This window comes from Coptis chinensis, unplaced genomic scaffold (genome assembly GCF_015680905.1).
Source record: "Coptis chinensis isolate HL-2020 unplaced genomic scaffold, ASM1568090v1 utg4735_pilon_pilon, whole genome shotgun sequence".
Classification (NCBI taxonomy): Eukaryota; Viridiplantae; Streptophyta; class Magnoliopsida; order Ranunculales; family Ranunculaceae; genus Coptis; species Coptis chinensis.
This window is the reverse complement of record NW_028238158.1, coordinates 1-71,314: the sequence shown is the minus strand read 5'-3', so window position 1 is coordinate 71,314 and position 71,314 is coordinate 1. Positions and strand designations below refer to the sequence as shown.

The following is a 71,314-nucleotide window of genomic DNA, read 5'->3' as shown; positions in this document are numbered from 1 at the left end:
TTGGTCTCCTTCTTTCTCTTTGGCTTCCTTTAATTGTTATAGTCTCATTTCCTCTTTGTGTTTGGCTGTTCATCTTCATTTCCCTTTTTGCCTTGTTGTGTGTGTGTCTTCCGTCCATCCGTCCTCGATGTACGTCTCTAGATCCGCCTCCTCCTCCTCCTCCTACACCGCAGCCCCGACCGGACCGAGGGCCCCTCTACCTCCGGGCAAGCCTTTTGCCCTTCCATTCCCACCACCACCGTAGTCGTAGACCTAATCTTGAGGCTGTTAAAAGCGGCCTCACGGGATACCGGCGGCGTCATCTTAGAGCGCGTGCGATTTAACTTATTACCCACATTTGGTCCCCAGCGCCGGCGGGGTGTCTCGTTATTGCGGTAGGGACCAGATTGTCGCCGGCCTTCGATTGCCTCTCACCCGTCTTGATGTCGAGGTGTGCAATCATTTTAACATCCCCCCATGCCAAGGTATTGGCAACTTCTGGAGGGTCATGTATGCCGCGAACCACTACAACCGCTCGGAAGTACCTCGGATAACGGTTAGCGACATGGCGCCCACTTCTACCTCAAAAGAGTACCAAAAAGTCGATTAATGGGCTATCACTCATTTTTGCCTCCATACTAAAAAAAGCCACTTTATCATCCGCATCACTTCCTCCGACAAATTGTGGCACCATTACCCTCTCTATATATCCGGAAAATTCCTCTCCGCGGACCTTCCACCTGAGTTGAACCTCCGTCATCTGGCTTTCCTCCCCAGTGGTGAGTCCCGCTCTTTATCTATCCCCATTGAAATATGTCTTTTGGTTTAATAATCCAACTTGTTGTTTTGTCTTTTCGGGTTGGCGGCCCGACTTCGATATCGCGACCTACGACAACATCTTTTCCTCGACATTCCGGAAGATCCGTGATTTGGGTGGCGGCTCGATCCGTGATACTTGGGATTGACCCGACCTTCTACTCCTACTATCGATCGAGTTGGCAACCATCGGAAAATATAAGCCCCATTTTTTCGTCCCCCTCCCCAAAGAAAGAAAGCCCGTGTCACTTCTCCCCCCAAAAAACGCCCGCCGCCGCTCTTCACACCCCGCCCCCACCTTTCGCCATACCACTCATCGCTCCAGGCCCCACTCCGTATCGTTCCTCGAAGACTTGGGAAGACCAATACTCCCGTCTCATTCCTCTTCTACCTCTTCTCCCCGCTTCCGGCATGAAAACAAAAACGCAAACTCTTTTGATAGCGACTTCGGATGAGGGCGTTATCGCCCGCTGCCCCCAATCCACCATTGTTCCTCCATCTCCTCCCCGGCCTCAAAATTCGCGGCCCTCCGACCACGGAGAAGGCCCCCCATCTAAGGCATCGCCCACCTACCAGCGCCTTCTCCGAAATTGGAACATCGTCCGGGGAAGGAGGTGGCATCCCGCTGCCCGACAAAGGAGGCCGGCGAGCCCATTCCTCCATTTTGCCCTTCCTTCAAGCTCAGGAACCGCGCCTTGGCGGTCAAGGATTCTGCTTTGAAGAACCCGCGCGTGGCTTCTTCCCACCGTTCTATGGGTCTCTCACCTCCCCAGATATGGCATATGCGAAGGTGGTTCCTTTGAGTCCCACGGACTTCCTTCTACGGTTGGGAGAAGGTACTACTTTCTTTTGCATTTGATCTCTTTCTTCTCTCTTTTAGTGTTCTTCGACTTTTGTTCCCTTCTTCCGGATGAGTTTGGATATATCCTTCATGATCCGCGGCTTTGTTTGGTGCCGGTGGATCGATCGATGAACTTAAGGAGGTGGCCGACCTAGCAAGAAGAACTTCGGCGCGGACTGGACAAGCTCGGGCCCAAGGCGAGCTTTCGGACCGCAGCCGCCTTCGCCGCCCACTTGCGTACATGAGCGCGGCCGCCCTCCAGTAGCGAGTCCCTTCAAAGAAAGCACGCCTGCTGCTGGGACTCCCTTTCTCGAAGCACCAAGAAGCTTTGGCGGCACTCCATCGCGCGACATGAGGCCGACATGGACGAGCTCGGGATATCTACCGGCCCCAAGCCGAGAAGAGGGTGGCCAAGAAGGTCGGGGAGGAGATTGACCGTCTCACCAAATAAGGCCGCCTTCTTCCCGAAGCTCCCACCATGCTCCATTATCGAGAGGTCGTTGTGCCAGTAGCGGACTCTACTTTGGAAGGACGCTTGCCGAAGCGGGTAGCCGAGGCTATAGACATGGCAGCGGATCTAATCATAGAAGAAGCCGCCCGATTCGGTGATTCCGAAAGAAATCTTGTGCCTTGAATATAGCTTTGTTTGTGCCCGGCTGGCGTCTTTTGATGCTATGTGTTGTCATACTCTTTCCGCTACTTTTTCTTGTATTTTCCTCCCACCGGTTAGGGATGCACATATTATGTTTTGCTCCTTTTCATCTAATTGTTTTACGCTCCTTGCATTTTTTGCTCTTTGTGTGTGTATTTGTCCTAGTAAAAACTGGCCTCCGTTAAAGCGCATCCCTCCCGTCGGTTGGGGATGTTTGACTTACTTGCTTACGTCGATTGGAGCTCAGCTGCTCTCTCCACCTCCGGCGGGCACTCGCCCGCACATCGCGGAAGCCTCTTTGCTTCGCTGCCCAAATCTTCCGGGGATCGCGGTGACTCCGTCTCACCGCCGCCCACGAGAGACTTTACCTTAGGGTGGCAACTCCTTTTGCCCCTCCAGGTTTGGACCTCTCGTCGCCCAGGCTCATCCCCCCTTCCCTTCACTCGAGGGGTAATGAAAACTCAAACTCAAACAATAATAGTTCCACCTCAAAAAGTGCTTTCGGTTTTATATATGTACAAATAGCTCATGCGGTTTTCGGTCTCTCTCATTACATTTACTCATGAAAGATTTTCAACAACCTTACATTCCACGGCTTATCCACCGCTGTTCCCTCAAAGTTTGTAACACAGTAGGTGCGGTTCCCCTATCCGACCACCCGCGTAAGGCCCTCCCATGCCGGGCCCAACTTCCCTCAGCTAGCTTTTTGGTCTTTGGGTCACTCTCCAAAGCACCTTGTCTCCCACCGCGAATCTCCTCACTCTCGACTTTTTACCGTCTTGCCTCTGCGGGCGGGTGATATTCCTCAATCGGATCGCCCATTTGTGTCTCTCCTTTCCTCCCGCTAGGTTCATGTCTCTAGCGAAATGCCCCATTTTTATCTTATCTTCCACACCCCCGATCCTAGTGGTCGCCGCCACCATCTCGGTTGGTATCCGCGGCCTCTACTCCATATGCCAATCGAAAGGGGTCTCATCGGTGGATGTTAGCGGGGTTGTCCGATAGGCCCAAAGTACTTCGACTTAGTTAAATTCGGCCCGGGTTCCTTTCTTGCCCTCCAGAATTTCCTCTTGAGATTGTTGAGTATGGTTTTGTTAGAGGACTCCACTGCCCATTTCCCCGGGGTTTATATGGGGCTGAGAATCCCTGTTTGATGTGATACATTTGCGGAAAACCCTAACCTTTGAACCGGTGAACCGGGTTCCATTATCCGCGATTATCACATAGAGGCAACCCGAAAACGGCAAATGATGTTTTCCCACAAGAATTTGATCACATGCACCTCCTTCACTGGCTGCGGTATTTGTGGCTTCAATCCACTTTGTAAAATAATCGGTCGCGACCAATAAGAACCTCCTCTTGCCCGGGCCATGGCCATGGGCGGGGTCCCACTATATCGAGGGCCCACATCGCGAATGGCCATGGGCTGAACACAATTGTCGCGGCCCGGCTCTGGCTGGGGCCCATATCAACCGAGAAAATCTCGACACTTCTCACATTTTTTTGAGAATTCCACGGCGTCTCTCTTCATCATGTGAGGCCGAAAACCTGCGTCGAATGCGGTTATCTTGTCGTTCCGTCCGCCCGAGTGGCTCCCGCGATCCCCTTCATGTAGCTTAACTCGGCACCACCTCGAGGCGATCCGGTCCCCAAACATTTCAACAAAGGTCCCTTGAAATTCCTCGATATAACTCTCCCCCTTTAATGTGTATCTCCGAAGCCGCGTTCCAACCTTCGTCTCTCCACAGGATCAACATTCTCCCTCCTCCTAAAAAACGCTTGATGGGCAACATCCCCTTTCGTAAACTTTCGCGGTGTTCATTACTCCTCCACTGGTTCCTCCTCGCGGCTCGGTCTGTCGGTCTTCTCACCTCTATAGTCCTTTCTTCCGATCGGCATGGCTGCGGCCACATATGCCGGGGCATCGGTGTGGCCAGTTCTCCCGCGGTTCAAATGTACAAACCCGGATGCCGAAACTTCGGCGCCCGACCGGTAGGACCTCCAAGTATCTCGCCATCCTGGGACACCGTGCCGCGAATCCACCATTCGCCTGACACACCACCAAATTGGAATCGGAGTACACAGTGAGTTCCTTCACCCCCAAGTCCTCTGCCATTCCCATGCCCGCGATTACCGCCTCATATTCTGCCTCGTTATTGGATGCCGGAATCTCATCGTCAGCTCTAGCCTGTTATTGTCTGGTGTAACCAATACTACTCCTATTCCACTGCCTGCATCTGTGGCTGACCCGTCGGCAAACACTCTCCAACCGTTACCCTCGTCCCATGGGTCCGCTATCCGGTTCCTTTTCTCCCTCATTTTCCAACACCATCTCCTCCCCAGTAGGGTCCTCTGCGGGGAACTCCGCAAGAACTTCGGCGGGGCGAAGGCTTTCTCCATGGGTCCTCACTTGATCTTTGGATCTCATATGCACTTTCGGCATCACGGCCCGTTTCAACATTCTCCCCGATTTCTCGCCCGTCGAGCCTGCTTAAGGGGCAAGTTAAGTGACCACGATCACCGAGTGTGCTTCCAGTAGGGCTTTAGTTTCGGGGCCGAAAATACCAAAGGCGAGGCGTTTTCTCCACGCGACTATACGGGTTTCGCATCAACATCGTCTTTTGCTCGAAAGTATACCGGTCTTTCTATCTTATCCACTACTCGAACAAGGGACCGGTGATTGCGTGTCTGTGACCCGAGATCTGATACAATTTCTCTCCCTCTTCCGGTCGCGACAACAATGGGATCTCCCCCAAATACCTTTTGAGCCCCTGGAATGCCTGCTCACACTCTGCTGTCCATGAGAAATCTGCGGAGTTCCTCAACAGTCGGTACAGCGGCCTGCATTTGTCTGACGACTTCGATATGAATCTATTGAGAGCTGCGACTCTTCCAGCCAACCCGGCCGCACCTCGCTTTCTTTCTGCTGCGGGGGGGCATCTCTACCAAGGACCTAATCTGCTCTGGGTTCGCCTCTATCCCTCGCCGCGTCACAATGTACCCTAGAAACTTCCCTGTGGTCACTCCAAATGTACACTTCTCGGGGTTGAGCTTCAAATTGTGGGTCCGCAATATTCGGAACGTCTCCTCCAACCCCTCCGAATGTTCCTCCTCTGTCATGCTCTTTTCCACCATATCATCGATGTATACCTCCAATGCCTTTCTGCGAATTTTGCCCTCGAACATCTTCTCCGCCGGAATCTTAAAGGTGGCCCTGCATTTTCAACCCAAACGGCATTCCCGTGTAGCGATGGGTGCCTCCTTCCACTCTGAAGGAGGTCTTCTCTGGTCCGGACCATACATCGCCACCTGGTTTGTACCCCATCGATCGTCCATAAATGAGAACATCATTGAACCCGCCCGTCTGTCTACCAAATTTCGTCAACTTCGCGGCATCGGATAAAAATTCCTTTGGGCACTCCAAATTCACATCTGTGAAGTCAACACACATCCCGACCTTGCCATTCTTCTTTGGGACCCAGTTACTATGTTGGACAACCAAACAGTGAATTGCCGCGTCCTTTATAATACCCGCATTCTTCAATCGACAACTTCTTTTTTTCCTTCCGGCGTATTTGGGGTCTCACACCCTTCATCTTCGTCTCACTTTTTTTTTTCCTCCCTCATGTGCAGGCGATGACAAGCGAATTCTGGATCTAAACCAGTGATATCCTCTATCCCCCACGCAAAGACGTCTTTGTTTCTCACCAAACATTGTATCAGTTTCTCCCTCCATTCCTCTTCTAAACTCGACCCTATCGGCGTGAACTTCTCTTCCTCCCCACCGCCCCATGTTTACCGTCTCTATCTCATCAAAGTTTTGGAGGCACCGCGGCTTGCTCCGCCTCTTCCCCACGACCCCCTACACCGATTGCTCTATTCCTCCTCTTCCCCGGAGCAGCGGTTCATCCTCAAACATTGCGGGACATCCTTTTGATTGTATTCTGGTGACTATTTTTGGATGCCACCTGATCTCCGCGGACCTCATAGGTGCCGGTTGGGGTGGAATCGAATAACTTGATAGTATGCGTCGTGACGGCGCAGCAAATTCATCTCATGTATCCATCTCCTTCCCGGGGATTGCGTTATCTTGGGAGCTGGAATCGACCACCATAAACCTTGAGAACAACGTCAATCGGCCTTGATTCTGGCAGCAAGAGCTCCCCCATAGGTTCGATGGCGCTCCCATTGAATCCGTTACAAACTTGTCAGCGGAGGTCTCGGTTGCCGGTTGATTCTCATCTCCTCTAAGCCCCCCGAACAGCAAATCCACGGCTACCGCCGCGATCTACCGAACCCTTTTGACCACATAATTACCCATCGCTATCTTGAAATAACCAACGCATCCTCATCGCGGTGTGTCCACGGCTTCTTCAGGTCTGCGCGGAGAATATAATTGTCTCTTCCATTGTCTCCTCTCAGTATCTCTGTCCCTCGGTGTGACTCATTGACCTGCTTGGATACTTCGGGTCCTTCGACCTTGTCTCGGGGGGGCATTATGGCTCGGTCTTTCCCGCTGAAAATAACATTTATAGTTCCCATTATCCGCCCGGCCGCTGCACCCTGCTCCCTATTTTGAGGTTCACCCACAAATTCCCTCAGCATCCCTTTCTCCACCAATCTCTGGACTAACCATTTTAAGGCATAACAGTCGTTGGTCTCGTGATTGTGCACCTGGTGATAGTCGCAGTATGGCTTGTTAGGCATTTCAGCCGGAATGGTTCATGACCCTTCATATCCTTGCACATTTTTATCAGCGGCAATATCTCACTCAACGGTCTCACCGGTACGGTTCGGTCTCCAATTCGCGGTATGGCTTCCTCTCTCTCTGTTCTCTTGAACTACTTCCTCCCTCTTTCGGCCTCGGCGATTGTCCATGTATCTCTCTTTGCCCCGGTCTTTTCCCCGGTCTTCTGCGGCGCTCCCCTCTTTCTCCAACAATTGATCTTGTCTTGCCTCCCTTCTTCCGATTCATACGCATGGTATCTTCGTACCTGATGTATTTTTCTACCCTTCGGGTACAATTCATGCAAAGATCGCAATCTCGTTCTTAGCCCGCAGATTGATGGACCCGGCTGTTTGTTCGGGTCGCATTTTTCAATGCTATTACGCCGCGTTCTCGTCCGGTTTTTTCCACCTTCAAGGTCTCGGCCTTGAAGGCGAATAAATACTCTCGACGACTCGAGGTGGATCTTTGTCTAACATTGAATAGGGCGATGTCTACCACCCTCCTCTTTCCGATGTATAAAATGGTCCACAAATGCTTTTTCTAGCTCTTTGGAAATTCGTTATGCTCTTTGAGGGTAATCGATAGTACCGATCGGAGGCCCCACCCCTTAAAATTGCGGGAACATCATGCACCGCACCATCGTACCTCATACCTCTTGCCAGAGGCATCTATCTGTCTGAAGTGATGGATGTGATCTGCCGGGTCCCGCGGCCGTCATACCTCCGAACCTCGGCTGGTTGAAGCGTTTTGGTACCTCGGACGTCCATATCAGGCGTCCGCCAGGGTTCGCGATTCAACCCCGCCACCACTGGCATCTTTGGGCCCTTGTCTGCGTTGAAGATTAAGCCTCTCTCATTTGTTAATCATTTGTTGGACTGCTCCCATTGTTAATCCGGTCACCGGATTGTCCACTTGAGTCGGTCCTTGCTCCTCACCCTCCGCCTTTTCTCCCTCCCGCTTCCTCTTCACCCCTCCGGATTCTTCCTCCCTTCTCTCTTTTTCTCTCCTCAGCTCCTCATTTTCCTCTCTCAGCCTCCCAATTTCTTCTCTCATCAGCCGTGCTTCCTCCTCGCTCTTCCCTCCTCCCTCCTCTCCTTCTTCCACCGCCTCCCGGCGTTTTGCTCCGCCTCTCTCTTCTTCGGGGGGCCCACCCACCGCTTCTTTGGTGCCATTTCTATCTTGTCGTCCCCACAGACGGCGCCAAATGTTACAACACAAAATAGTGAGGGCAAACCCTTTCTTTAGACTACCCTTTACAAACTGCTATCCTCCTTCTTCCTTTCAAGACCTCTCTCTCCTTTTCACTCTTGGCCGCCTCCTCTTTTTTCTTTTTCCTCCCCTCTTTTTCTTCTCTTCTCTCCTCTTTTATATCCACTCTCCTTTCATCTCAACCCTCCACCTGTCTCCTATCTCGCGGTCCCTCCCTCCATGTGTTTCTTTCCGTAATCCACAATTTCAAGGTTTGCCATCCCAATCAGTGCGGTGCGGCCTGAGTTATGTTAAGTCCGGCCCAAATCCCAATGCTATTTCCAGACGGTATCATGCCACTACAGGGGTTCCAAAGTCACACCTAAAAATTTACCAACAACAGTGAAAAAAAATCAAGAAATTAAAGCATATGCTCACTGATTTAAAACCTCAACATGTTTGACAATTTTTAACTTTGACAAATGATGATTGCAAAAACTAGACATTTCTAGACCGTTAAATATTTTTTCAAAATTGGACAACAAATTTTATCTAAGTTAGAGGACATCTCTAAAAAAAATCTCTATTTTTTTTTCCATTTTTTTTTTTATTATACATGTAAAATTTTTTTTATTTTTTTTTTTTTTGAACATGTAAAAGTTATATGATTTTAACATTGAAAGATAATCCTTTGTGAACAACTTAACCAAATATATACGACAAAGTACTTAAATAAAACTTACAGTAAAACTTATTTCCAAACTTCCGATTCAACGGGAATCGAAGGAAAGTCGTCTTCTTTTCTTCATTCTCAGTTTAACTCAGTACTACAAAACCAACTACATCGGATGTCCATTCCTCATGCACCACAGACTGCAATATCCTCATTCAAACATTTCCATCTTCCTTCTCAAGATCACAACAAAGCTATACATGTGGCACTTTTGAGAGAATTCATTCCCTTGAGTTATAGTTACTTCAAGAATCTTTTTGTTTTCTTCAGTGGTGGTGTTATAAAAAAAGCTGAGGGTACAACAACTTCAGAGCTGCTATCATTGCCGTCTTGATTAATTATGACACTTCAAGAAGTAAGGTGATCTGAGAGAGGTTAGGTAATGATAATGGCAATTAGAAGCAACACGAGACCCATTGCAAAGTTTAGCTTGATGTCTAATCTCAAGGATCCTGCCTAGGACTAAGACCATCCTGCGGCATTTGCAACGTAACATGATAAAGTTATGCGCAACTTAAATAAAACTTTTTCATAAAATAAATATTGAGTACAAATGTTCCGATCCAACGTCTAGAAATGCTTCATTTAAAAAAATGTTATGACTATGTAAATGAATCATCTATCTAGGAAAGAATAGACTGACAAAGCGGTGACCTATTACAGAAACAAGGAACTGAGTAATACCCATAAATGTTTTCTTGTAAATAATTGGCAATTTGCAACACCTCACAAACATTTTAATGTAAATATTTTTCTTTATTCCAATACAATTTCATGATCAATCATCCCCATATAGAAAAGGATTGAAATTGTACATGTATTCTAACCATAATCTTCAGGTATTCAAATGAAAAATTTTATAAAACTTTCAAGAGGGGTTCCAAAGTCGCACCTAAAAATTTACCAATACTAGTGAAAAAAAATCCAGATGGTAAAATATTTTCATAAAACAAATGACCGAAGTTAGATGATACATGGGATAGCCACCCAAAATATTACAAAGATTGTTAAAGGAGTTCCTCAACAGTGCCAAGGTGGATAAAAATACACCCCCTCTGAACTACAAGAAAGAAATGCTACACCCGGAAGAGTCTATCTACTTGCAGTAAGGGCATCCCAATTAAACATGAAGTCGCCGAACGTAAAGTTCTTTTGTCCTTGTGGATCCCATCCAAAACCATAGAATCCCTTTGATAGGTTGGACAACCTTTCCAATGCATATATGTTACCATCTCTTAAAATCAAATTGTTCCTTGCATTCCATACGCCCCTAAGTTTTATTGGTTCTGACATCATCCCCTATTAACCACCCACTGCACTCGGGTATGGGGTGTTATATGAAAAAGCACTGGACTTGACTTTAATTTGAACTCTTTACTTGTTGATGTGGGACTATTGAATTTCGGTCCAACATACCAATAATCTCCACTTTGAACAGTAATCCAAGCAGGATTTTGTCCTAGGTTCAATTCATCGCCACTTTGCACGATCTTATGTCTTTTTCGCCTTGGGAGGATCCAAGGGGTTTGTAGCCTACCCGAACTTTCAACAAAAAAAATGACTAGTATTAAGGCCCTGTTTGGCAACATGAATTGCCCGACCTGTAGAAGGAATAAGACCTTGTAAACCAGGTCTTAGTGTTTGGTCCCGTCCATTTTATGAATTGGGGCCACAACTAATGAGTAGGGTATAAACCAGGTAGATTGTGAAACCAAAAAAAACGTGTATAGTGGATCTTTGGGTTTAGGTGAGATAACGTAATACACAAGAGAAATACAGGAGAGAGAAAATATCATTTTATTATTCATTCAAGTTATACACTCAAAAAATTGAGATTTCTTCTTCACCCACTCATTTTCTTCTCTCACAAATTTCTCCTTCACCTTTCCAAATTAAAATTATAGATTATAAATAGGAGGAGCAAGCAACAAAAAAAACATAAATGGTTTATGGTTTCTTCTTCTTCACCACCTCCATTCCAATCGACCGACCATCACTTTGATTCTTCAATGAAATTATGTTGAATTGAAGTTTGGGTTTTCTTTTTGAAGTTATTGATACGGGTTTTCTTTGGTCGATTTGTGTTTTTTTTTTTTTTTTTTTGAATTTTTATTCCATTTGGGGAGTTGAAAAAAATATAATGAAAAACAGCACGAGACAATCTCTCTAAAGAAAAAGGGACCAAACAGTTTCTAGAGTAACTACTTTTTGAGTATCCATCACTTGTTTTCCATACCCTAAACATGGTCGAGTACTACCGAATTTCACATGGCCAAACAGAGCCTAATAGTGTACAATTTACCCTAAATAATTAGTAGTGAAGAATAATAGCAGCAACCCACCTAGCGTGAGGATCCTAGATCCGCCCCTGTTTGTCGTGGTCATCTCGTGGTACATCATACTCAAGGAACCGCACGACCAAACCATTTGAGTACGAGTGGAGAGTTTCTTGTAAACACATGAGATTTCATTTTTTTAGTTAGATCCTTATAAAGTTATAAGTGCATCTGTCAGAGAGCCTAGCGCTTTTGGCTACTTTTTATTGACCCCAATTATGTTCAATGGTTTTTCTCTGCAGTCCTAATTCATTCCACTTCATTGCAACATGTACGGTTCCCCTCCTCGGTTAAATTATTCTTTCAAATTAAACTGTAGAAGGCACTTGTCGCTACACCATTTTAAATAGACCCAACCGCTTTTGTTTATGAAAACTTGTTTTTACTCCTTGGTCCACCTATCGTAGCAGCACCATGTCTCTAGCCCGAAAGCTCATATGGCCCAAAGGCCTATCACATATTTACAAATGAAAGAAATCCCAACTAATACTTTGTGGGATTTGAACTTGCAACATGAAAAGGGGGTATTATTATCTCTCTAATATATCTTCTCTCTTCTCTCTCCTTATTTCTTTAAATATTTAACATAATTAATTGTTGTGTTTGACATCTCTTTAGTATTTCAAGAATGAGTTGGTTGGATGTGATTATGAGAATTTTATATTTTTTGTTGCATTTCTAACTATTTAGAAATTTTTGGTATGATTATAATATTATATATTTTTGAAAGGGCCAGATATATGCATATATGAGTAATCCGATTAATCACCGATTAACTGTATATCGCTCCTTGACCGCTTAGCCCTGAAAACTGATTTTGACTGTTTAGGTTTGTGCATTGAAATAAGCGTAAGTTTGTAAAATTTAGATGAGAAATGTGTTAGGTTTGTGGAACCGTCGAGCTTTGCTCCAGTGTCCGATGCCGCGGTCTCGATTTTTCAGCTTGGAGAAGGGGGCGCAACCTGCGCTCTGGTTGGCTTTGGAGAAGGCGCACCCTGCGATCAACTTACTAGAAGTCAGCAAAAAAGGAGGCGCACCCTGTGCTCGACCATGCCTTGGTCAAGGCGCACCCCGCGCTCATGCTCTCCGGAATTTCGCCAACTTTATGAAATTTCGACCCAAAGCCCATTTTCTCACCATTTTCTATGTGTACCTATATAAAGGAAATAAATTAGGGTTTTGAGACAACTTTGACAAATTCATTTCTTGGGTATTGTGGGAGCTCTATTGAGCTAGGGTTTGAGTGAGGCCTCTTGTTCTTGATTCTTACTACCTCTTGTAAACTCTCTAATCTTTACTATAAAGGAAACCAGGCTCTTATGTGGACGTAGGTAACATTTACCGAACCACCTAAATCTTTGTGTCTCTTTGCATTATTTACTTCCTTATTTATTGTTTGCTTGTTATGGGTGATGATAAATTAGTGGTTTTGCTTTGTTGAGTTTGTTGTGATAACTACCAAAGTCTTGGGTGGGTGATTTCCTTGGTGTGATCTCCAAGTTGAAATCATTTGGATTTGAAAGTAGCTAAATTGAGGTGTGACTTTCTAGTGAAATCTCCCAACAAATGATATCAGAGCCACGGTTTGAATCATTGGAACAAAGTGTGTGAGGAAAGACTCCACCTTTAGTAGAGAGGCTAAGTGTTTGTAGAAATTCCTCTGAGAAGTTCTCCACCGTTGTTTTGGTTTAGTGGAAGTTATGACAACCGACAAAGGAAGCTACAAAATAGAGAAGTTTGATGGTACAAACTTCAGCTATTGGAGGATGCAAATTGAGAACATACTCTATCAAAAGGATTTGTATGAACCTTTAATGGGGGAGAAGCCAACGAGTTACGAGCAAAGTGAATGAGATTTTCTAGATAGAAAAGCATTGGCGACAATCCGATTGAGTCTCTCAAAGTCGGTGGCCTTCAATATTAAAAATGAGAAGACGGCGGCGTCTCTCATGAAGGCACTCACGTGCATGTATGAGCAACCTTCGGCCACGAACAAGGTCTATTTGATTACCAAGCTCTTCTCCATGAGAATGTCGGAGAATGATTCCTTCAAGGACCACTTAAATGAATTCAATCAAACGAAAGACCAATTGGAGTCGGTTGATATTACATTTAGTGATGAAGTGAGAGCATTGGCGTTAATAGGACAAATGCCTCCAAGTTAGAAGGCTACAGTTGCGGCTATTAGTGGCTCGGCAGGAATGAATAAGTTGAAATTCGACGATATTGTTAGTATGATACTAGCGGGGGAAATTCGAAGGAGTTCGGATGGGGCCTCGACATCGGGTTCGGCTTTAAGTACCGAGAGTGAAGGGATGCATGTGCACAAGGGTCGTGGTAGACCGAGAAATAGAAGGGGGAGAATGAACTCTCATGCCCCTAGCGATGAGCCTAAAGATGATAGTATCATTATATGTTACAATTGTGGTTTGCCTCTAGCCACTATAGTAACCAATACCAAGCACTAAGGAATCAAGAAGCTAATGTAGTTGAAGTGGAAGATGATATTTTGATATGTTCGATGGAGAACAACCAGGAGTCTTGGGTTTTAGATTCCGGTGCATCATTCTATGTGACCTCAAGTTTAGAGTGTTTTGAGAACTACACCAAAGGTGACCTTGGAAAGGTCTTTCTTGGTGAGGACCAATCTTGTGCCATTGTTGGCAAAGGTAATGTCTGTGTCAAGTTGAAAGATAGGACATGGCTATTGAGGGATGTTCGACACGTTCCGGATTTGAGGAAGAATTTGATTTCGGTGGGTCAATTAGCTAGTGAAGGATTTGTTACAATCTTCACAAAGGATACTTGGAAAGTCTCTAAGGGTTCTCTAATAGTCGTTAAAGGCGACAAGGATGGTACTCTCTACATGACCGCACACGGGTATGGGTCGAATGCCGTGGCAAATGGCAAAGAGGATCCGAATGTTTGGCACCGCAGACTTGGTCACATGAGTGAGAAAGGAATGCAAGTCCTTCACTCCACTGGTAAACTCCCGTTAGAGTCGACGGACTTTGACTTCTGCGAGAATTGCATGTTTGAAAAGCAGAGAAGGGTGAGTTTTCAGGAGATGGGTCGAACTCTGAAAGCTAGGAAGCTTGAGTTGATTCATACAGATGTCTGAGGGCCAGCTAATGTCTCTTCACTTGGCGGAAAGTTATATTGTATGACTTTCATTGATGACCATACTAGGAAGGTATGGATCTATTTCTTGATACACAAGTCCGAGGTATTGGAAGTGTTCAAGACATGGAAGACCATGGTTGAGAATGAGACATACTTCAAGGTGAAGAAGCTGAGATCCGATAATAGTGGAGAGTATGTTGATTCAGGTTTTGAGAAGTATTGTGCTAACAATGGCATCAAGATGGAAAAGACTTTGCGAGGGACACTTCAGGAGAATGGGGTCGCAAAGCGGATGATTAGAACTGCGTACACTAGCAGGCTTGCCTAAGCAATTTTGGCCAGAGAGTGTTAGCACATGCGGCTTACGATCAACCCGACCGTCACCCCCTACCTTTGGATTTTAGGATTCCAGAGGAAGTGTGGAGCGGGAAGGATGTGAACCTTTCCCATTTTAGAGTGTTTGGGTGTGAGTCCTATGTGCACACTAGTGACCAAGCTAGGAGTAAGCTTGATGTCAAGTGTACCTTCATTGGATATGGCGATGGTGATCTTGGTTATCATTTTTGGGATGACCAAAACTGGAAAATTATTCGAAGCAGAGATGCCTTGTTCAGTGAGACGGTTTTGTACAAGGACAGAAAAGAAGCATTGCCCGTGGAGCCGGTTACAAATAGTGGCACTGAGTATGTTGAGTTGGAAGGCTATGATGTGAGTCGTGGTGTTGTGGAAGTTCCACAGTCAGATGATAATAGTAGTGACTTGGGTGAAGAGACTACGCCACCAAGTCCATCTCTACCTCGTGCACTAAGGAGGTTATCCAGGCAAACTGTACCGAGCATGAAGTATCCTCCATCCACCTATTTATTTACTAATGATGGTTAACCTCATTGCTATGATGCGACATTGGAGGTTGGTGATGCTAGCGAGTGGGAGCTTGTTATGCATGATGAGACGAAGTCCCTCGTCTTTAGTGTCACTTAGGAGTTGGCCAAAGTACCCAAGGAGATGACTCTACAGTGCAAATGGGTGTATCAAGTCAAGAAGGAACATGATGGTTCCAAGAGATATATGGCAATGATATTCTCCCCAAATACTTTTCAGTCAGTGTTTAGTATTGTTGAACAAGAATATTGCAGTTTGTGGTGTGTTAGGAATGGACATCCGAAGTAATTTATTTTGTGGTACTGAGTTAAACGGAGATCGAAGAAGAAATCACAACTTTCATTTGATTCCCGTTGAATTGGAAATTTGGAAACAAATTTTACTGTAAGTTTTATTTAAATACTTTGTCTTTTTTATTTGGCTAAGTTGTTCAAATAGGACTATCTTTTAATGTAGAAATCATATTTCTTTTTTATGTTCTGGAGAAAAAAAAACATTTTCATTTATTCGAAAAGAATATACTACAAAAAAAAAACGAAGTTCCATGAACTTGCTCAGCTTTCAGAGTATACCATTCGAAGCAACCTTTCATAAGGATCCGCGTTTGATAGAGGCAGATGAATGGCTTGGATCGTTTTGATGCCACATGTAACTATAACTTAATGGAATTCTCTTAAAGGTGCCACCTGTATAGCTTTGTTGTGATTTTGAGAAGGCGGATGGAATTGTTTGAACGAGAATATTGCAGTCTATGGTGTGTGAGGAATGGACATCCGAAGTAATTGATTTTGTAGTACTGAGTTAAACGGAGATCGAAGAAAAAATCACAACTTTCATTCGATTCCCGCTGAATTGGAAGTTTGGAAACAAGTTTTACTGTAAGTTTTATTTAAATACTTTGTCTTCTTTATTTGGCTAAGTTGTTCACATAGGATTATCCTCCAATGTAGAAATCATATTTCTTTTAAAGGTTCTGGAAAAAAAAACAACAACATTTTCTATTATTCGAAGAGAATATACTACAAAATAAAAACAAACAAAAAAAATCGAAGTTCCATTAACTCGTTCAGCTTTCATAGTATACCATTCGGAGCAACCTTTCATAAGGATCCACGTTTGGTAGAGGCAGATGAATGGCTTGGATTGCTTTGATGCCACATGTAACTATAACTCAAGGGAATTCTCTCGAAGGTATCACATGTATAGCTTTGTTGTGATTTTGAGAAGGTAGATGGCAATGTTTGAACGAGGATATTGCAGTCTGTGGTGTATGAGGAATGGACATCCAAAGTAATTGAATTTTTAGTATTGAGTTAAATGGAGATCGAAGAAAAGATGGTGACTTTCCTTCGATTCCCGTTGAATTGGAAGTTTGGATACAAGTTTTACTGTAAGGTTTATTTAAGTACTTTGTCTTCTTTATTTTTCTATGTTGTTCACATTGGATTATCTTTTAATGTAGAAATCATATTTCTTTTGGATGTTCTGGAAGAAAAAAAAAATCTTTTATTCAAGATTAGGACGACTAGTAATCACCGGAGTTACAAGCGCAGATTTTATCAAATCAATAACTTTCTTATCTCTAATGTCCCTAATTAACGCATTAATCACCATCCCCACATTCATCCCATCCAATATAGTACACAAATCTCTTTTCACATACCACAAATAACCTGCAAAGTTTCTTCGATCTAATAACCCTCGACACATTATGTGCATTCCTCCCAGGCCTAAACGCATAAGACTTCTGCGAAAACCGTGCCTCATAAATCAGCTCCAACATCATCAACAAAACTTCCTGAACAACCCTATCTTGAAACGCTGCAGGCTTAGTAGTCATCAAAATAGTTCTAATTTTCCTTTTTGACAACCCTTGAAGATCCGTTTTATCCTTAGGCAACCTAACAAAAAAATCCAACCTAGAACCCCACTTAAACCTATTATCCAAAACCGCATTCCTAAGCGCCAACAAATCTTCCAACGTAAATTTCTGTATTGCACTTTTCGGCATAAATGTACCAATCTCATCAGCACTAACTTTCTGATAAGCTAATACCCACAATTCAAAATGACGTAAATAGTCAATTAAATTACTTACAGTCTTATCAGGTTCATGAAAATTCTCAATCCACATTGTTGAACATATCACTACACCGTCTTCTCTCATTAAGGTGGATACATCATCTGGATCAGTAACAACTCTCCTTTGCAGTGCTATATTCGACATACATCGAAATAAAGACACCCTATTTTTGTTAAAAACTGGTTTAGTGAAATGGGTATTTGTTAAATTAATCAAAAGTTTAGTATAACTAAAGATTGTGAGGCGTCGATGCATTGAGTTATTGATTTTTTTAAATCATGTTAAGATATATGATTCAAAGAGTATTCAGGTGTACTCAAGTGTTGGGTATTATGTTACTCAATTACAGAGAGAGAGAGAGAGAGAGAGGACACCAAAGAACCCAAGAACGTTCGCTCCGTCACTTCATTATTTAGGCAGAGTGTAGTGTTTTGCGAGCACGAAGGTTGTATATATACACCTCCACTAGTATTTTATAACCCCTCTTACACACTAATAGTTTCCACACCTAAAATGGTATCCAATGCAATAAAGCAGGGCTTAATTTAATGAGATTCGGTAGTTGATAAGCACCCAAAAGTGTAGTATAGTTTAAGCCTCTTAATACTATTACATTTAGGTCAATTATGTTTATAATAAATAAGAGTTAGTATTGTTTACGTGTTTTTTTTATATTTCAGGTCTTGAAATTGCTTATGCACTTAAAGATGTCATTTTGCATGGAAAATGAGTCAAGATGATTGTCGAGGAAGTTCTACGTTTTAAACCCAAGAATCATGAAGAAAAACTTTTTTCAAGCCCAATCAAAGTCAATTCGGATAGAAAAAGAACATAAAAATCAATAGAACTTCAAATAGGCAAATCTTTGGACTCGGGACTCAGAATTGGGCCTACTTTATGTCAAAACGACCGTCTCGGAATAAGTTTTCCAATGGACCCAGCCTTGCCCTAATCAGAGTTCTAAAAGTGGACGAAAATAGTACTAAAGTAATTTCTAACAGTTGTGGCCTCTTTAAACTTAACCTAATGGACTTTGGGCTCACATTAGAGGCCCAAAGTCCTCTTTTTTGGCCCATGCACGAAAAAATTTAACCCTAACCCTCTCCTATATAAATAGGGTTAAGGCTAAACTTAATACTCCTCTTCCAGCACCCTTTTCTTTAGTGTAGAGTAGTTTAGTTAAGTAATTAGGGTTTATTCTTATAGCCTTCACCTCCATTAAACCTCCATTAATAAAACCTAGTTTTATTCAATTTATTGTTTCAATGTCTTTTATTTACTGTTTTGATATTGTTCATCCAATGAAACCAGGCTAAACCTCCATTAGAGGAGGTTTATGAAGCCACGTGAGGATGATTAGCTATTAGTATTATTGTTTTGCATCAAGAACGTAAAGTTCTTTGTTATGAGTGATAAGCACCCAAAATTGTATTATAAAACCCTGTAGAGACATAACATTTCGGTTAATTATGTACTTAATAATCATGAAATAATCGAATTTTTTTTGTTTTTGCAGATTTGCGCAACCAACATAAAAATGAAGGTAAAGCTAGTATTTAAACACGGAATAGTGTGTTTACATAAAGCTTCCGAGTTAGCTTATGCAAAACTCAACAAAACCTACCTAATGCCCACGAACTCCAACAGGATGAGTCCAAGTCAGAAAGGGATTACGTGCACAGAAGAATCAGACTTCTGAAGCTCATATCTTTTAAACCGGGACTCAAATTTCAGCGAATGAGCTGCTCAGACGATCAGTGCAACAAACTCTACACAAAGGCTGGAAGTTGTAAAAATGCCAAAAGACTGGCCCGCCACTGTACACAGCATGCGGACCCACTCTACAGGCCCACAAGATTGGATGAGTCATCAAGCAAGTCAAGACAAAATATGCAAATTATTGGCACAAAATGTGGAGTCTTCAAGAGAGGTCGTCCTAACGAATTTGAGAGAATATCGAGCATGTCAGTCACATCAGCTCTTGTGTTTGTCGTAGCACCAAACACACACCTCCATACCAGTATTTTAAGACCTATATTAATGTTATTAATGGGACCCTGGCATGGAGGAAAATGTGTTTAGGATTGCAACACCTATTGAAGATCTTGATGCAAGATGCAATGCTGTAATATTGGCCCAAGTGCCAATTTAACAGGGAATGCACTGAAGACGTTCCCATACGTTTTTATTGAAGTTTTCTTATTACTTGGCTTGAATCCAGACGAGATGAAGGTTAGATCTAACCTTGACTAGTTAATTAAGGGCAATGGGCAACAGTCCTTTTAAGGATATAAAAACAAAAATACGGTTTGTACATACAAAAATTCAATGCTTGCCTCCTCTTTGTACAAATTTATGTTAAGACAACCATTCACGTCTAAGTTTTTTTGCTTTAGAGGACTAGAGACTAGAGATAAACAGAGGGTCTTGGATCTATATAACCACTGCATTTTCTATTATTTAAATCATAACAATGTATGTTTGAACTAAGATGTTAACATTTATGATTTATATAATTGTGGTCAACAACATGCATTAGTATCTCAAGAAATTATATTAACAAGTAATGCTAGAATACCTAACAATTCATTCAACATCAACTCACTGGTCAAGAAAGAAACAGAAAAAAGAAGCAAGGGCTTACTTGTATTGGGCTAGCGGCCATTAAATCACCAGCAACTCCACCCCCAATAACGCGGCCGTCAGGACCAGTTAATCACACATTTTCTCTCTCTCTATTTCTATTTTGTGCAACAAGAATAGGGTTTCTCTTTCTCAAAACTCAAATCTATTCAAATTTTGAGTTAAGCGGGTATAAACTTTGGGTTCAGTTAAATTTTTTAATTTAACTTTGGGTTCACTCAAATCTTGGGCTAGTTCCCCCTTCTTTGATATCTAGCGGGATGAGTTCAACTTTGGGTTTTTAAAATCCCTCTTTCAAATTTTTAAATTTTTAAACTTTGGGTTCAGTCAAATCTCAGGGAGGGATAAGTTAAATTTTTAGCAAATAATAGAGCGGGAACTAGCCTGAGAGAGCTCAATTTTTTTCATACACACTGTGCCCGAAATTTCAAATTCCAACCCATTCGACGGTTTCATAAAATCTCAGTAATCCGACCCTCATTATCTCGTGCTTGTTATAGGAGAATTGTTTTTCAAGTGTCCATCCATAATTCCATTATGGCTTCGGTTATCTAGCATGCATGTAACTTAGATGTTCATCACGTTTTCATTACCATTAAACATTATATATGCAAATAAGAACCCGTAAATGAATATGGTATTATTTTTATTGCCTAGCATGTTTTAAATGAGATCACTAGCTCTTTGATGTTGGCGGGGTTCAATCCCCATCGCTCTAGTTGGTATCATCACCCAAATATTTTACCAACTTTACTAGTTGCCACCTGCGAGTATGTTATGATTGCATTGTTTCGATATGTAACCGCTCATTTTGGAATTCATAAGAATAAAAATAACTTTGGGTGGAATATGTGTTTGTGATCACCTTCTGCACACATCTAATTGTCTTCTTTTAACAAAATTTCTAAATAGATAATAACATTCTCAAATCGCAGTAACTAACAAACTCACTAATCGTTTATAAGTAGGAGACCCGACCCATAACTGTGTTTGTTTGGCTCAGAAACTAATTTTTTTCGCAGGAATACACAGAGCGCGCCACACGCCCTTCTTAGCCAAATTCGCTCTAAAGTGCCTAGACATCGCCCGAGGCAAGAGCGCACCCCGCGCCCTTGTTAGGCAAATTCCAAGCGCGTCCCACGACCTTGTCTGCATAAGCCCAATTTCGCAGGTTAGTTCAAACTTTCATTTTTTTAAGTTATTCAGTGTTGTTATCTACTTGAATACACTAAAATCGCGTATACAAGACGCTATTCACACGCGTAGCAAGGAGACATTCAGGTACTCCTTCTTCCACTCCTCACCTCTCCTGTTAGAGGATTTATTCTAGCATATCAGAGTTGTTTTGAGTGTTGTCGCGTTTTCTTTAACATTGGACTTAGCCTTGCATGAGATTAAGGTCAGGTAAGAGAAAAATGACTAACGTCATCTATCGTGAACGTCAATGCACACACCTATCTAGAATTCCACACACTACACCTGCAACAATGGTTGAAGAAAGAGAGACTCCTCTCTCTGACTTTTACAAAGCCCTCAATGATAGCCCTAAGTCTTGCATCGTTCTTACAGACCCAGTGGGGGATTTTCGAATCCCCCAAATATATTTAATTTGTTACCGGTTTTTCATGGGTTAGACCATGAGAAACCTTATCAGCATATGAATAGGATTGAACAAGTTCTTACCACATTCCATCATCCTACGGTAGGCGCGGAACAAATTAAACTGAAGGTGTTTCCTTTCACTCTAGCTGATAAGGCGGCGTCTTGGTTAACTGCCCAAGCGCCTAATTCTATGGACTCATGGGCCAAACTTGTTCAATTGTTTATAGAACACTTTTACCCACCATTGAAGACAGATGAAATGCTTTCCAAGATTCATTTCTTCCGCCAGAATCCTCATGAATTCTTTTCAGAGGCCTGGAATCGTTTCACTGATCTTCTTATAGAGTGTCAACACCATAACCTTGCGAAAGACATGTTAGTTCTTGCCCTTTTCAAGGGGCTTTTACACCATCACAAAAAGGTCCTTGATATAATGAATGGGGGTATTTTCCTCAGTAAAGGAGCCTTATAGGCTTTTAGAATATCAAACAAAGCGTAATAATAACTGGGGGGTAGTGACGATATCCCCTGCTCCGCTAGTTCTTCTTCAACAGTTAAAGCTACCAGTATGTTTGAGGTTAATTCTGATCCTGAACTTAAAACTCTAATTGAATCCCTCACTAAAAGGTATAAGCTATTTCTGTTCAACAAAAGCTTACCCATGTCATGAATCTGAGCCGAAATATATGAAAGAGTATAGTAAGGCGGTGGATAGAATTTGGAGAGGGAGGTTGGGTGATATGGAGAAAGGGGAGAAAGTAAGTTTGGTTTTGAGTTAGTCTAAAGACTTGACGAATGTGCTAGAGGTGGCGGTGCGGAATGTTAGTGTTTGTGAGTATTTTTCTAAGAAAGATACATGAAATGATGCTCTCAAATTGGTTCGAGTGTTTATGGAAGAAGTAACAAAAGAAATGGGCCCTTCTTTCTTAGAATTGCTCGGTGAAACAATGTTATTTAGATGATATACTAGAAGTCCCTTGGTTAACTTTGTTTTGCGAATTACTCGCATTCAACCATGGAAAAGTGTCACATATATTTACAATTGCAGTTTATGTCAATTTCCATTGTTATGATTGATGAAAAGTGAACTGGCAAATATGAAGAATATAGCATGTTTTAGTTTACAATTACTGCTTGATACACATGTAAGCTTTCTTTTAGTTTGATTGTAACTTCTTATCTCTATTCCTATTTCCCTTTTTTAATTTCTTTATTCACTGTGCTTCTTGGATGTAGTGGGAGGATGATACAATCCATTCCTCTTCTCAAGGATCTCCAAATCGTCCACACTTACCCAGCCCAAAAAGGAGGCTCGTGACTCATTTAAAAAGGAAACCGAATAGGATTTTGACTGGAAGGAGAAAACCTAAGAAGTGGAGTTCATTTGAAGAGCAAGCTTTAATCGATGCCGTCAAAAAGTGAGCGATTTTGAAGTGCTTGTTCCTAAAAAATTTCCTCTAAATTTCAAAGCTTTTTGTTACGATTGGATGTGAATAAATGGTTTGATCTGTTTTTTCCTATTGCGATGGTGAAGGTATGGGAGAGGGAACTGGTCGACGATCTTAGACAACAACTCCGAAATATTTGAAGAGAGAACTGCGGTAATTCTTGTATTGGATGTCCGTCTAGAAAAAAAATCCTATGGACTCACACCCTTAAAAATAATAATTAAGTATATATTTACAGGGTGATTTGAAGGACAAGTGGCGAAATATGACAAAATAGTTGTTTTTTAACAATAAATGGGCGATTTGCTGCTTATGGATCCTAGAGGTATGACCGTATGAGAAATGTTTGTTTACCCAGTGTTTATTATCTTTGCATCCCCGTGTTCCTCTTTATAAACAAGTCAATTTTGAGAAAGATATAATCATATCACCAATGGAATAATGGAGCGCATTGCTATCTCTTTGTAGGGAATACCATGCTCTCGGTGTTGACCGGTATAGTTGCTATTATTTGTTGTATGCAGATAAAAGAAAACAATAGAAGACAAGGACAGAATAACAATTTTAACCAAAGCTTAGGTCGTCCCCTTAAGGAAAGATTTAAGCCCGCTTCCAATGGTGCGAGAAAGGCAATATGTCTTCCTCCACCTATTCAATGGTTAACAATAGCCTAACTTTGCACTAGAACAGACTACCCTCTAGAACAGCAATATAACTCTCTCTGACGGCTGACAGGAAGAAGAGAAGAGAAGAAGAATAAAGCAATTAATGGTTTCTGTTTCTCTGATTCATTTGGGTTGGGATGAAGGGATGTGTATCCACGATTTATGGTTTTCTCTTGGATTGGATTCGCTGGTGTATAGAGGCAGCAGCAGCACGACTTCTGTCTCTCTCTGTATAGAGATAGCAGCAGCAGCACGACTTGTGTCTCTCTCTACACTCGAGTTCTATCCTATCTCTCTCTGCCTCTGTATTGTAATCTAATGTCGCCCTCTATGAACACAGCAGTGTTTATATAGAGGATCATTCGGTTACCAGATGGGATGTGAGAAGGACACCTCTCATAGTCGGTTTCAGCCGAAACTTGTTAGGCAATTGGTAATCCACTACCCACTAGTCAGCAAGCCCAAGCCCAAGCCCAAGCCCAAGCTCGACGCGGCTCGGTGCGGGGCGGGCGGGCGGGCGTGTGTGGCTTTGGGTGAGTCCTCCCTCCTAACACAAAAGCCTTTGTACCCTAAGGGCACGCCCTTATGCTAGAGGATCACCTCATATACCTCACTTGCTAGTGGTGGTTCACCAATGTGGGACTAAACAACACACAAGTGTTTTGAAATACACTTGGAGATTCCAACATTATTTTCATGCAGCTTAAGAATAGGCAGATTTTCTATCTTATGTTGGGATGTTTGGAATGGTTGGAGAGGGTGAATATGATTTGTATCCTATGGTGGTTTCCAAGGAACATTTGTTTTCTTAAATCAACACTAACTTAGAAGTTGAAAAGTTCTCTAGATAAAATGTTTTGCATGTTGCCTTTGTCCTTGCCAGTTGCCACCATTATTGAAGTTAGAGATCAATGTCCAAGGCTTGCTTAATTGTAAACAGATATATGTCTATTTGCAGTTGAATGGCAAATTGGGAAGTCATTGATTGCAGGGGTGGGATATAATTATCACCATCTTTCTCTTTGAGAGGATAATATTCATGCGCATACGCAAGTGCTGATTTGCGAAAATGATTGCAAAACTGGGCCTCCAGGGAACTGCATTTCTTTTTTCCCTTTGTTGTGAAGAAGCAAGGAAAGAAAAGTTCTACCCTATGATTGACCATGTAGTGGTTCCATTTCCTCGTGGATATTATTATGCTTTTGTGAGAGAAAAAAAATGTCTGCATTGGCAATTGGCCGATTGCCAGTTACAGTTCAGCTTGTGTAACCTACTTAAACCAGAAGCAAGATTTGAAGCATAAATTATTTTAGTTTGAAAAACTATTTACGTCAAAGTGCGAAATAAAACTATTTCTATTGCTCGGAATAAACCACCCACTGGTATAATTGAAACAAGGGTTCTGTTCTTTTCTATCTAAAAAGATGTATTTGAACATCTAGATTGAGACATTATTGAATACTTTCTGTGGTTATGGATGACCCCATTACCATTGCTTCTCCTCCGCTTGCCTAGCACAAGCATCTGCACCAAAAATTGTCTCCTTCCATGTGTAAAACAACTAGTAATTCTTTATAAAACGTGTGGATGTAGTTAGACTATCTTGGAAAACTGGATGCTGAGAATTGGTGAGATGATTCCCATATTGTAACAACAGAAATTTTCAAAAATGTCCCAATATTTGGCTCCTGTTCGAATTCCAATCAAGGTAATATGTATCCCACGTTCCCCATATATTGGAACATATCAACTAAAAAATGCCGCGAACAAATTTGATATATAAAAAATTGTGATAAATAGCAAATGTGTCGGTATTTATTTATAATTACGAGATATAAAGAAACCCATCTTGTAGTCGTAATTATAAAAATAAATTACTCCACGAACCAGTTGAGAAAATATATAAATTAATTCAAAGACAGGAAACAGGGCGGGAGGATCTGTCTTCAATCTCTAATCGAACTTTTATCTTTAGAGGTAATCTACTTTCTTATTTTATTGTTTATTACTTCTACGTGTTTTTCACAAAGCATAGAAAAAATAAAACCTAACTACCCCTAACATTTTTCAAAACCCTAGAACAGCAATTCAATCAAATTTCAAGTACCATGTTTTCAATTATGTGTTAGTTACCCATTTTGATTGATTCCAAGACATGGGTATTGCTCAATTTGAGTTTTCAGTTTTTATTTCTACTTGTTTTTAGACTTTTGCAGTCAGAACTTAATGGAAGATGATATGATAGATAAGAGATGGGTTCTTGAATTCCTTCTTCGACAACCAATTGAAGACAATGTAATAAACCTTCTTTTACCTGCACTTGCCCCTACGATTAACGACCACCGTATGATGAAAACTTTTCTATTGAGAAGGATACGTTCGGAGCTAGAAAAAGGTTTTGTTTCGGAGAAGATACTTGAGACACTTGAATTGATTGAAGAGTTGGATTATAGAGAGGGTGTTGGAATATTGGATTCTATGAAGGAGGCGTATTGTGCAGTTGCGGTGGAATGCGTGGTGATGTTCTTGAGAGAGGAGCCGAAAAATATGAAAGAGTATCGTAAGGCGGTGGATAGAATTTGGAGAGGGAGGTTGGGTGATATGGAGAAAGGGGAGAAAGTTAGTTTGGTTTCAAGTTGGTCTAAAGACTTGACGAATGTGCTAGAGGTGGCGGTGCAGAATGTTAGTGTTTGTGAGTATTTTTCTAAGAAAGATACACGAAATGATGCTCTCAAATTGGTTCGAGTGTTTATGGAAGAAGTAACAAAAGAAATGGGCCCTTCTTTCTTGGAATTGCTTGGTGAAACAATGTGCGAGGAGGGTACAGATGTTCCCGTGTTAACTAATACTTCGACAGTTAATCAAGTTTGTGGGGGGGAAGAGTGCTCTTTTCTTGGACATGGTGACAATTTGGGTGAAATTAATGGTGATGCCTCAGAAAATGACTTTAGAAAAATGGATGTGGATTCTTTTGTTGATAACCCTTGTGTAACAACTATGACTTACAATCCATTTCAAACATCTGTATGTCCGAAAGTGAATGAGAAAGGTAAAGGCATACCTCAAAAATCGGCTTCAAATACAGTGCATGAAAAGGTTGTTGAGTTACATTTTCCAGATGATACTCTAATATTTGATCAAGTAGGAGGGAGACAAGAATCTTCTGTTGATGCATTGGGTGAAAATTTAGACGAACATCATGGAATCTTTTCAGGAAATGAAATTAGCCGAATGGAGGTGGATTCTGTTGAGGGAGCTCCTCATATAACAACTAAGAAATACACTCTTGTCCTAACACCTGAGTCCAGGAAAATACAGGAAGCTCTTAACTCTAGTGTTTTAGACTTGCATGATATGGTGAATGACCCACTTCCAGATGCTTTATTCACGGCTGCAACTGTATCAGCTGATTTGGCAAAAGAAAAGGCGACTAGTGTTCATGCAGCAGAACACCGTAATGAGGTAGACATGGATAGATGTGCTCAACCTGTTGACAAGGAGTGTGAAGCTGTTCATGTTTCACGAGCTAGCTTGATGGAGAGGAATGGGACTGCTCGTACTTATGAGGTAGCTATTATTATTGTTATCTAGTGTCATTTTGGTGTCTTTGGGTACTTATAATTAATTTCAGTAATATGCCTCGAACGTTAATTCTTGTCTCATAAATTTTTGGATATCATTGGTAATTATATTGTTTTATTAGGTAACAGTGGATCCAATTTTCATGTATATATATATATATATTTGTGGGGAACGTAGTTTGCTTATTAACGGATGTAAAATATGCTAAGCTTCTGCTGAAGATTCAAGGATTTTTTTTTTTTTTTTTTTTTTTTTTTGAATTCATTTAGGTCGATTCCATAGGCTGATAGGCTTGTGGGTATTAAGTAGATAAGTGGCTTGATGTATAATTGGGATCACATAGAGATGCAAAAGGAACAGTCCTGTTAACAGTATATGTGTAAATACAGGAGTGGTTAATATTTGAGTTTTTGGCTGGAGTCTGAGGTATTTGGTTGATTCCATAGTATGGTTCTCTCAGTGACCATTATTAAAATTTTAACCAATTGGATTAAGAAGAGAATATGGCTACACTGAAAAAGGGGGCCTTTGATATGTTCTTGGAGGAGTTAAATGAACTTTTATGCATATCAAAATTGCTATGTTACATGGACACACCATATTTCAAAAATAATCCGTGTCAGATACATATCCATGTGTCTGTGTCGGACATGCACGAACACATATTGTATGTTATATACCTCAATTTTTGATATTTCGCCGTATCAGATACTGACACACGTATACGTGTCAATGTAACTTAGCAAAATTGAGTTGCCTTTTCATTTACTTTGTTTTGTTTAATTACTGTTATTACTTTTTTTTTTTTTTTTTTTTAATTATTGTTCTTGCTCTGGTGATATATTAGATTTTGAGCCTTTTGTGCATGGGTACTTTTTGGTAGGGTATTGTCAATGTTATTTAGATGATGTACTAGAAGCCCCTTGGTTAACTTTGTTTTGCGAATTACTCGCATTCAACCATGGAAAAGTGTCACATATATTTAAAGCTGCAGTTTATGTCAATTTCCATTGTTATGATTGATGAAAAGTGAACTGGCAAATATGAAGAATATAGCATGTTTTAGTTTACAATTACTGCTTGATACACATGTAAGCTTTCTTTTAGTTTGATTGTAACTTCTTATCTCTATTCCTACTTCCTTTTTTACTTTATTCATTGTGCTTCTTGGATGCAGTGGGAGGATGATACAATCCATTCCTCTTCTCAAGGATCTCCCAATCGTCCACACTTACCCAGCCCAAGGAGGAGGCTCGTGACTCCTTTAAAAAGGAAACCGAATAGGATTTTGACTGGAAGGAGAAAACCTAAGAAGTGGAGTTCATTTGAAGAACAAGCTTTAATCGATGCTGTCAAAGAGTGAGCGATTTTGAAGTGCTTGTTCTTGAAATTTTTCCTCTCTAAATTTCAAAACTTTTTGTTACGATTGGATGTGAATAAATGGTTTGATCTGTTTTTTCCTTTTGCGATGGTGAAGGTATGGGAGAGGGAACTGGTCGGCGATCTTAGACAACGACCACGAAATATTTGAAGAGAGAACTGCGGTAATTCTTGTATTGGATGTTCGTCTAGAAATTTTTTCCTGTGGACTCGCACCCTTAAAAATAATAATTAAGTATATTTTTACAGGGTGATTTGAAGGACAAGTGGCGAAATATGACAAAATAAGTTTTACAGGGTCATCAATCTGCCCCTGTTTGGCCTGCTGCTGCCAATAAGTTTAATGGCTTGGAAACTGACAGATTTGGTTTTTTCGAAGAGGTGGATGAAGAGTTTGAGGAGGAAATGCTTCCTCCGCATGAGATTGTTGCCAGGTCGCAGTGTACTACATTTTCGGTGTTTGAAGGACTGGGGAGGACACTCAAAGGGAGGGATTTACGACGCGTCAGGAACGCTGTTTGGCAGAAAACAGTTTTTCTGGACTGAAACTTATAAACTCTTTTTATTTCTTGTTACTACTCATAAGTTTTTTCCTTATTTTTGTTTATCTATTTTCTGTAGACTTTGTTCAATAATAAAGTAATTTATATCGTGGTGTATAACTTGAACTCAACTTGTATTCATTACTCTGCAAAATTGATACAAGCTGAAAGAATCCACCCTTTCTATGTTTCTGTATGCTCCATTTGTCCCCATTTTGTGATAAAATAATAGACGCTTTAGCATCCATTCTTTGAGAGATCAACTGAGAGAGAACAATTGGGTTTGGAGATGGCATTTCAACTTATATTAAGACATTTTATTACCTCCTTTGGCAGGGTTTAGAAGTATACTAGTGTAGAGTATTTTGTTGCCACCGCCACTTGCCCAACGGTCTTGGAAGTCTGAGTGAACCGCATGGAAATGGTTAAGCTATTTGGTTTATTTAATGCCCATATCTGGCATTTAGGATAGCTCGTGATTCATGATTTGTTTAGTTTCTTTTTTCTTCTTCTTTTGGTCCAACTTTTATAATTTCTCGAGTGCTTATTGGTTGTAATGTACCTATTGCCCCTATTGGATGGAGGGTGGGGTCATAATGAGCAGAAGCAGAACTGGACTGGATGTTAGCTCATGACCCTCATGTTACAGATCCTATATTAGAGAATCATAAGCCGCCTTCAGCATGCTATGGTTCTAGGAAATTTAAGACCTATGGGGTAAAGCAACTAGATGACTAGATCAGTCCATAACTTTTGTCAGTGTGTTGGGTAAAGATTGGAGAATGCTTCTTGCGTATTCTAAAAGGTATTTTCTCAACAAATAAACTGAAAATGAGCAGGTGTAAAAGTATATGAGTGGAAAGTTGAAATAAGGTGGTTTTAAAGGAGGATCGTTTAAGAAAACAAATTTTCAAAGTTATTAGAAATAATAAAGATAGTTACCATTCTCTGCACCATAGGAATACTGGATTTTTTTTAAAATTTGATCCACTAATTACTTTGATGTGAAAAATGCAAGCAGGCTGAAAAAATAAGCAGCGGCAAGGACTGGTCTTAATGGATCATTTTGTCAGGTAATGAGCTTTCCTTCGATTCTTCAGTGGCCATATCCAAAGCAGTTACAACTAGGTGCTAGGTGCCAACATAGGCGCCTTTTTAGGCTGCGAGTTTGTGACTGAATAATCATTCTCTTCTTCATATAAGTTTTTTTTCGCTTTGAAAGTTAGTTCAATCAATATTAACGAATTGATATAGTTATGTAGCTGCACTAGGTGTTGAATTTGAAATTTTATTTATTCATACCATATGCCGTACTGATATTGTTTTGCTTTCTCTGTTTCATTTTTTTCTTTTCTTTTCTTTTCTTTTCTTACATAGTGTTGCCGTTGAAGTTGACACTCACCTTTAGCTACACTAATTTTGACATGCTTAGTTGCTTACCTGTACAGGTTTTGCTCAATCCACTTAATTAGCACTTTTATGGACTAAGAAAGCCATTAAATAAACAAGAAAAAAGAAGAAGATCATTTGTAGAAGTTGGACTTTACTACTTATGTTCCTCTGAATAGTGAATTTGGCACTACATCTGCAACTTTCTAATGATAGAAGATATAATTGCTTAAGAACTAAATCCATGTATTTAGAATCCCCTTAACATTAAATCAGACCCTCCCTTGAATCGCCTTCTTTGGCTTTGTACGTAAATGACAATAAAATGCATGTCGTTGGCTATACCTAAGATTAACTAATGGAATTGAGTGATGAACAAGTTTGAATGAGGTCTATCGCCATTGGTCTGATGAAGGAATTACTTATGAAGGAGAAAGGTGTTCATCTTGCATTATAGGATTTCGTATAATTACATTGTATTATAGCTTTTAGTCTTCATGAACTACAAAAATTTTGTCGTATTTCTTATATATGCAATTCTTTTAGGTATATTTTGCACTTCCTTCCTAATGGAAGTTTTACTGTGTCCGCTCTTTTTTTTTACTTGGGCATAATATCAGCATAGATGCATCTCTCATGACAACAATTAGTTCGCGGATGAGTTTGGATATTGAAGCCCAATCTATAACTACAACTCAGTTAAAGGAGATGAAATGAAAATGCATCAAAGGTATTACTTTTTCCATGTCCTAGCTATTCCAGTACAATGTAAGCAGTCATTCAATAAACATTATAGATCTTTGTTAAGCAATGTTTCATTCTATGTTTTCTATTTGAGTAGGCAAGGAAGCCATACACAATATCTAAACAGCAAGAAAGATGGACAGAGGAAGAGCATAAGAAGTTTCTCGAAGCTCTGAAACTGTATGGTCGAGCTTGGCATCGAATAGAAGGTAGCATTTGATATGAGTTGATAATCTCTGGAAGCTTTGTTCCGCATCCATACCATCTCTCTAAATTGTTTTTCTTGACTTTGCAAAGCACGTGGGTACCAAAACTGCCGTTCAGACGAAGTCATGCTCAAAATATTTTCTCTAAGGTTTATTGCCCTTCTTACAGTACATGTTTCTACCATAGATATTTTAAGTAAGTTGATGTTCATGACCCAAAGGTGTATGAACATTTTATATATAGGCATATATTTATGGGTGGTATATAGGAGTTCTCATTGCTCAGTTTGATGTTATTGATCCAGGTGGTCAGAGAATATGACGTCACACAATGTGAACAATATCCATCTATTTCAGGTTAGCCGTCTAAGGTAAGATGTTTAAGATCAACGATCTTTATGCATTAATCCCCTGCCTACTTTGGTTTACATAGGATTTGTGAGAATACATCATAATGGGTTCGATTTCAAAAAGAGCATCTTTGGGTTCCAGTATCAGAAAAGGAAAACATATATGTGGGGAGATTATATAGAAGAACTTCCATCTACTAAAATACAGTATGACTCAAATATAGTAATAATAACATTAACTGCAAAAGTGCAAAATAATAAGTAGCAATGAATACCAATTGAAGTCAAGTTCTTAATATTTACAGGTGCGTGCAACTCCTGGTCACACACTAGGTTGTGTCACTTATGTTACAGGAGATGGGCCTGACCAACCTCAACCGAGGATGGCATTTACTGGTGATGCCTTACTCATTCGTGGATGTGGTAGAACAGATTTTCATGTGCTCTTTCTACGAATTCATAAAATATGTTAGTGTTATAAAGCAACAAGAGAAATCTTTATGCGAAACCAAAAAATGTTAAAATTATATTATGTATCTATATTCTTCTAGGCGATTTGCCATGCCAGCTACTATCAGTGCACTTTTCTGCTACTCGGCTGCTAAGTGCCAACTGACTGAGCCAATGATCTTGATGTGTTGTCCGTCGAGGCAGACATTATTTCATCATGAAATGGGCCCATGCTTATCTTGCTTACCTGGGCAGTTATGCTTCCTGGAATATTGGTGGTAAACTGGTTGCTGCTATGTGATAAGTATTTCGGTTGTTCACCCATGAGTGAACTTTGGAGTGGCGCTTCGAAAGGGAGTAGTAAAAGGCCCAAGACTCAATTTGGAGGCCCGTTGCCAATACTAGTCCAAATCTATCAACCTCGAAAATCTCGTAAAGTCGTAATCGTAGAATATCATATTTGGACGATCTTTTAACGGGTGGGGGTAAGGTGGCCCAAAACATTACTTGGTTGGTTTCTGTCTGTCCTCATCTTCTCCTATTTATCCCTCTCAATCTCAATCTCTCCCTCTTCTTCTCCCCTCTCCACTCCTCCCTCTCCCTCTCCGCTCACGCCCCACTAGTATATAGAATATATCATATTTGGAGCGATTTTGTAATACGGTAATCTAATCATCAAAAACAACGTTATTATTGGCCTTATCTCTATACTATATGATAGCCGCCGGGTTTTGAGGAACCCACTCTCTCCTATCTAGTAGGCAAATTGAAATCTCTCTATTTACTCAATTTATAAACACTTCCTTCACAAAAATTAGAACTCTCCTTTATTAATAATTTAGAAGAACCCCCATTATGTAACTTAAATTATATAATTATTCTCCATTTTCTTCCTCAGTTTAGAACAAGCCCTTTTTTATTAATAATTTAGAAAAAAAAAACTCCCTAATATCCCTAATGTCACTTTAATATCACTTAAATAATATAATTATATAAGACGTGCCTCCCCTATATAATTACAATTAGAACCATACTAATTATCGATCTCTAATGACGGTTTCAAGACTTTGAGGAAAAAATAAAAAACCTCGCGTACCACGGTTTGCATACTTGTTATATGAAAGTGGCAATCCTCGTATCCTATCGCTATCGTATCCTATGGCCATCAGCTACACAGTCACGCACACGTACGGAAAAACCAATAAAACCAGCTAACTCCGAAACAAAAGTGACGAAATCACCGACAACAATAAACGGAACAACCGAAGCTCAAATAACAACTATTATCACATACCACTCCTTAAATTACATTTGTTTCTATGCAAATGATTCGTTTCTCTCTCTTAACCGCTTGCAATGCCAATCTTTTTTCTTCTTCTTTAAAAAAACTATCAAATTCAAGACCAAGTCTTAAAACACAAATGGGTGATTACACTACTGTTTCTGTACCATCTTCAAAGCTTTTGTTTCGTCAGTTGTTTGAGAAGGAGTCTTCTACTAATACTTATCTTCTCGCTGATGTTACTCACCCTCAAAAACCAGCTTTGGTAAGCTTTGATGCATTAATGTGATATGGGAATGTTGTTTCTTTGTTATGTATCATAAACTAGTAAAATAATTGATATTCAATGATGATTTTAATGAGGTGGGGCAATTCTGATACATTGGATTATGTATTATGTATAGAAGTTGTTAAGTGACAAAGTTTGGATATAGTGATAATTTGATGAGTTTCTTTTATTAGAATGTTGATAATTAGTTAACTACTTAATTAGCCTAAGCACTCAAGGCGCCTTAAAGTTTTGGATAATATGATAATTTGATGAATGGACGATTCAGGTAATTTGGATCATTTCGAGGAAAGAAATTATTTTAAGTACTATGTTAGATGGGCACTCAAGGCGCCAATTTTAGTGAAAGCCATTTCCACGGCGGCAGTTGGGAAGCCTAGTGCTTCACCTCGCCCTGACAACATAGTTGTGCGCAAACTCTTTCCACAATTTGTGCCCATGGTTTTTTCTTGCTTTTGTTATATTTTTCGTAAGCTTTGAGTTTACTTATTACACCGTTGAGTAATTATTACTTGCACCTGTTTTGCCTTAAATGGTTTGTTGCTATGTGTCCTTCAAAATGATTTTATAATCTTGTTTTATAGTTTTCTTCAAGGATCAAAATATCGAATTCGGTGAATATATCGGTGTACCCAAAAACCGATATATATCAGATATATCGGAAATATCGGATATATTCAGTTTTTTTGTGACCAGTCAAAATTTTGTTTTGTATGTCAATATATCGGAAATATCGACAATATATCGATCAAAGTCAACAATATCGGTCAAAGTCAACAATTTATATCGTATATATCGGTCGATATATATCGTTATATCGGAAATTCTTATATATATCGGGGAAAAAAAGATTTAATATTCGGTGGATATATATCAGATATGTCGATGTTGGTATACCAAAAAAACGATATATATATATCGGTGATATTTTGTTCCTTGGTTTTCTCCACATATCGCTGCAACAAGTTTTGTTTGGGACTTTAATTTGAACCCTTTGCGATGAGTTTCATAGGAAATTTTGTTGATTTGCATTTTCTAGAATTGAGCATTAGTTTTCTTCATTGATCAACTTATTTGGGGAACATACTAACGGAAATTTCTGTAGTTGGTTGACCCGGTTGACAAGACAGCAGACAGAGACATCTCCATCATAAAAGAATTAGGATTGACGCTTATTTACGCTATAAACACTCACGTCCATGCTGATCATGTCACTGGAACTGGTGTTATAAAGGTTTCTAGCTTCCTCTGCTTCCCTTTTTTTTATACTCTTCTTGTATTGGATGATGTTGTATATCTTGTTTAAGGTTTTCTTAATATAATAAGTCTTTTTTGTTATCGAATGTTTTAACACTTCAACGATGGCACATTCTGGGTACATGTTATGACCTATTTTTTCTCCACTGGTTGTGACTTGTTCCTGCAGAACAAGGTTCCAGGAGTTAAATCTATTATTTCAAAAGCCAGCAATTCAAAAGCTGATCTTTTCGTTGAACATGGTGATAAAATACATTTCGGCAATCTGTTCCTTGAGGTAAGGGTATCATTTCCCGTATGGTTTGGTTTTCTATGTGTATCATAATATGATCTTGAAGATTTGAGAAATTAAATGGCGAAAATCGGCTTCCAGGTCCTATTGTGGAAGCATTTATGTTAAACATGTATTTTTCACTGATGTTCTGTCTATTGATGGCTTAACATCATGAGGAAGACAAAGAGTCGCATCATTATTGTCCTTTATGCTAATTAGTGGGTTCATAATTGTCATATCTTTTGTCAAAGACTACATACATATGTTTTCTTTCGTCCTTCATCCACACTATTTTTGAACTCTTAATGGTTTCTACTTCCACAATATGCTCCTCAAATGCCACTTCTTCTAATACTAGAACTCCAAAATATATGAATGACGAATTGTTCCCGACCTTCTCTTGCATATGCTTAACAGTTGCGTATTCTACACTTTCATTCCAGTTGTTGCATATGAGTATAAAACACGAGTTATGACATAGTTTACGTAATGGCGAAGTTTTAGAAAATGTCGTGTCAGTTTTAGGGTTCTTAGGAATAAACATAAATAAATAGTTAATGTCGTTACTAAATTTACTGTCTGGATAGAGAAAAATGAGAAGATAATTGTTCTCTAATTCTATGTGTTCTTTTATTTGAACTGTAGATATTATTCTTAGGAATAAACATATAGGGGGAAGAGGCAGAACTCATCACTATCATCCAGGAAGTATCACATTTTATCTTTTCATGCAATGCAAGACCGTACACTCCGTTAGTACATAATACACTTTGAAGACTGCATCTGAGCCATTGCACCTCTAAGAGTGGTCTTTTTTGTCGGGATCCTTTGCACATTTTAAAGTTTAGCAGTGATTGGTCTAATTGTATGCGTTCATAGGTCAACGGGTTTCCTGCGCACTAAATACTTGTGAAGAATTATGCATAGAGTCGTGTGATGTGACTCTTTAGAGTTTAGTCAGCTAGACTAGTATTAACAGGCCGGGGACACCTCAAATAGGTTAATGTTCATAGGCCTCCATACTGTTGAGAAAGAAGACCTTATGCTATCTATCTCTTCTTATCATTATGAAATAGCGCTAGCCACCGTAATGATTATACTATCAGTGTAATAATAACATTAACTGCAAAAGTGCAAAATAATAAGTAGCAATGAATACCAACTGAAGTCAAGTTCTTAATATTTACAGGTGCGTGCAACTCCTGGTCACACACTAGGTTGTGTCACTTATGTTACAGGAGATGGGCCTGACCAACCTCAACCGAGGATGGCATTTACTGGTGATGCCTTACTCATTCGTGGATGTGGTAGAACAGATTTTCAGGTGCTTTTTCTGCGAATTCAGAAAATATGTTAGTGTTATAAAAGCAACAAGAGAAATCTTTCTGCGAAACCAAAAAATGTTAAAATTATATTATGTATCTATATTCTTCTAGGCGATTTGCCATGCCAGCTACTATCAATGCACTTTTCTGCCTAAATCTACTAGATAGAAGCCGTTTCTGTCTCTACTACTACTCTCAGGCGGAAACAGGATATTAGTATTTGTTGTTTATGTAATGGAGAGAATAGGTGCATCTGAACCTAATAACGATGGTTCATGGAATTGATAAATTTGTGCTCTCTTTTCAGGGTATTTACTAGGGGAGGGGAACTTTAAGAAAAATACTTTGAGAACAAAAACATACAAATAGGAGACTTGAATAATCCTTTGATACTTATAGCCCAAGTATTTTGATGGTCTACTGAAGTTTTATGTAATGTCATTATTCTGGTTGGATATGAGAGCTTAGCTTTTTGCAAACTGAAAACTAAGCTGACACCGTCTCTCAATTGTATACACAGGGAGGAAGTTCACTTCAGCTTTATAATTCAGTGCATTCACAGGTAAGGACATGAAATGTGAGAGTAGAATTGTAATTTGTATTGGATTAAGGAAACTCGGATCTCATGTCGGATATATGGAATTGTGATCACAGATATCCTTTTTATTGTCTTATTTTGCTTATGTTGTCAGATATTCACACTGCCCAAGGACACATTTGTCTATCCTGCTCATGACTACAAAGGATTCACTGTAAGAAAATTGCTTACCTATTATGTCTATGTTGCTGTATAATACCCACCGCTTCTGATACCAGACCTTTCTTGAATTTCAGGTTAGCACCGTAGGAGAGGAGATGCTCTTTAATCCTCGTCTAACAAAGGATGAGGTACCCTCTGGCCTTAAAAAGTCTCCCTTCTTGTTAAACAGCTCACCTAATGAGGGAACATAGCAACATCAATTTTAAAAATCTTACTTATCAAAATTAACTAAATAAATTAAAAGCTCCCTATATATATATATATATTTCAGCTGCACGGTCAGGATGTTTTTGTCCAAACATGTTTTATTTGTTAGATTCATGTCATCTGCTTCAAGCAAGGACTCACTGTAACGGTTTGCTGTTAATGGGATGTCCTCTAGCTGCCTAGATGTCGATGGACATGGAATAAGTATATTCTGAGGTGCTTAAATAACAAAGTTTAGTATTTCTTTTTGAGCCTCAAAACCTTTTCAAAATACATAATAGAACTTGTGAAGATTTATTTATTTTGTAAGAAGTCATTTCTCCACAACTGACATGGTGCTTGTTTCTTCTATAAATTTTTGGCAGGATACATTCAAGAGCATCATGGAAAGTAAGTGTAGTAGCATTTGAACTCGATTAGGCATATTTGAAACTTCACCTTGAAAACTTGGAATTGTGATTATGCTCTATACAACTACTGATGATTTTGAAACTTTTTTTCTTAACAGATTTAAATCTACCATACCCGAAGATGATAGATGTCGCAGTCCCAGCAAATATGGTTTGTGGTTTGCAAGATGTAACTAAAAAATCTTGTGAACCTCTGGCAACCTAGGTGTACACAATAAGTATAACAAAGCAAGGTTTTCTTCTGAAAGTGGTGAATAAATAACCTGTTGAAAATGTATTCTGTGTGGTGTACATGTAGCTATATCCCATCATACTTGCCTTTTTTTCTTTTTCTTTTTCTTTTTCTTGTTGTAAGCTCAGAAGACGCTGTTAGTTTGGTAACATAGGGTTTCCTGAGGCCTCCAGAAGATTTTATAATTGGGCAGGAATTTTTTCTCTTTCATAGCATGTTATAATATTTTTTTAGCATTGCTCTGAGAATTATGCTCTTTATCAGTTTGATTTTTACACATTTTAGAAACTATGAATTGAGTGCTCATATACTATGTGTCGTCGGTGCACTGTGTCCATATCATCATTCCTGTTTCAATTGCAGCAATAGGTAAAATCCATTCAAGAGACGGTGTTGTTTTAAAAAAATCATTCTTGTCTCTTGAATGGATTTTAATATTTTAAAATTTTGTCATTCTCATCCTCATCTTCATCATTCTCATTGTTGTTGTTGTTGTTGTCGTCGTCTGTCTATATTCATATAATGATAGTGAGAGGTCCCTCAATAGCGTTATACACGAGGATCACAGTGGGCAACTTTTTTAAGTGATTGCTTCTTAAAGTTCCTCTTATCTTATGTTAATTATCAGTTTATAGGTTAGGCAAGTAAAGAATACAAGTACGATGGATCGTTTCAGTTGACTCTGTGATTTGAATTAGTATTTCCTTCTGTCTATTATACGGACCGACACTTTTATTTCTGCGAAAGTAGTTATACAACAGCTTCCTACCTCTAGAAATTTCATATAAGGACTTAAATTTGGATCAACGTTAGTAACAGAATGATGAAAAGAGTAGAGAGCTCCAGGTGCTTATAAAAAATAAAATCTTATATCTTCTCAACAGTCAACAACTTCAGAATTAGAGGGACATCCGTGTATTGGCAATGGAATAGTAAACAATAACCTGTTGATTGCATTTCTCATGGTAAACCCCAAAGAAGTGTAATTGTAAGTCTTTCTTCTTTCTCTCACTCTCTCCCTCCTTGGCCCTGACAGTAAGTTCTGTATCTAGATTGGCACCTTTTGGATTGGTAGAATAATAATTAACTTGTTTTACTTTCCCCCATGCGCCCTGGTTAAGGATTGGAAAAAAGGTTTCTTAGGTAGGAAAGTATTGAACATGAGGTTGTTCTCGAATGATAAGACTGGCAAAGCATGGGATCAAAATGTAAGTCTCTCTGTGTGTATTAATTTTATTTATTTGTAATCATTGAATAGGTAGAAACTCAATGCACCCACCCATTGGTTGTATGTTGCAATGAGTTCTTAGTTTCTTATTCACTTTGCAGGTTATGCAGAGAGATTATGGAGTTTTATTGGGTAATTCAATTGATTAGTGCACCTTTTTTTCGAGAGTACAAAAAATTTAATAAATAAATGAATTGAATAATGATACTAATAATGGACTAATGGTAATGTGGTGTTTGTTTCTCCAGTGAGTCAGTTCACATTGTTGGAGTTCTGAAGGGTAATAAGCCAGATTTTCATGTTGCTATGCCGCCTCAGAAAGCAAAGCCTTTCTATGAGTCATTAGTTGAAAAGTTCCGCCAATCCTATAATCCAGATTCGATAAAAGGTACGATCAATCAGTAATGTCTTTCATGCATTCTGTTCTTCATGTTTGTTTCCATACGTCTTTCACTTCTCTGTAGTTTTTGAAACTTTCACTGTTTATCTTTCTACTGAGTTAGTCCGAGTAAAAAATAAAATGTTAGTCTGAGTAGAGCCATAGAAGGTGGGTTCATTTCTAGAATCAAGATACTTGACCTGAATATGTATTGTTTGATATCTTGGGTTGGTGGAAAGCTAATGTCTCCAAGTATCCCATACTTTCTCTCGTGGCTCGTGATTTGATGGCCATTCCAGTGACTTCCGTTGCGTCGGAGTCGGCTTTTAGCACAGGAGGCCGTATAATTGACCCATTTCGTAGCTCTTTGCGACCTAACACAGTTGAAGCCCTCATTTGCACTCAAAATTGGTTGCGGACTGTGAAAATAAATAGTTTTTTGCACTCCTAACTATTAGTTATACGACTGTTTTATTCTTATTTCGATCGTCTCTGTAGAACTGTTCGAAGCGGTGATTTCGTCAGAGAGTAGGTCTGATTGAGGGTTTGAGTTGTCTCTTTTGACTTTTGGTAAATAAAACTCTCTGAAGTTTTTTATAACTTGTTTGCATTTGTGTATAATTGGAATTTGCTTTGGTCACTGATTATGGTTATTTAATTGTTTGAAAGTGATTATTAGGTGTAGAACTAAGGATGCAGCAGATTTTGGATCACCTTTGAAGCTTGTTGCTAACTTACTGGTGCAAAAATGCAAAGATTTCCCAATATGGCAGTTTTTGGAGTCATTGTTGGGATGGTTGCTGATTTACTACAGTGAATATGTGAAGATATAACAGTTTGACAGTTTTTGGGACCATGATTGGGGGATCATATGTAATAGTTTAGACTTTTTTGCATGTTTTTTTTGGCTCATCTACTACTTTTGGGTGACTGGGGGATCATATGTAATAGTTTAATTAGACTTCTTTTGTATGTTTCTTTGACTCTGCTGCATGTTGCCTTGTATAGCACTATGCTCTTATAAGTGGACATGTTATTGCAATGCTTGAGGATTGTACAATTAGGTCGTGTGATTTCGACACAGAGCAGACTTGTGTATTGCATTCACCTGAAAAGAGGATGGAACATATTTCTTCTTATACGGAAGTTCATCTTGCTTTGACACCTTTACAACTTCTTTTGTTTTTTGGTTTTCATAGAAGAATGAGTGTGACAGGTTCGTTATTGTGATTGGGAGTATATTCATTAAGGGTAATAGCTGTTTCTGATTTTTTTTAAATCCCATGTCCTAAAACATATTTGTGACTAGTTCGCTTTCTTCCTTTCACCCATTTACTCTTCATCTACAAGTCAAACAACAGCAGGAAGTTGTTTGGTGGGGTGTTATCATTTTGGAGCTTGTGATCCTACAAACTGTATTTTGCATATTGTCATTCACTTTTCTGTTAAATTGAAGATAAACATTTTCGCCCCTATATTAGTTTCAGTATGGATTCTATTGAACTGGTTTACTTGCTCATCCACAGCCCGCAGGTGACCCAATCATGCAATCCAATTTGGGGTTTCACACTTTTCTTTTAAGAAAGGTCCTATTTGTTTTCCAAGTTGGTTACTGCTTTATTTTTTACTGTGATTTTGCAGAAGGTGTCTCAATTAATGAACCGTTCAACGCGTCTAAATTAAGCTTTTTCGGTTGAGGAATGTCCCTATGATTCGGCCTTTGCTGCCCGCTCCAGGTCCATGGCCTATTTTGAACTTGAGATAATTCTCCCTGTGCCTCAAGAGTGGGAAAACAGATAGATGTTCCGTGTGTTGGCTTGGTAGTAAGGTGGCTTTCTTCGATGTTGTACTTTGTGTTTGAAGGTTGTAAATAACTTTCATGCTTCTTGCTAGTCATGTATATTTGTGTTTGTACTAGAATTTAAATCGTGTCTATATATATTTGTTGAACCGCTAGTCTGCTACATACCAAGCTTTGAAGGAGTCCGTATTATTGTTGAACAGCAAAATGGTCCTCATCTCTCTCTCTTGTTCAGAGTCAAAAGATGGAATGCGTAGTTGATTTCATCAGTATATATGGACATAATCACTATGAAAAAAGAAAAAACTGAAGTTCATCACGTTGAGATATAACAGGCTAGAATTTTCAGAACTGCTTGAATTTTGTGAGCATGGTACTGGACTGATGGTGCTCAACTCATCCTCAACAAAAGCAAGCCACTTCTGAACTTGTTCTCAGGCCTATAGAACAAGTTTAGAATGTTTACATCACAAGTCTATAAATATATGGGCTTGGTTAGTTAACCAAATATTGGGCTTGGTTAGTAAGTAATTGAGGTTAAATAATGTTGTAATTTGTTTTCCATTTAGTTAGCTATCATTTAAGTAGTGATTCATGTGCTTTGGGGTCACTGTTGCACTTTCATTTAGCCGAGACGAAACACCAGCCCCTTGATTTGGTAAGGTCCCATTGCATTTAACGCGGGATGAATAAATTATTTCTTGTCTCAGTGTAGGAAAGTTACATGCCCATGGAAAGTTTTACTGCACTTGAAAGACAAGTTGAATTTATAGATGATTAAGTATTTGTGCGCATGGGAAGCAAACTAAACACAGGAAATATAAGACGAGCAGCTGGATAATTTTCATGATAGAATTGGATTTCAAACACAGCCTACTTTGATTAACTCCGTAGTGTATGACAAATCTTGGTGATTACTATAATCTCATCTACCGATGCTGGAAATGTTGGTCATTTCTTACTCAATATTCTTTTTTTCCCACTACTATCGTAACGGCACAATTTAGAAGGACTATTTATTCTTCTTTTTTCCTGTGGTAGGAAGCATTCATAATGCAAACCCAAGTTTTGATGGCTAACCGCACTATTGCTGCTTTGGCGTCTAGACTCTAGAATATTTCAAATTTATATCGCAGAACTATTCATTTGATAGTGTCCTGTATGACTCATCAATCATCATGCCATGCAGACAACACACTTTCTTTCCCAGAACCACTTTTACGTTATCACGCAGATGGCTTTACTGTACTATGTATAGACGTATAGTAATATCATTTTTAGCAATTGTCTTTGATCTTCCTTACTGTTTTTTGAAGGCTTGAAGTTGCTTTGTTTCCAGCTATACTACTCACACGCACAAACACATAGTTTTAATATTCTCCTAGATCTATGCCTTTTATCTTTTTGGGTCTTCTCTGCAGGGAACCTTCCAAAATTTCCACAGACGAAAGTGTGGGATCCAAAGAAGCGTCTTGGGATAAGCAAAGATGCTTCTGAAGATGAAATCTGGAGTTCACGCAATTTTCTTTTGCAACAATATGCGGGACATGAAAGAAGTGAAGAGTCTATTGAAGGTGCTTTCGAGAAAATTTTAATGAACAGCTACAAAGAATGGAAGAAAACAAAGTTCAACTTGAAAACTAGGTTGAAAAAGAGAGTAGAGGTGTCCCCATCTTGGATGAAAACCTTACTTGATTTTGTAGAACTTCCACCACCTGTAATAATCATGAGAAGGTTGTTTCTCTTTGCATTCATGGGAGGCTGGAGTATCATGAATTCTGCTGATGGTGGGCCTGCATTTCAGGTTTGTTGATTTTTTTTATATTCTCGAGTGTTTGAGTTGAATTATAGACAAATTAACATAAATTGCACACCTGCCGTAGTTTAGCTCGAAGTTGAATGTTCTTAAAAAACATTTATCCAAGATGTACTTGAAAAAGTGGTTTTTTCTAATTATCGTTGCATTCAACTGATTTCCATCCTATTATATTCGAAATTACTATTACTATGTTCCACACAAGGGCTTCTATTATCATCGAACTTAAGTGCCAAACTCCAAAAGGACCCTGTCTAGAAAATCATCTAGTCTTGAGTACATCGTTTGCACGTTGTACAGTTAAATGGAAACAAATTGGACAGATTGTTTACTTTATCTTCCTGGGCTTTCTTATTGCAAACGGTTGGTACCGATAAAATATTTCAAATTGAAAGAAATACAGGACTATTGATTTTGTTTTTTCTGTTGAGCTGTTGCCTCACATGTAATGTAATGGTACATAGATCTCTCATTGTTCTTGGAGATATTACTATTGTACTTTCGTTAACAACCTGTCCTGGCTTTTCATTTTAAGCACTGAGAGCCTTGGTTGAAATTGAGACATTTTTGCTTGTGTTTGTCACTAACTAGGCTTCTGTATAAATTGCTGGGTTACTTGTGCAGGTGGCAATCTCGTTGACAGCGTGTATTTACTTCCTAAATGACAAGACCAAGAGTCTAGCTAGAGCATCCATTCTTGGGTATGTCTTTATTAGAAGATCAATCAAGTAGTGAACTACCAAAATAAGTACGAAACCATATGGAAAACTTATGTTTATGTGTTTTATGTATCGACTTGATGACAGATTTGGAGCACTAGTCGTTGGCTGGATATGCGGTTCATTCCTAGTTCCATCGGTACTGTTGCAACCAACTTGGACACTTGAGCTCCTTAGGGTTTAGAGCTCCTGAGCTCCTTACGTCGCTGGTAGCCTATGTGTTCTTATTTCTTTCGTGTACCTTCCTCAAGTGAAGTGATTGGATTCACTTTTATGCATGTGGGTTTATACACAAACAAGAATCATTGGTCATATTTTCTCAATGTAACTGTTAGGGGGGCGCGGCGGGGACAAGGCAAGGCACGGTGTAGAAACCACATTGCTTGGTGACTAATGAGGTGCATTTTAAGTATGCATATATCTATTATAAATTGTCTATAAGCGTCCGTGAATAATTGTCCAACGGTCTGGTTTTGATAAATTTTGAGTTTAAAAGGTCAAAAGTTCCTTCCAAATTTGCTCCTTCTTGCTGTGTAAGTATTTTTGTAGGATTTTAACCATACATAATCTTAGAAAAAGACACTTAAGGAAGCAGTTTAAATTTGTTGTCCTTTGTGCTAATCTGATGGCGAATCTGTGAACCAAAACAAAACAAAATATGGCGAATTTAGCTATAAGCAGTATTCTGGAGAAGGTAATAATAATATACTGGACTTACCCCTCTTCGTTCTCCCATCATTTTTATTGATCTCTCTCTCAATCAATTTGGTTTCTCTTTCATTTTAGAGCAAAAGAGATTGATAGTAAAAGCGTGGCTGCATGGCGCAAGGCTCCAAATTTCAAACTAGAGCCTTAATTTTGAAAATCTAATAACAATAATAACAATAAATAAACCTTGTTCACATTCTTCTCGCATAAATGTTCACTCCAAACCAATTCTTAAAAGCATAGCATTGGTTTTTTGAGATACACAGCTAGACTTTGGTAAACGGCTGCGTTGTCTATCATCGCATTTGTTGATATACCAAAATTTTGATTCAGAAATTATTTGAGACCAGTTAATAACGGAAATATCTGACCAAAATATACATGAGGTTTCAAAAGTTGAACAGCTTCTCAATCGTCGGTGTTTAGAGCCACACGCACACACAGGTGCAGGTCATCCTATGTCTTTTAAACCTTCTTTCTTATTTTGTTCTCCAAACACAACCACAAAAGTTTATGTTTTACTCAACAAACATGAACCTTCTAGTTTAAAAATGTACAAGAGATTAACACCAACCAGACACCAAAACTTACTATTAGCACCAACCAGACACCATAACTTACATGCATTCGGTGGACTGCATGCATCACCAATTTCATGAGTAAAAGTACTGCAGGACTGTGTGGGAACTTGTTACTTGGAACACTTCTTACGTCAAAAACGACTTAGAATTCACTGTCAAAGCATGTAGTCATGATTTTGGAAACCATGGACCGAGCAAAAGGAATGTAACTCAAGCTATACCTGTGAAAGAACGAAGAATATTATGACAATTAACCATGACAAGAACGGAATAAAGCTAGAAACAATAACTGTCACATAAAACAAAGACGGGACTGTTTTTTTACAACCGGAACTGGCTGTTCAAACATTTGCTTTATATGATCATCACTCTTTTACATGATACAGCTTCAGCTATTTGGAATACAATATAAGACCATGCGTTGTCAGAAAGTGGTGTTTCGTGGTGTAGAAGGGAGGGAGCAAAGGTTGAACCTCTGCTTTTGCTCTTGGAGTGAATTATTCAGAAACCCAATATATGTTTCGCAAAATTTCACAAATCTACTGGAAAATCATCTATCATGGCAAGGAGAGCTCACTTTACTAAGCAGTTATTGTGATATTAATGTAGATTTGATTATCGTAAAAAAGATATTAATATAGATTTTACATAGATTTTACTGGTGGAAGCTTCAGTTTAACAATCTACACTGCAATTAATCAAACAAAAGACAACTTTTTTATTGGATTTTAGTGGCGGAAGCTTCATTTTAACAATCTACACTTGAATTAATCAAACAAAAGACAACTCTTTTATTGATAATCTCTCAATTATTCATAAACACAAAAACACAACTAAAACACCTCCCTGAAACCATAAGCCCTTATTTATACTAACCCTGACAACAAAGCAAACCAATAAAAAACAAACACATGGCAAATACTAACTAATGGGCTCCTAATTGCACACACAAAACACGACCATGGGCTTGGACTCAAACTAGGGGGGCACGCCCTTGACACTGACACCAACAACTTCAACATCTACATCAGATATACTAATACATTATCATTAAAATAACACACAAGGCAATACATCGTCAAAAGCAAGTTACTAAAAATTTCATCTTTACAATGAACGTGGGAGAATGGACTTTGTAAATCCCCTCTCCTCACTATGCGTGTCAATTTGACGACGTGGGATAGTGAATTCCGTACTAGCATCTCCTTACTATGCTCTCATTAAGCTAAATCGGATAAACTAAAAGATATTGGAATTATAGGAGCTTTAAGCCCTTCTAGTTTGTATGCTTATGCACAGGCCATTTTGAAATTTATCTTGATAAAAACTCGTCAAGTGAAGGCAACCCGTTAATTGGGGGAGGGATTCCGTTTACCTAATTAAGAAATGTGATTTCCATTTTAATAGGTGAAGAATTCCTGTTTCGATAGATGACTTAATTTAGAAGTGTGATTCCCATTTTAATAGGAGAGGAATTCCCGTTTTAATAGATGACTTAATGTAGAAGTGCTAGAATTTATGTTTTCAATAGGTGAAGGAATTCCCGTTTTAATAGGAGATCACGTAGATTTTTAATAGAGCTTGAAAAATGCATTGAGTGCAAGCTTTAACATTAGTAAATAGATTTACAACCCCTCTCTTACTATGCTCTTGCACTTTGCTATTTGCTATGGCATTAAGCTACGCCGATTAGCGGTGCAATGTGGGCGGGGTTGAGGGGTCTAGCTAACTCAACGCAAAGATTTGAAGGGTAAGCCCAGTGGTATCACAAACAACTCCAAAATTTCATACCCATTAAAGAAACATTTGTTGATTCTTCTTTATATAAACACTCGAGGAAAGACCACGCTTTGAACAGCCACACAAAATTCGGAAAAACCACTATATCAAAAAAACAAGGAAAATGATATCTCACGGGAAATGAAACATTACTTACGAACTAAATACAACATTTTAGTAAAATTGTGCCCAATATTCAATTTACTTAGTAGATTTTGACAGGAGTGATAAATGGTGGCTCATAAACGCTGGTTTTGAGGAAAAATAATGGGAAGAATACTCAAATAAATGGCCAGACCCTAATCTATAGAGCAATAGTGGAACCGTTTTGCCAGGGCGTTTCTTTCCATTCCTCGTGAGCCACTTATTTCTCTAAAACAAGATATTAAAGTGTTTCTCCTTCAGGTTGGTTTTGTTATTGTCTTCTTTTTCATTACAAGATAATTAGAAGTTATGTTTACGGCAGTCTTCCAAAAGATAGTATCTCTACGCTATAAGATAGCCGAATTTCCCAACACCTACCCTCAACTCTCGAGTAGTGTTATTCTGCTCTCTCACTTCTTATAATTTTGAAACACCTCCCAAACTTCCCTAAAAGTATACTACAACTTTTCCACTTTTTTTGTAATACCTCTTTCCCAAATTGACAAATTTCTACTTTCTATCCTTAAAACAAATTTGATAGTTTTATGCACTCTTATAAAACCCTATCCAGAGCTATGAATTTCGAAAGAGCTACTAATGAGATGTTTTGATGTAGAACATGAGTTCGTTGTTTTGAAGACATAGCGCATCATTTCTATGTTTCCTCCATATATTATAAAAGCGTGCACCTATAGCTCAAGTCCCATCCCATGGTCGTTTCTCGTGTGTGTTAGGAGGAGTCTTTAGTTATTATTTGTCACGGTTCCGCTTTTCTATTGGTTTATTGTTTATTAGGGTTATTATAAATAAGGGCTTATGGTTAGGGTTTCATTTAGTTGTTTAGTTGTGTTTGTGTTTATGAATTATAGAGTGAGATTCAATAAAATGTGAGACTTTTAGGGTTCTACAAAATGTAGATTTTGATTAAATGTTGCTTCCGCCGCTTCAATCTACATTATGTTTTCTCATCGAGTTTTCCGTCTCACAAATCACGATCTCTCGCTCGCCAACCAAATAGGAGGCATTAAGATCCAAAACACAAAGCTTCGATTAACAACTTATATGGTTTGATAGGAATGACCAATCTGTGGTTGATTCAAATTGTTTTCAACCTGCTTTTAGTATGTTTAGTAACTCAACTTATATGGTTTGATTCACGCTCCAAATAATTCCCCGTCCCCGAACTTACTAACTAGGTCCTGCTATCTATAACGAGATCATTGCAAAACTCAATGGCACATTTTCAATGAAAGATTTGGATTCAATGCATTATTTTCTTGGTTTAGTAAAGCAAATATGCTTCGGGCTAAACCTTCATCTACACCTATCTCAAGTAGTTGTAAACTGGATAATCACATCGCGAGCTTCTTCTGACCCTACAGTTTACAAATCTTTGGTAGGAGGACTTCAATACTTGACATGGACCAGGCGGATGTGTCTTTTGTGTTAATTTGGTTTGTCGGTTCATGCATAAGCCACGAATCGACTTCACTTCAGTCGCAGTTAAAAAGAATTTTGAGATATTTGAAGGGTGCTATTACTCATGGACTTTGGTTTACTTAAAACAACATTGCATTTGAATGCCTTCCCCGATGCAGATTAGGCGAGTCCTGTCCCATGGATAGAAGATCTATCACTGGATATTGTGTGTTCTTAGGATCAAACTTAATTTCATGGTCTCAGAAAGAAATAGCACATTGTGGCAAGATGTCAACAACAGAGGCTTTGGCACATACAAATGCAAAATTGTATTGGTTATGTACATTATTCAAATATCTCAAGATTTCTCTTTACAAAGACCAACGGTTCATCGTGGATCAAGTGAGCCGGAGCTTAACGCTAAGAAGCCAAAATCTCATTTGGTTGGTTTCGCGTACGTTTGTATCCCGTAATCTCTCCTCTCTTCTTCTTCGCCATACACTCTTTCTCTCCAATATCTCTCTCTCATTCTTCTTCAACCACCCAAAGCCCTAACTCGCTCTCGCTCTCTCTCTCTCTCTCACACTCTTGAGGTTGGGTTCAAAAGTCATTCCAAAATCCACTTCGTTGGTATCTGTCCGTATACCACTCCAAAAAAAAAAAAAAAAAAAAATTCCTTCCTCCACATTTTCTCATCTCACCCACAAAATCAACTCCCACAGATAACGTGTGTTTAAAGCTAAATAAAAAGGTTTGATTTCAATATCGCTCTTCTCGTTTGTGATTCTCTCTCCCGCCCCACCACTTCTAGGTTTGGTCCTTGTTAATTCTTCCTCTTGTCGCTATAGTCGGCCAAAAGGTAATCCAAATCTGCCAACACCATTTTCAAGTTAGTCCCGATTTTTGAGTTTGCTTCATACGAATTTTCTTATTTGATTTTGATTTGGTGGTGTTTAGAATTCGAAAATTATGATTGATTCTCGTGTGTTTATTAAATTGGGTGTTTATAGATATATTGCTCCTAAGCAAGTACCAGTACAATATGTGGTTTGCACAAGGAGGGTGATACATAATTTACAACTGGCGATGCGATTCATCGAGGTTATTACCAAGCCAAAGATTCTTCCCTGCTACTTAGGTAAAATAATTTCTTAGCCCTTTTACTTATCTAATTACATGTTCACTAAATTGATGATGTTCAATTTGGTTGATTACTTTTATCGCTGTGTTTGGATCTTAGCATTTGGTATTGCTCAAATACTAAGAGGCGGAGTTCATCAAGGCAGGATTGCATGCTTCCATAGTTATTTGGTGACTCTTAGATGAAATTAGTAAAAGAGCTTATCGTCGGATAAATATCAACTATGAAACCATTCGATTTACAACCAAGCTTGGTGAATGATACTATGTACAAGTCGCACAATTCATGATTTATAACTTTTCGATTGAACATGAAGTGTTTTTGATAATTCCAGATTTGGTGTGAAATGGATTCCCCGAATTGTTATTGGGAAAGCTATGACTTGTTCATGGCTTGCGAGAATCGGGTCAACATGTACTAACTAGGTTTATGGATCAATATTTGGTGTGTGATTGAATATATACTTGCAATTTGTTTGATGAACTACCGCGATATGGGTTTGTTTTTATTTGAGAAGGGGGTGACACTTTAGCTAACTATCGATTCCCCTCTTCTTGATTATAGTTTACTAAGTGTTGCAAATTTAGGTAGTATCTATTGGTTCACTAGTTTGTTTTCTCTCTTTTTTTAAAATGAAGTATCAAGTGAAGTGATGGGGTTTTATTATTTTGGTGGTGTTTGTTGTTTTTGGATGGTTTAATAACTTGGGTATGCTTTGAATTTGTTTGTATGGTGGAATTGGACTCTTTGGGTGTTTTTTTTTGGTTCAATTAACGTTCTCTAAGCAAATTGAATGTAACAAGTCCCAGTCACATTAGACACTTTGAGATGAGATTTGAAAGAGCTTCATTCATTCATTCATTCTTTTTACAGTGCATGACCCTTAGAATTCATTTGAGACTGTTTTGGAGAAGAGAGCCCCACTCTTCCCCGATGGTAATTGGATTTCTTGAAAGGTGTCCGGGGACTTGGGAGTGTTATTCTCTACTCCTTCTCACTCCCCCCATCGCAATGCAAGATACTAGTAATATAAGTGTCATCTCATTGGCAACAACCCCGCTCTTTCATGCAAGAACAAAACACGTGGAGATTGATTATCATTATGTCGGGGAATTGGTCACTTCAAAAAATTGAAGTTAAATATTTGTGCACAAAAGATCAATTGGCGGACATTTTTTACCAAGGGTTTATCTGTTCGGAGGTTTCAATTCTTACTTTCCAAGCTTTCAGTCCAACCTTCTCCTTCAAACTTGAAGGGGAGTATTAAGGATATATATGACTCATATCATTTAACAGTCAAAGATCAAGAAAGTCAGAGTATGATAAAGTCAAGTTTATGACACCTCGTCATTCTGTAACTGCTTCTGTTTTTTTTTTTTTTTTTTTTTTTTGGACAAGTAACTGATTCTGTTGTAATCATCGTTTAGGTTGTTATTAAGTTGTAACTAACTCTGTCTACTATATAAAGACAATGTAATCATTTGTTAGAATTCAATAAACAGTGAACCATTTCATTCACACTTTGTTTAGAGAGATCATTACCGTTATTCATGTATCGCACTACAACATAATTTATATCGATTATTTTAAAGTAGAATTACCAAATAAGTGCTGAACTCTAATAATGATTGCCACAAGAGTTAAGAGCTTGTTGTGGACCTGCACAATTACAAGGCACCAACAAATTACAAAGCAAAAAAAAAATTGTATATCCCAAGAGCCATATGACCACTTAGTTGGAACAAAAGCTGATAGACTCACAAATAGAGAGGAAAACAGAGCTGATAATACTTGAGAGGTATGTAGCAGTTGCATATATCTGAACAGGATCAAGCATCATTGTCAGTTGCCGTTTTGGGCCTATGAGGAAGGCTGTGCTGCCATACAAAAGACAACTTTAGAATCTGGAAAAGACGACAGAACCAAGTCATAAAGAGAGTACATGATAAAAGAAACAATGAACTAAGGGTAAATCAAAATATCAAATAGGATGAATCATGCTGCTTCGATGTTACAAAATAAAGATATTACCAAACAGACTATACAAAAGCGACCTTCGTTAATGTAGGATATTCCTACTCTCTTTGTTCTTGTATCATTGTATGAAAAATATACATCGATCCGAAACAAACCTCCCAAGTGAAAGCAGATTCCCAAAGGTGAACGTTATCCCAAACTTGATTGGATTGAAGAAAACAAGCATTGACTGCCACCAAAAAAAATTAAGTGAAGATGCCGATTAGAATTTAACAGGCCTTTCATCGCCCTCAAGCAATGGAGCTAAGACAAAAACTAAGATTTTTCATAAAAAGCTAAAAGCCTTGAAAAACAAGTGAGGCAAATGTCTGGACCACTATAGATCACAACAAAAGAAAAGTGTCAGCAATAGTTTGTATTATATTTACTCAAAATTGACTGTACATCCTTACATTTTTTAATGAAACTATTTTGCAGGAAAAAAAATATTATGTTTAGTCTTTAGATGAAATGAAATTGAAACCAAATTTCAATATCTTAACCTACTAATACATTTCAACTTTAACATCACACATAAACTCTTAATCAATAACGTCGTTACGTTTGTCTCAATTTGGTATTTGATTAAGTAATGGAAAACTTTAGATGTATCCTCAAGTGGAGCGGAATGAAGTATCTGATTGGCACATGGTAGAAGAACAAAAGGCGATGAAAATTGCTAGAATAACTTGGAAATTGTTGTGCCAGGAATGTATAACAAGCAAACAGAAATTAAAGGATTCATATGTGCAGTCAAACTTACTAGAAGTGTACAGGCTAAACCAGCCATCAAGCATGTTGCAAAGCCATACAATCTCTGATCATTGAGTCGAGAAAAGCAACAATCAATTCCAGTATGAGCTCAGAAAAGGTACAAGTTTATATTTCACAATCAACAAAATGAACCTTCCGAAAAGGTATGGGTATTTCATGTTTGTATTTTGAGGATACTTGTTCGTCTCAAGCAATAAGGCTAACTTGCCAGGAAGATTTCCCAAACAAACAAAGAGAAACCCAACATTTTTTTTTTTTTTTTTTTGGTGATAAGGCTAAAATTTTATATTCTCACAAAATTATGTAATTCCTAACATGAAATAGTTTTAGGCTTGATTAAAAAAGCTTAGAAGTGCAAAGAATGTAAGTCATTGGCATGTATTCTAATAATAAATCAATAACCAAGTTGTATTTTTTGCTTTGGTCTCTTAGGTTATGAAAAGTATAGTATCCACAACATATTGTTCCAGATAACAGTTTTCACAAGTAGTATGTTGTGCGACCTTTGACAAGATATATCCACAACAAGGTTGTTCCGGTGATATTAGTGTTGGCAGAAGAATACTTGTATAAAACATCATGTATCATCCAGTTTCAGCAACTTCCCCTAGTTAAATGTACACCATTGCCTAGATGCACTTCCATACTAACCATCACATATGATCATTATACACTTCTATAGCTTTTAAGTTTTACCTACAATAGTTTCTGAGCTGTTTGATTTTATACTTATTTCAAGGAACAAGGATATCCAATAAACGCTATAATGGTATAGCCGTGTAGGGCCATAAGGAGATGGCTTACATAATAGGTACCACACAGAATTACACATAAGGGATTGCCTTGAAAATTTTCAAAGGTCTCCGCTAAATCTTTTACAGGGTTCTGCTTCTAGAAATCCCTCTTTAATGATTATGATGCCACCTCATAGAGTAACAGATTTTGCAGCCACACAGAAGTCTGGATCAAACATGAAAATTCTGGGTATTTAATGGGTACTAATTTGTTTAACATCAGAAGTTCAGAAACTCATTATTTCCTTTTCACAAATATCGAATTTTGTCCTGGAAAAGAATGTTTAGACACTTGCTAGTCCAACATATGTTGATCACTAAGAGAGGTATAATCTCATCAATAAAAAAAACGAAGTCACAAACTAGAGTAATTCCAATTCTAAGGAAAAATTTCACCCGACAGTTAAGATTCTCAGCAAAAGCTTAACCCAATCAGGGTTGCAAACATTTGAATGCACTGCCAATTTAAATCGGGTTAAGAAAAAAAAGGGATTATGCATAAAAGAACGAAAAGAAACCCTGAAACTCTCAGCAGATAGTCGAGCTCTGGCCAACTAACTACTAACTGTAATTGTCTATAAGAAGCAATGTGTACCTGTCGTAACTCGGTCATAGTCGGATCCTTACGGTCCACGCCACGATCCCTAAAGATGGCCACCTTATTGTTTGTCTTGTACCTACCAGCAGGATCATGTTCTGTCCTACATCTACCTGTAGATGAATCATAACCCTTAGATGGACTTTCAGGTCCTTGAACAATAAATCTCTCATCAACCCCTTTTGACCTTAAGGAGCAGGGCTGGAGCTTTCACATTGTCACCTTTTGTACCATTTTCAGAGCTAAATATTCGGGCACGAGCTCTATTATATTCTTCTTTTCTTTCCTCTACACTTTTAGCATGGTTCCATTTGGAAGAACGGCTTGCATTATTGGCTGACTCTGAACACTTCCCTGGTCTCTGTTTGATAGCAACTTTAACAGAACCATTGTTGTCTCCATGTGGTAGGCTTAGAGGAATATCTGCAAGGCTTAATTGGAGGAAATTGACATGCAGAACTCTTATGGACTACAATTCTGGAACCAAATCCATCATGAACATTATTGTCTAGAACACCCAGCGACTCCAATTGATAATGTTGAGCTACACGGTGAGCAGCCAATCTTAAATATGAAGTAGGTAGTTGTTGAAACTCAAGTTGTTGTTGGGAAGGATTACTGATAAATTTCACTACATCCTGCTCTATTCGAAGAACTGCAAAGAGGGACAGACAATCAGTCTCTAGAGAGACACACATAGATTAAAACTCAAGAAAAGAAACTAAATTTATTACTAACTTGATAATCGCTCCCGGGATTCTGCAAAGCTTCTCTAAGAAACTCATCAACTTGATTATTAGAAACTCCTCCACTAGGTGGTGTTGAAACAACACTAGTAGTTTTGGAAGAAACCAATAAACGGGACATGGTTTTATCTAAATCAGCCATCTCCCATGAATCTTCGTCTTCTTCTTCTTCTACTACAGTGCCCCTCTCCTAGATTAATTAACTAAAGGTATAATTGTAATTGCAATGATGAATGTATCCAAAAGTATAATTGTAGAACTTGTAGGTAAGCACTTTGCCCTCAGCACTAGCACTAGACTTCTGTTTGTCATTTGCTTTCCAGCACAGCACAGTATTTGAACCAGGTTCATCTTGAGTTACCCAAGATACAATTACTGCTTTTCCCACTATATCTCCTTCAGTAATATGACCCTATTTAGTAAAATTGGCATGTACCAACAAGAACTTTTATACTTTCTATAGGAACAAATCGTGAAGAAGTGTTCTGAAGAAGAAATCTGTAATAGAAAGAGCAATTACATAACTGAAACTTTTATTTCCAACAGTTAAAGAGAATTGAAACTAAAATGACAAACTTCTCAAGGCCTTTAACAAGTATTAATGCACTTACCTATATCTGATTATGAAAGATGTTTTTCCTCAGTTAGGAAAATCATATACTGCAACAAACAAAAGGAGTACAAACGATAGGCATATCGACTACAGTTCCATACAAGAAAATAACAAACATACCAACCAGAATGGTAAGAAATAACAAAGGCACAGAGATTATGTTTCACATCCATGAAGATCAGGTATCAGCATCATCAGTGGCTTTTCCCCCAAAAGGATCGTGGGTAGGGCCAACATCCTCCCCAATATGGCGTTGAACCAGCCTTTGCAAATCAGCCATAACCTTGTGCTCACGTTTTGGCAGGGATGTCCAAACGGGTACCCGACCCGGCCCGAACCCAATTTTTCGGGTTTTGAACGGGTATCGGGTTACCCGGGCCCGGCCCTATTCTTTGCGGGTCGGGTTTGGGTTCGGGTATTTGTTGGATACATGTGGCCAAACCCTACCCTAACCCTATATTTCGGGTACCCGTCGGGTTCGGGTTCGGGTTTCGGGTATGGTAAAACCCAAAATATATGAAATAAAATAATATTAAATCTCTTCATCAGGAACGTCATTTTCAGTTATTAGATCTCAAGATCTCAAGAAAAAACCTCTTTTTCATCTAATTAATCAAAAGTCATCTTCTTTTATTGGATTTGATCTGTTTAACTTTAACATCGTAAAGCCACCCAACAGTCATCAAAGATTCAAAACACACAGGATTGCATTTTTTGAAAAGCAAAAGAAGAGAAAAGTAGGCCAAACAAAAGCAATTCCAAGATAATAACTTCAATAAGATTGATGGTTTTGGGAGTTTCGACTTTGTGGTGGTGTAAATCGACTGTTGATTTGATAATAATTGATGGCTTTTTAGGAGTTTAGGTTTAACTTGGTGGTGTGAATCATCCGACGTTGATTTCTTTAAATTTGGTGACCACATTTAGAAAGAGATATTTGAGGAGGTCTTTGCGAAATTTTACGAGTGAATGCAAACTTAAGAAGACCATCAAACCCACCAATCTCTTCATCATGAACGTGTGATTGGGTTGTGCTGTTCTTGGGGAGTTGTTGGAGGGAAGAGAGAGTAGTAAAGAATGCGGTCGGCCAAGGTAATTTGTCTTGAAGACCAAAAGTAAATAGTAATGAAAGACTAAAAGTTTGTTGAAGATAAATAGATAATAAATGAAAATATAGTTGTTGGGAATTATGGTGCGTTCGGGTTCGGGTTTTGGTCGGGCATTTTACCCTATATAACCGGTTTTGGGTTCGGGTTCGGTCCGGATATGGTTTCGAACTTTTAACCCTTTTAACGAGTTTAGGGCCAAATTATCGGGTCGGGTTGGGTCGGTCCGGGTTTAGATAGTGTGACCAAACCCGACCCTATGTATTTCGGTCTAGGTTCGGGTTCGGGTTTTGTCGCTCGGCGGGGGTTCGGTCGCGGGTTTTTTTTTTCGGGTTTGGGTTTCGGCGAGAATGGAGGCGTTTTGCTTTCTCCTCATAGTTGAACATTGCCAATGCCCTCTTATCCCCGGATCAGACTTGGTTTTCCTTTTCGATCTGACGAATGGCATTCATCCTTTGATGCCTACTACCACTCATAACATAACCAAGGTCTTCAAACCTCAAATCTCATCACGGTAGAAAGACCACTTCTCCTCTTCTAGGAATACACTTCCCTGGCCGCACATCTTGAGCAATAGCATCACCTTCACCAGCCGCAAAGCTCCTCCATAACTTATATGCCCTTCAAACCGGCAAAGGCATAGGACCCACAACAAACATCACTTTCTAAACCAGATTTCTTTTGTAATTCAAGCATCTCTTTAAACGCAAAGAGCCTCACTATTCATCTCCGCTTTTAATCCATCATCATCAATCTCAATAATTTTTTATCCGTGATCGAAATCCAACAAACTTTTCTCCTAACCCTCACTAACCGACTCACTCGGCTTCTTTTTCTTCTTGCTTTTGAATGTGAAGCGTAACTAGAGCTTCTCCGATTCTTGGTTCTTACATTATCATCCGCTGATCCGCTCTCGGACTTATCACTCTCAATATCCTCACTCTCACTTTCATCCGAAGTCAACCCTACTACTTCTTTCTTACTTTCCTTACTTCTCCGGTTACTCCTCTTTTTCACACTACCCTCTTCTTACTTCCCGACTTCCTCTTCCTCCTCCTATCGATTAATCACTCTCACTCTCATCCGATTCATCCGACTCACTATCATTTCTCCGTTTCGATTTCTTACTACTCTTCCTTCTCCTCTTCTTCTTCTTTTCCCTCATATCCTCATCACTCTCCACTCATCATCACCATCCGAACTTCGACAACCCCTTTCCCACTTGTTCCTTCCCATCCCCTTCATCTCGAGCTCAATCTCAATATCACCTTCATTTTCATCTTCCTCCTGTAGGTCCCACTCATTCTGAGGAGGACTAGGAGTAATCCTATAAATACAATTCGATATTCTTCCTCAACTTAATCCTTTTGGTTGTTCGATACTCTTCATAACTCAATCCTTTTAATTCCTCATCGATTCATCACCTTCAGGTTCATTTATTTTCCCATTCCTATTATAACCATTATTGTTATTATATTCCCTATCAAGAAACTTTCCAGTAAAGAATTACGGTGGTCGTATTCATCATACCTAGGGCTAGTTCTAGAATAGTCTCGAGATTTGTAATTATAATTTCTAGTTTTTGTGCCTTGCTATTGTTGTTACGGTGAGATTCTTTCTCCGCTTTCTACGGTGTCTTTCCGGGATTTCGACCTTTGATGAGAGTCTTGAGTCTTTTTCGTCGCCTCTTCTTCTTGACATGATTGTGTGTGTTCTGACTTGTTGAAGAGAAGATGTTTTATTTATGGATTGGATATTGGACGACTCGATTGGGCTTATTTATTAGGCTAGTACGAGCCCTACTTGGATATCGATAAAGAGTCATTCTTTATGGACCACCAGGTCGCGGGGAAAGCACTTTTGCATTACATCTTTTATTTATGTTGCGAGAAACCTCTTTGGAAAGGAGTGGTTGGTTACACACCCTTTGGTAAAAGAGTTGGGTCGTAAAAGGTTAATAATGAGGTGAGCTTAGAATTCACTATTATAATTTGTAGATGTGTTTACCACGATTTTGCTTGAATCAAATTTAGAAGTCGTTGAGATAATTTAGGCTGGAAAGGTTTGAAACCGATTTGTACTCAATCAAACGCGTGCCTCGGATATCATTGTTCTTTCATCATATTCAAATTTTATGGTAAACAATCTACTGTTCTCAATAGTTCTTTTCATGGTAAACAATCTTGCAAGTGAATAGAATGTTTAACAAGTTGATAATTGCATATGGTTGGATTTCCTGTCAGAAAATATCTTGCCAATATGTTTGGCTTCAAAACGAGTTCTCAAAGGTGAATAGATCGAGAGACCCCATGGTTGATTGTTCTTCTTCACTCTCCATGGTATAACAGTTATGAGTACCACTTTATGGAAGGAGAGGGATGAGAGTGATGTTTGAACCTTGGTTTGTTGAAAACAAAGTGGATATTGTGTTTCCGGGTCATGTTCATGCTTATGAGAGATCGGTAAGTTTCAGTTTGTGACCTTTTACTACATGAATCAATCGTAAGTTCTTAATCTTGTTCTAATTTGTAATTTTCTTTATATCCGCTTCTGGAGGAGAGAATTTCAAATATAGTATACAAAGTTTCAAATGGAAATTGCACACCGGTGTTAAACTATCTCCGCACCGGTTTACTTTTTTATCGGCGATGGAGGAAACATAGAAGGCCTTGCTAATAAGTAAGTCTTCCCCTCGCTTTTAACCTCGTTACAACAACATTATGTAGCGCCTTCTTGAATGGCGTTATTTTCTATGTGCAGGTTTACAGAGCCACAACCTAGTTACTTTCGGCTACAGGGAAGCAAGCTTTGGGCATGCAATGCTTGGAAATAAAGAACCAAAACGCGATGCCTTCTACTCACGGCACCAGTAACCCGGGGACGGGCGATTCTTGGAGATTCTCGGTGGTTCTACAACAGTGATTGGTATCCACACGCGTGAGAGTAGCAATCTGCGATCGCGTGGCTTAAGGGAAGAGTAATCAATTTTAAAAATCTATGTGAACCATATGAAATAGAGCATTCTAGCTTGGAAGTTTTGGTAGCCTATACCAAATTGTCGCGAATAATAAGTAGACAAATCAATTTCAGTTATATTAGATACTTTCGATCCACATTCGTTTTTAGGTGTGATTAGTCTGCTCAATATTTGTTCTTTCTTTTTCACAACCTTAGTACTCTAGATCATACTAGTATGCTCAATATTGTTTTTTTCTTCACAAATTAGTATACTAGCACTAGATTTCGAACTAATGTTAAAGATGATTGCCCGGAGCCAATCTCTTAATTCTTTTTCTTTTTAACTCTTGTAACTCTTACGCTATCGATAATTGCAAAAGGAAAAAAAAACGCCCTAGTTCTAAGAGTTCTTTTTCTTTTGGTAAAGAGTTCTTCCAGATATTATATTATCCGGTGAATGTAAACAAAATAAACAATACAGTATTGATGGAAAGAGTCTTTTCTAAAGCGAAACCGACTCATTTTATGGTAGTCTGTAACTCCTAATATTCTACCTTCGGTTTTCCAAAACTTGAGTGGAACAACCAGAAATCCACTTCTTTCTCATTATCAAATGAAAATGCTTTATATCTTGCAACACAAGTATTGGTTGGCGAGAACAGATAAAAATGTTACCATCAAGACCGTCCATCAATTATCATCAGCCCTAAAAAGCAGCCCGATAATGGTGGATGGCTAACTCAACCTGTCTTAACACACCAAGTGATCAAACAGATTCTTGAAATATGGAAGTTAAAAAGAAGAATAAGTCCTCGGGCAAGAGGGCATTGATGAGCAATTACTTCACAATTCAATAAATTCCAAGCGGGAAAAATGAAATAGACAATCTTATTATTTAATGCAAAGCGTTAATTCCCTTTCATACAACATGGACCACTTCAGAGTTTTGTCTAGTTTTAGTGCTTTCGCAGCAAGTGCTTGCTCTAAAGCAAAATCGTATCTACCTATTGAAAGTAAGCATGGGTCCGATTCTTAATATCAAACGTGGCATGACCAAAGCTTGCTTCACGATCGCCCGAATATACTTTGGTTGAGGTTGGGTCATGCTTTGCATATTCAAAGAAAACTTTATATATTCAATGGAGAGGAAAATAATCTATAAGTAACTGTCGAGAATGAATGTATGTGAGTACTATCTTACTTGGTTGTCCTTCTAGATTCCCTCCATCACCAAAGGTTATGTAAACCGGGCAGATTGATCACTTATAGGAGTGCAAATACCATTTACTACATTGTATGCAATGTTTGAGACACGCGCCTTCTGTAAGGAAAAAAAATCTTTTCGGACCATAGCAGAAAAGTAGCAAGGGCGGCTACAATTCTTTTTACCATACTAAAAGCAACAAAAGATAAAATGGTATACCAAGGGTGAAAGAAATAAGAAGAAGCTAATTTAGCAAATAGAGGCCAGTCCTATTGAAAAGTGAGATAAATAACCCACTTCATATAGAGATTCCAAATTAATTTAACTTCGCCATAGTATGAATCTTTACTTGGCCTGGAAAGAATGTGTACTCTTAGAGAGAAGTATGGCCAGCCATATAATACAAACAAATACTCATAGGAGTATATAAGCCAAATATCTGATCACATTGCACTTGCCGATAATTTTTATGAACAAAGAAAAGGAATCGGGTTATCTAGATTAGTCAACTTAAACGAATCAGAGAGAAAAAATGCACTTACAGATCGTTCATAGGCATGAACATGTCCAAAGATATACAACATCTACTTTGCATTTTACAAACCATGGCTCATATATTACTCTAATGGTTTCCCTTCCATAAAATGATAGTTGTAGGCTGTTATACCGTGGGGAATGCATAAGAACAATCAACCATGGTGTTTCATTCCTATCAACTTTGGGGAATTCCTGTTCAAGCCATTTGTCTTGAGGGGTGTATTTGCCTGCACAAGAGAGGAATATTGTGCCATGTAAAGCGGCTGCAACCACATTAACCTTTTACTTTAAATACATGATATAACTAGCGCTTAACAATTTGGGTATTCATCAATCTAAATCATACTCTTTCTTCTGTTAAGATAACTAATAACATGCAAAAAAAATTGCACTTCATCATTATTGTCATTTCGGAACGGATAAGTGTTTTCATAGATGCTAACTTGTAGAGAGATAGTATGACATTTTTGTCCGAGACATCTTCGCAAAGGGAGCAAAACATTAAGCACAACATGCATAAATAAGGTAAACAAGCTTACCATAGGCAGAATATGAAGAGAGGACAATGATATATCGCGGAAGCTTGCTTGATGGAGTACCATAGTGGAGCGGTGCTTCGAGATGCTTTATAGGGCACATGATAACGGTGCATTATAAGGCTTGAAAGGAACAGTCTCACCCTTCAAAATAAAAAGACCACCTCGGTCGAGAAATCAACTCTCAAAAATTGTTTCAATTTGAACAAAAGCGGATTGTTCGGTGAAAACTGGAGGTAATCATGGAAACTGTTGGAAAGCATCATTTCAAATGAAAGTGCACAAGAGAATAACCGGGTGATGAAGAAAATTGTTATACTTTCCATTAACATAAGTTTGCATTTATCTCCCATAAAACAATTTTCAAGATAGACACAATCGATTCAAAGAGCAAATAAACCTTCACAAGTGTGTTTGGTTACTCGGGTCATTTTGAGGTAGCATAGTCGGTATGTATATTACCATAATATTATAAGGAGAAAAGGCCTAATACTTAGAGAACGGGTCTCCTCGGTTTCATAGTGTCCCTAAGATGAAAAAGTACCATTAGAAAAGGCAATCGGTTTAAAACCCAAAGAAAGGGGTTTTAAGTCAAAGCAACCTAAACACTTGATGAAGGCATGAATGACAACATAGTCAAGTAAAGATACTCTTAAGATATTTACATCTCTTTGTTTTACATTAAAATATAAATGTTTCTAGTTTATCAACGACAATCTTTCAGCCGCGTAGGAATAACTATTCGCAAAAGAAAAGCGTGAGCACATAAACTTTTTAGATAGAAACAAGTTTCTAGGAAATGTAAAAAAAAAAATGATGTCGAATTGTGGCATTAGGTGGAAATTTCATAGAAAAATGATAAACATATTGACTTAATCTGCTTTGAGTAGATATGGAGTGCTTACAATTTCGGGAACAAAATCAATTTCATAATTCCCTGCAATCCATATCCACGGTTGATAAGCGATACTTCTCTCCACAAACCTGCCCCATGTATCCCATCTTACATTGTCGTGAAATGGATAGTTATCGGCATAAGAGAGATCGCCAACGAACAACACCATCGCCACTTTTGTTGGGTTCTTTTCATAATGAGTGAGTGTTATATTTGAATCATAACTTTGGTCAAGATCCCCCGCAAATGACGCGTCATATAGTGTAAGACCAAAAGGAATGAAAAATTATTACAAAACATGTCTTTATCGGCTTGTAATTCTTTGAGTATCTGCCAAAGTTCTATATCATAAATTGATAAATACAGATAACCCATGCTTTCCATTTAAAGCTTCATAGGAAATGCAATAACTGTTGTAGCTAGTAAAATTCACATGGATTAAGGTTCATATAATTTACCGATGAAACCAAAAGTATAAGGAACATCCGGTCCAACTTCGGGGAGGGTTCTAAACCGGAAGCGCTTCATGGTGTTACCCACTCCAAGGGCATAGTAATATTTTGTATTAAACTGCAAAACACAACAAACTCAAAATTACATCATTTACATTCACACACACCTTCCTTTCTTGTGGCAAGTAAAGGTGCAACTTAGTCGCCTAACTTCTGAGGCGAGCTACCATCAATGAAGCAATTCTTGTACACATAAACAATAAATGAGTTCGGACCTCATGCCAAATTTTTGATGGTGCAATGATGAATGTATCCAAATTAAAAGTATAATTGTAGAACTTGTAGGTAAGCACTTTGCCCTCAAAGCACTAGCACTAGACTTACGTTTGTCATTTGCTTTCCAAAGACCGCGATTATTTGAACGGGTTCATCTTGAGTTACCCAAGATACAATTACTGCTTTTCCCACTATATCTCCTTGAGTAATATGACCCTATTTAGTAAAATTGGAATGTACCAACAAGAACTTTTATACTTTCTATAGGAACAAATCGTGAAGAAGTGTTCAAGAAGAAATCTGTAATAGAAAGAGCAATTACATACACGAAGCGGTGACTACATATATCACACTAAGCCTCCTCCTCGGTTCATCATGTGCTCAATTCTCAACAAGGTATAAGCAACCCAACAACAATGAAATTTGTTTTTGCTCAAAAGTCAAAATCCACTTCGATCCGAAAAACACTAGTTTGAATTTCTTAAAATTGAGAGAGAGGGAGTGAGAACTCACCGTCGGCGTTGAAGTGGGAAAATTTTGGTTGATTTCCTCGGCAAAATATATCCGGGCTCGGTTGGATTTTTTTTTCCCGCGAGTGGGAAAATAGGGTCACGTGGAGGGTTTTGCCCGAAAACCTGGTTTTATATTTGCGGACCGGTGTATCGCATCAAGCGGTAAATATTGGTTTAAGTAGGAAAATATCGATTTGCCGGTGGAAAATGGGTTATCAAGCAGGCCCTAAAATCAAATTTCTTTCTTAATGTGGGCACATTACAAAGGGATTTGATCCGATTAACTATGTAAATGAAAAAAAAATTCTTTGTGTCACTCTTTTCAACTTAATATTCTACATTCTATAACCGATAGTACAAGTTCTTGAAAAGATTCTCACCGTGTCATCACCGAACCTATGAAAAACACTCCAGTTTCATGTGTCTTCTTCATCCCATTTGTTAGAAGAGAGATTACTTTACATAGGGGTTTTTTTTTTTACATTGGGTGGAAACACCGCGACTCAATCAGATTGCCTTGGGATATAGGCTGGGCTAGGCCATCGAATATCCATTAGCGGATAGCATAGCATCCTCTACAATTAACACCGGGTACCCATGCCTGAAATAACTAAGTCTCCTTTCAATTTTTGCTCCAACCAACACAAATAAAACTCCTATCCATAAGGTAAAATCCAACGGTATCGACTTTAAATTCAGCCTTCTAAGGAAAACCTAAAAATATTGTATGACACGGGTGAACTCATCATCTACCACCTCCCCTGCCACAAAACCCCCCCACAGCCTAAACACATTACATCTAATCCACAAAAAAAACTAATGATGGTGCACAAAGCAAATGAACTTCGGACACCACACAGGTCATCATTATCTTTGAATATATACCACCACACCGAAGCTTTCAAAAACTAAGAACCGTTAAGAGATTATAAGATGTTCTCCTCCGCCCCATCTAGAAAAAGACAATATACACGCCATGAAGTTAAAGAAACTAGCATTCCTACCATAGTGTGCAGCGCAACCTTCGGCAATGAACTTCTCCCCATCATCGCCAGATTTTTCTCCACTTCCTTCTCAAGACATCGATTGAATCTTATTTCGTCGGTTTACTAGCTCCTTCCCACCACTAAGACATCATTGCTTCTCACCACTACCCAATGGTTTATTCGGAGAACTGATTCCACTTAAACTCATAGCATCCCAATCCATTCTATATAAAACATTTTCCTCCTCCAAACAACTATACCAACCGACCTTCAACTTCCTCCTTGAGGAAGAATAAATACCAAACCAAACTATGTTAGATTTTTCAAGAAGGTCAAGAATTGGAGCTATTATTAATTCTAGATAGAAAAGCATTCATCATTTCAAATTCATTTAAAAGTTATATCTCACCTTTTGTTGTAAATTCATTAAAAGCGGTCATATACATCACGAAAACAATATGAAACTTTTATTTCCAACGGTTAAAGAGAATTGAAACTAAAATGACAAACTTCTCAAGGCCTTTAACAAGTATTAATGCACTTAACTATATCGATTATGAAAGATGTTTTTCCTCGATTAGGAAAATCATATACTGCAACAAACAAAAGAAGTACAAACGATAGGCATATCGACTACTGAGTTCCATACAAGAAAATAACAAACATACCAACGAGAATGGTAAGAAATAACAAAGGCACGAGATTATGTTTCACATCCATGAAGATCGGTATCGGCATCATCGATGGCTTTTCCCCAAAAGGATCGTGGGTAGGGCCAACATCCTCCCCAATATGGCGTTGAACCGACCTTTGCAAATCAGCCATAACCTTGTGCTCACGCTTTTGCTTTCTCCTCATAGTTGAACATTGCCAATGCCTCTTATCCCCGGCCTTTGTAGACTTGGTTTTCCTTTCGATCTGAATGGCATTCATCCTTTGATGCCTACTACCACTCATAATAACATAACCAAGGTCTTCAAACCTCTCAATCTCATCAGCCCGAAGACCCACTTCTCCTCTTCTAGGAATACGCTTCCCCTGGCCGCACATACCGAAAGCAATAGCATCACCTTCACCAGGCCATAAAAGCTCCTCCATAACTTATATGCCCTTCAACCCTCGGCAAAGGCATAGGACCCACAACAAAGATCACTTTCTAAACCAGATTTCTTTTGTAATTCAAGCATCTCTTTAAACGCAAGAGCCTCCGTATTCATCTCCGCTTTTAATCCATCATCATCAATCTCAATAATTTTTTATCCGTATCGGAATCCAACAAACTTTTCTCCGAACCCTCACTAACCGACTCGCTCCTTCTTTTTCTTCTTTGCTTTTTGAATGTGAAGCGTAACTAGAGCTCTCCGATTCTTGGTTCTTACATTATCATCTGGCGATCCATTCTCCGGACTTATCACTCTCAATATCCTCACTCTCACTTTCATCCGAAATCAACCCTACTTCTCTTCTTACTTTTCTTACTTCTCCGGTTACTCCTCTTTTCACACTACCCTCTTCTTACTTCCCCGCTTCCTCTTCCTCCTCCTATCGGTTAATCACTCTCACTCTCATCCGATTCATCCGGCTAAACTATCATTTCTCCGTTTCGATTTCTTACTACTCTTCCTTCTCCTCTTCTTCTTTCCCTCATATCCTCATCACTCTCCTCTCATCATCACCATCCTAACTCGACAACCCCTTCCCCACTTGTTCCTTCCCATCCCGCTTCATCTCTCGAGCTCAATCTCAATATCACCTTCATTTTCATCCTCCTCCTCAGAGGTCCCACTCGCTTCTGAGGGGACTAGAGTAATCCTATAAATACAATGATTCGATATTCTTCCTCAACTTAATCCTTTTGGTTGTTCGATACTCTTCATAACTCAATCCTTTTAATTCATCATGATTCATCACCTTCGGGTTCATTCATTTTCCCATTCCTATTATAACCATTATTGTTATTATATTCCCTATCAAGAAACTTTCCAAATGAATTACGGTGGTCGATTCATCATACCTTTAGTATAGTGAATTTCAGATTTTTAAATACGTATTTTTCATTTATATATTTAATTAATTAAATTATTTATTTTCAAAATTAAAATGATCGGACTGGACTCGGGATACGCGGCCCGGTTTTGGGCCTGAAAGTTGTTACGGGTTTCGGGTTTCGGACCCAAAGATATAAACACTTTTTCTGTAAAATAGGGTTCCTTTAATAGAATATATTAAAAATGGAAAGTGGAGATGATGAAAGGATTTCTGGGCCTTGACGGCTGGACTCGGAGAAATTCATGGAGTATTCACGTCGAAAAGTAGCTATTTTGCTATATCACCGGATTTATCGTTTTCGATTATCGGTATACTGTCTAAGGTTTCTGTTTTTGTACTGTTCATTATATTGTTTTTATTCGGACGTCGTGTTTCGCCGAGTTGTTAAAACTCTAGTTAAACTGTTAAACTGTGATACTATGAACTCAAACTGTCGAAAAGCTCGACCGAGCGTTAATGGCGGCGTGGGCTTTGAACGTAAATACTAGTGTAGTTGTTGTTATGAACTGTTTTGGGTGTTAGCCGGGTATACTGCCAAAGCTCGGGGAAGAGGCGTCAATGGCGCCGAACGCTTTACTGTGTTACAGAAAAATGCGTTTTTGTCTTTCTTTTCTTTTGCTTTGAACGATTTTGGTTATTGTTGTTTGGGGTTGATGAATGGTGGTAGTTGGGTTGATGTTGGGTTGAATAGGGGCTGTTGGAAGCTCGGAGAGGAGCATCAATGGCGGCCCAGACGTCCTCCAGTAAATTGACTCTTAACTGTTTTTGGTTGATTGGTTAATGGATAATGGGTTTGATGAATGGTAGTGTGAGGGCTGCCCATGGTGGCGGTTGGAAGCTTGTAACAAGCTTTAATGGAGGTCGACATTTTGTAGATCTAGTTTTGTGATTGTTTGATTTAATGATTTGAGGATTTGGTGTTTATTAAAGTTTGTTGGTTTTTTATTTGTGTCAAAACCGATTTGATGAAGTGAGGGATGGTGGCCGATTGTGGCCGGTCGATTTTGGTGGTGGTGGAGGAGAGAAATGTTGGAGAAGAAGAACTGTAGCTGTGGTTGGGCCTTGGGCCGAATCCACTTGCTACTTGGGCCTAAACCTTGGTTGGTTTCGGTTTGGGCCTTTACCTTGTTTTGTATGTTGGGTCAAAGCTCTAATTTTATGTGGCCGAAATTTCAGTGGTAGTTGGGCCGAAATTTCAGTTTAATTTTCGGACCCCATTAGTTATGTTGGGCCAGTTCTATTTGTTTTATTTTGGACCGATGACCGAACCACTTGGTTTTAGTTCGATTATAAGTTTTGGGCCCGTTTAATATTGCTTGGGACCGGTCCATTGGACTTAAAATAGATCTTTCTGCCCTTTACACGTTTAGACTTTCGGGTTCTAAGGTTTGAGGCATTTAGTTGGGTCCGAACCATGACGCCCACGAGCCATGACCATGCAGACCCTTTGACCATCGACCTTTTTTTTGACCATCGACCGTTGACTTTGACGGTTGACTTTGACCTTTCACCGACGGTTGACTTTCACTTTTGACTTTGGCGATATTTGTTTGACCTTGACCATGAGGGTGTTGACCTTTTGTTATTTGTTGACTTTGGTATTGGAATGTTGACTTTTCCAGGTTTTTCATATGTTTGTTTATATGGATATATATAGTAATAAAATATTGTTCATATTGTATAACTTTGTGTGTTATTATCTAATTTAGATTTGACGTGAAAAGAGTGTGTAAAAGATATACATATTGGGCTTTGATTGTGACCGTTGACCGTTTATTTGTCTTCACGTTTTATGTGTATATTATATGGACACATCTAGTAATAAAATCTTTGTGGAAGCTAATATATTTGGTTGTCGTCATTATCTAAGAAAAGATTTGACATTGATGTTGTGTATTTTGACACGTGTGATATTGAGGTGTTAGGAGACATTATATTCCTAATACGTTATAATAAAGATATGTCGATCGTTGAAGCATTGTGACATGATATAATATCGCGGGGATAGTTATATTAATCTGATATCTTGGAAATGTATATACTGTTTCATTATTTTATATGTGAGATCTTAATATAGTATTGGTGAATATTTGCGGGAGTGTGGTGTAGTGCAATAATATATTAAGACGTGAAAGAAGGAAATTGGTTATGAGATATAATTGAGATGTTTCTAAATATTATGGCTTAGTGCAATAAGGTAATTGACCATGCGACGTGATATAGTGGAATGTTTATGAGTCATTAACGCATTTATGACTTTGAATAAATTACATAACTAAAAATCCTAGAACTTGACTACCACAACTCATGATTTGCCTTGTGGGCTTATGTGATATGATTGACCCATGTGTTGGGTGTATATATAAGATGTGATTGACCCATGTGTTGGGGCAATCGTAATGGCGAATAGTGGCTTGATTATTCCGTTCGCAAAATAGAACGATGATGCGCGAATATTTTATCTTAGAATAGTGGCGATTACATAGATTTGGCTTCCGTGTGAGGATTTACGGTGTCACGCATCCCCCGGCCGAGGTGGTTACGCATACGGTGGCTCATTATGTAAGGGGAGGCATGTGGATGTACATGTTCTATGTTGGGTTTGGACGATTGTGGTAGCCAATGGGAAACTAGGTAAAGACATAGATACGGCTGATGATTTTAGGGACACGCAAAGAAAGCCCAAAACTAATATAATTATGGTAATATGTTGGTAAATGATATATCTCTAGATAGATGATTGTATATGTTTGTTGGGTTAGTAGTTTAGTTAGAACCAAAAGCGCCGTGGAGAACTAAATGCCTTTTTATTATCGCATGATATATGTTGTATTAGTTGTTGGAAGTTAAAAGGCCTCGATTGGAGGAACTACCCGCCTGATTATTGTAATTAAGGGCGTTGTATTAGTTTGTTGAAAGTTAAAATTTCGGTGGAGGAACTAAGCCCATTATGGTTTGTGTTTATATTGGTATAAGTATATGTTGTGTATTTTTTAGGGCTACTCACACCAAAGATTTTATAATCGTCAACCGGTTTGCATGTTTGCTTATCGGTGTGTTCATTCAATGAACATAGTTGATAAGTTTTGATGAGTTTAGTGTTGAAGAAGGTTGGATCTTTGCTTGTGGTTTTGCATTAGCATTGCATCTCGGGATGTGTTTTGTTTTCTCTTAAGGTGATATAGGTTTTCAACTGAGACAATATTATTTGTATTTACATTTGTAATTTTAATTAAAGAGTTGTTGAAAAGAAGATTTGTAAATGTCGGTATTTGAGAATTTTTTTGAAATGAATAGGACTTTTGTATAATAGAAATTTTATTGGTTTTAATTATCCGCATATTTAAAACTGTTTATGGGTTTTTTGGAAGTTGAGCGTCGTCACGTCGGAGATCGGAAGAGTCTGAACAAATAATGTTTTTCCGACAATCGAAATTAAAGTGTGGCCCGATAGTTCTGTATAGTCTCGAGATTTGTAATTATAATTTCTAGTTTTGTACCTTCTTTGTTGTTGTTACGGTGAGATTCTTTCCTTTCTGACTAATGTCTTTTCCGATTTCGACCTTTGATGAAAGAGTCTTGAGTCTTTTAAATCTTTTCTCTTCTTCTTGACATGATTGTGTGTGTTTCTCACATTTGAAGAGAAGTTTTATTTATGGATTGGATATTGACTAATTCGTTGGGGCTTATTTATTAGGCTAGTCTGAGCCTACTGTGGATGTGATAAAGAGTCATTCTTTATGGACCACAGTGCGGGGAAAGCACTTTTGCATTACATCTTTTATTTATGTTTGAGAAACCTCTTTGGAAAGGAGCCGTTAGACACACACCGCTTTGGTAAAGAGTTGGAGATTAAGTAAAAAGGTTAATAATGAGGTGAGCTTAGAATTACTATTATAATTTGTAGATGTGTTTACCCACGATTTTGCTTGAATCAAATTTAGAAGTCGCGTTGAGATAATTTATTTGGAAAGGTTTGAAGCCCCGGTTTGTACTCAATCAAAGCGTGCCTCGGTATATCATTGTTCTTTCAATCATATTAAACTATGGTAAAACAATCTACTGTTCTCGATAGTTCTTTTCATGGTAAACAATCTTGCAAGTGAATAGAATGTTTAACAAGTTGATAATTGCATATGGTTGGATTT

General features: G+C 38.8%; 4 protein-coding genes, 1 long non-coding RNA gene and 3 pseudogenes across 8 annotated transcripts; 4 read left to right on the top strand and 4 right to left on the bottom strand.

The window, feature by feature from the left end:
* The first annotated feature begins 25,547 nt into the window (after positions 1 to 25,547).
* On the top strand, positions 25,548 to 29,420 carry LOC147473105 (uncharacterized). Of its 2 annotated transcripts, none has more exons than XM_086587819.1 (5): positions 25,548 to 25,697; positions 25,927 to 27,287; positions 28,480 to 28,661; positions 28,780 to 28,846; positions 28,932 to 29,420. In XM_086587819.1, the coding sequence occupies exons 2-5, from the start codon at positions 25,947 to 25,949 to the stop codon at positions 28,968 to 28,970; spliced, it is 1,629 nt and encodes a 542-aa protein (XP_086443945.1). In that variant the 5' UTR covers positions 25,548 to 25,697; positions 25,927 to 25,946; the 3' UTR covers positions 28,971 to 29,420. The 2 variants fall into 2 exon arrangements, with proteins under 2 accessions (XP_086443945.1, XP_086443946.1); XM_086587820.1 differs by having other exon boundaries at positions 25,558 to 25,697; positions 25,937 to 27,287.
* A 2,248-nt stretch (positions 29,421 to 31,668) lies between these two features.
* LOC147473104 (uncharacterized) lies at positions 31,669 to 32,479 on the top strand. The gene is made up of 3 exons (XR_015210578.1): positions 31,669 to 31,712; positions 31,869 to 31,934; positions 32,219 to 32,479. It is a non-coding gene; the product is annotated as an uncharacterized LOC147473104 (long non-coding RNA).
* Positions 32,480 to 33,466: 987 nt separating this feature from the next.
* Positions 33,467 to 38,444, top strand: LOC147473103 (persulfide dioxygenase ETHE1 homolog, mitochondrial-like). 2 transcript variants are annotated; one of them, XM_086587815.1, is made up of 9 exons: positions 33,483 to 33,910; positions 35,040 to 35,168; positions 35,361 to 35,468; positions 36,655 to 36,789; positions 37,311 to 37,352; positions 37,483 to 37,542; positions 37,625 to 37,678; positions 38,123 to 38,147; positions 38,266 to 38,444. In XM_086587815.1, the coding sequence occupies exons 1-9, from the start codon at positions 33,683 to 33,685 to the stop codon at positions 38,370 to 38,372; spliced, it is 888 nt and encodes a 295-aa protein (XP_086443941.1). In that variant the 5' UTR covers positions 33,483 to 33,682; the 3' UTR covers positions 38,373 to 38,444. The 2 variants fall into 2 exon arrangements, with proteins under 2 accessions (XP_086443942.1, XP_086443941.1); XM_086587816.1 differs by lacking the exon at positions 36,655 to 36,789 and having other exon boundaries at positions 33,467 to 33,910.
* Positions 38,445 to 38,785: 341 nt separating this feature from the next.
* LOC147473102 (protein CHAPERONE-LIKE PROTEIN OF POR1, chloroplastic-like) lies at positions 38,786 to 44,857 on the top strand. Its single transcript, XM_086587818.1, has 6 exons — positions 38,786 to 39,607; positions 39,729 to 39,759; positions 39,876 to 40,015; positions 43,229 to 43,611; positions 44,248 to 44,324; positions 44,430 to 44,857. The coding sequence occupies exons 1-6, from the start codon at positions 39,595 to 39,597 to the stop codon at positions 44,524 to 44,526; spliced, it is 741 nt and encodes a 246-aa protein (XP_086443944.1). The 5' UTR covers positions 38,786 to 39,594; the 3' UTR covers positions 44,527 to 44,857.
* Positions 44,858 to 45,511: 654 nt separating this feature from the next.
* On the bottom strand, positions 45,512 to 53,151 carry LOC147473101 (uncharacterized; annotated as a pseudogene). The gene is made up of 6 exons (XR_015210577.1): positions 53,109 to 53,151; positions 52,894 to 52,991; positions 52,247 to 52,320; positions 51,876 to 51,991; positions 51,716 to 51,773; positions 45,512 to 45,852 (listed from the first exon to the last, which is right to left on the bottom strand). The product of XR_015210577.1 is annotated as an uncharacterized LOC147473101 (transcript).
* Positions 53,152 to 53,816: 665 nt separating this feature from the next.
* LOC147473100 (uncharacterized) lies at positions 53,817 to 55,038 on the bottom strand. The gene is given in 4 exon segments (XM_086587814.1): positions 53,817 to 53,864; positions 54,294 to 54,489; positions 54,491 to 54,726; positions 54,728 to 55,038. Coding segments are annotated over 4 exon segments (747 nt in total). The 5' UTR covers positions 54,995 to 55,038.
* Positions 55,039 to 55,636: 598 nt separating this feature from the next.
* On the bottom strand, positions 55,637 to 57,524 carry LOC147473099 (uncharacterized; annotated as a pseudogene).
* A 3,177-nt stretch (positions 57,525 to 60,701) lies between these two features.
* On the bottom strand, positions 60,702 to 66,215 carry LOC147473098 (purple acid phosphatase 2-like; annotated as a pseudogene).
* Between the last annotated feature and the right edge of the window lie 5,099 nt (positions 66,216 to 71,314).

What these genes read in the sequence shown, in the direction of transcription:
- LOC147473103 (XM_086587815.1), top strand. Translation starts at nt 33,683, where the DNA reads ATGCAAATGATTCGTTTCTCTCTCTTAACCGCTTGCAATGCCAATCTT. An exon ending in TCGGCAATCTGTTCCTTGAG is followed by an intron (nt 35,469 to 36,654) that starts GTAAGGGTATCA and finishes TAATATTTACAG; the next exon opens with GTGCGTGCAACTCCTGGTCA. An exon ending in ATAATTCAGTGCATTCACAG is followed by an intron (nt 37,353 to 37,482) that starts GTAAGGACATGA and finishes TTATGTTGTCAG; the next exon opens with ATATTCACACTGCCCAAGGA.
- LOC147473102 (XM_086587818.1), top strand. An exon ending in AGATTATGGAGTTTTATTGG is followed by an intron (nt 39,760 to 39,875) that starts GTAATTCAATTG and finishes TTGTTTCTCCAG; the next exon opens with TGAGTCAGTTCACATTGTTG. An exon ending in TAATCCAGATTCGATAAAAG is followed by an intron (nt 40,016 to 43,228) that starts GTACGATCAATC and finishes TCTTCTCTGCAG; the next exon opens with GGAACCTTCCAAAATTTCCA.
- LOC147473105 (XM_086587819.1), top strand. Translation starts at nt 25,947, where the DNA reads ATGGAAGATGATATGATAGATAAGAGATGGGTTCTTGAATTCCTTCTT. An exon ending in GGACTGCTCGTACTTATGAG is followed by an intron (nt 27,288 to 28,479) that starts GTAGCTATTATT and finishes TCTTGGATGCAG; the next exon opens with TGGGAGGATGATACAATCCA. An exon ending in TTAATCGATGCTGTCAAAGA is followed by an intron (nt 28,662 to 28,779) that starts GTGAGCGATTTT and finishes GCGATGGTGAAG; the next exon opens with GTATGGGAGAGGGAACTGGT.